At 41.3% G+C, this 72,089-nt stretch overlaps 1 protein-coding gene across 1 annotated transcript; it reads left to right on the forward strand.

The window, feature by feature from the left end:
* Window positions 1-1,725: 1,725 nt before the first annotated feature.
* C13H18orf63 (chromosome 13 C18orf63 homolog) lies at window positions 1,726-34,137 on the forward strand. Its single transcript, XM_030868291.2, has 13 exons — window positions 1,726-1,859; window positions 4,319-4,397; window positions 6,336-6,392; window positions 8,166-8,277; window positions 9,182-9,223; window positions 10,675-10,751; window positions 18,199-18,308; window positions 20,938-21,034; window positions 21,146-21,231; window positions 22,412-22,595; window positions 30,278-31,276; window positions 31,467-31,556; window positions 33,029-34,137. Exons 1-12 carry the CDS (start codon window positions 1,726-1,728, stop codon window positions 31,521-31,523), a joined length of 2,034 nt encoding a protein of 677 aa, XP_030724151.1. The 3' UTR covers window positions 31,524-31,556; window positions 33,029-34,137.
* Window positions 34,138-72,089: the final 37,952 nt, after the last annotated feature.

Below are 72,089 nucleotides of genomic sequence, written 5' to 3' on the forward strand. Positions count from 1 at the left end.
CACAGAGACATTTGGCTACTGAGATCAGACCTAAGGCTGGTCACACTCCAGGTTCCAAGACTGATATGTTACTACTTTTCTTCTTAAAGAGAGAAGATATGTAGGTGTTTAAAGGTTTGAATTACTAGAATACCAGTTACCTTCCCTGGATGTATTTGTGTGCCCTAGAGAAATTGAGCTTAAATTATATGCTTTATTTTTACATTGCAGTTTTCTTTTCTGTCATACATAAGATAGACTCCAAAGGTATGCTCTGTGAATTATCAACTGTAAAATGTGTCCCACATAGAAGTTTGAAAGCCAGATAATCAGTGGAAAAGGAAACTAGATAAAAGTTTAGAGATCTCAGTAAACATTTTCTTTCGTGCAAAATAATGAAAATATATTCTTCAACTTTGAAGTGCTTTATAGAGGTAACCTAAAACAGCAGAAGACTTTGCTATACATTTTTATTTTTAAAAAATTATTCTTGTTGGGCTTCCCTGGTGGCGCAGTGGTTGAGAGTCCGCCTACTGATGCAGGGGACATGGGTTTGTGCCCCGGTCCGGGAGGATCCCACATGCCGCGGAGCGGCTGGGCCCGTGAGCCATGGCCGCTGAGCCTGTGCGTCCGGAGCCTGTGCTCCGCAACGGGAGAGGCCACAACAGTGAGACGCCCGAGTACCGCAAAAAAAAAAACAAAAAAATTATTCTTGTCATAGGGAAGATTTCATTTTCCTGAAAACAAAATGAAACTTAAGAATAGCCAGAAACTTTAGAAGGAATTTGTTAAATAAAAACAATATAGTAGGACTTCCCTGGTGGCGCAGTGGTTGAGAGTCCGCCTGCCGATGCAGGGGACACGGGTTCGTGCCCCAGTCCGGGAAGATCCCACGTGCCGCGGAGCGGCTGGGCCCGTGAGCCATGGCCACTGAGCCTGCGCGTCCGGAGCCTGTGCTCCGCAATGGGAGAGGCCACGACGGTGAGAGGCCCGCGTACCGCCAAAAAAAAAAAAAAAAAAAAAATACAGTAGAAACATATCTAGTACCCAGAACAGAGTAGGCATTTAATACACATTGCTGGGGGGTTTTACATTATTTGTATTCAAATTATTCTATTTGTTGTGTAGAACTGCAGGTTTAAAATTCTAGCTTATATTTTTGGGGTGACAAAAGTGTTCTAAAATGTATCGTGATGGTTGCAACTCTGTGCATATAATAAAAACCATTTAATTGTACACTTTATTTATTTATTTATTTTTTTTGCGGTACGCGGGCCTCTCACTGTTGTGGCCTCTCCCATTGCGGAGCACAGGCTCCGGACGCGCAGGCTCAACGGCCATGGCTCGATGGGCCCAGCTGCTCCGCGGCACGTGGGATCTTCCCGGACCGGGGCACGAACCCGTGTCCCCTGCATTGGCAGGCGGACTCTCAACCACTGCGCCACCAGGGAAGCCCTAATTGTACACTTTAAATAGGTGACTTGTATGGTATATGTATACATCCTTATAAAACTTGTCCGCCCCCCGCAAATTCTAGATTATCGTTAGAAAACCTCAAAGGTAAAATGTGAATGATATTTAACTGCTGATGTTTGCTAACTTGTTTTTATCATCTTATACTAACACAATATCAAATATTCTGTAATGAATTGGTATTGAAACCCTATTGGTAAAATAGTTTGCTACCTTTTATTGTTGTTTATTTTTAAAGGCCTGATTACTGAGACATTCAGTCAACAAGAAAGTATGAATGACTCTAGGCAGCAGTCACTGTTCTTCATCACACTTCCAGATTTACACAAACTCTGTGCTGTCAGGATAATATTGAGTAATGGAGTGGCAGATAATGAGATGAGGAGTACACAGCTGAAGATATGCAGGTAAAAAAACACATCTTATAAATAAGACTTTATAAACTTTTTGAGACCTTTAAGAGCTGTTTTAGTAGTATCTCCTTTAAAGCAAAATACTCATTTACTCAATCTGTTTATATAATTTTGAAATAAAGGAATTCAGTTTTGTTCTAATCAGGTATATTGAATTACATTTAGGGGAGGACTTGAAATACTTGAGATAGACTATCTCACTGTTGAGTTTTTATATTTGTGGCTTCTTGTCTGATATTTTAATTTAAATATTTTATAGACATTGATGAATTAAATCAGGGTCCCAAAACATAGAGATAGTAATAAATATATATGAAGTACCTACTGTTTTTGAAGCACTTTAGGAGATACTGTAAACATTTTAGATTAATATAATTTTTAAATTTTCAGGTTGATATAAGAGTATTTCTGAAGAGTATTTCTCCAAGAACTATCTTGAAATATGACCCAAGATAGTCTTCGAAAAACAGCTTAGTTGAAGCCTAAAGTATAACACTGTGATTACTGAGGTCCCACCATGTATTAGTTCCTTAAATTGTTTGAGACATTCAAAAAAGAACTCTTAGAATACGTAACTATTATATCTGTAACTGAATTTCTTGGAGAGGAACAAACACGTATAAGATTGCTAGGGGCCAGAAATAAGACACTCTTGGGGTGTCCTCCATTTTGCTCTTATTTATAAAACTTTTCTCCTGCCCACTGTATATTTTCCCACTCAGGTGCAGCCAGGAGTCTGTACCCTTCCTGCTAAAGTACAATTTGATACTCATTGAGCATTCACTTGTGACCCCTTTGGGAAACAAATAAGTAGAAAACCTTAAGAGAGATTTTTTGCTGTTCAGCCTCATATGGGTCATGCCCAAAGAGAGGGGTGTTTTGACTCATCATTCCAATCACTGACAAAGAGGCTGGAACAGAGACAGCAGAGACGTTGTGTCAGACAAAGGCAGGCCTTGCAAAAGCACGTACCTGCTGCACCACAGTTCCAACAAAGATGAGGCCACCAGAAACAGATTGACCCATCTCACCTTTTGATGTAATCCCATACACGCACACTCCTGGTTTTTAAAATTTGTTTCCTTGATGATTAATAATTTTGAAAATTTTTACATTTCTACCTCTATTCCCTTTTGTTTTTCCCATTTTTTCCAACAAAATTATTGATGGTAATTTGAATTGTAATGATTGTTGTTGTAAGTTCATTTGGCTTTTGAATACTGAACTAAAACTGCTACACCACTTCATTCTGGCTTGGAAAAAAATTCCTTTTTGAAGAAAAAGCATCTAGTCAATAGTTCTCACACTAAAGTAGTTGATAACTTCACTGATGGGTGAATCCTTAGACTCTTTCCTCAAGTGCTTCTGACCACTACTTTAAAAAAAAAAAAAAGGAAAATGGAAGAAACAGGAATTTAAAAAGCTGGATTCTTCACAGTGGTTAGACTTTTTCAGGTCTATACTTAAGATAAAATTGGAGTTTTTTTTTTTTTTTTTTTTTTTTTTTTGCTCTACGCGGGCCTCTCACCGTCGTGGCCTCTCCCCTTGCGGAGCACAGGCTCTGGACACGCAGGCCCAGCGGCCATGGCTCACGGGCCCAGCCGCTCCGCGGCATGTGGGATCTTCCCGGACCAGGGCGCGAACCCGTGTCCCCTGTATCGGCAGGCGGACTCCCAACCATTGCGCCACCAGGGAAGCCCAAAATTGGAGTTTTAAAAGAGAAATTTTGGGGACTTCCTTGGTGGTCCAGTGGGTAAGACTCTGCACTCCCAATGCAGGGGGCCTGGGTTTGATCCCGGGTGGGGGAACTAGATCCTGCATGCATGCCACAACTAAGAGTTTGCATGCTGCAACTAAGAGTCCGCATGCCGCAACGAAGATCACACGTGCTGCAACTACGACCTGGCGCAGCCAAAATAAATAAGTAAAATTAAAGAGAAATTTTGGTTCACAGATGAAAGGAGTTAGGAAACAGATGCATGGACAAGTTTTCATATTAATACATCTAAAACTTTATAATTCTCGTAATTCAAATCTTGCCTGATTGCTTACAGTGTTCAAGGTAACATGCTAAGTGTGGGGAGAGATACAGAAATCTATGATACAATCCTTGGCTAGAAGAAACTTAAACTTTTGATTGGAACTAGGCAATTTTTTTTTTTTTTTTTTTTTTTTGTGGTACGCGGGCTTCTCACTGTTGTGGCCTCTCCCGTTGCGGAGCATAGGCTCCTGATGCACAGGCTCAGCGGCCGTGGCTTACGGGCCTAGCCGCTCCGCGGTATGTGGGTTCTTCCCGGACTAGGGCACGAACCCGTGTCCCCTGCGTCAGCAGGCGGATTCTCAACCACTGCGCCACCAGGGAAGCCCGAACTAAGCAATTTTTAAATGTTCTGGTAAAGTAAAAACAGAGAGTGGGCAGTCCACTTTGAAATTAATACATTTCATCTCCACAGGCAATTGCTGTTCTTGCACCAAGATATCCTGACATCACCTGTACCTGAAATATTTACCCAAATTTGGGTGGTGATGGCGGTTAGTATTTTAACATTTTATAAAGTATTATTACTAATTATTAGGAGCAATATTGATAAACATTAATTCAGATATTAATTATAGCTCAAATTGAACATGGTTTATGAAGACAAATTACGTTGTGTTGTAGGTTGATCAAACCATTAACAGACTTTAACTTTGATATACCTGATGTTTAAGATCCATTTTTGTGGCTCTAAATTCATATTTAGTTTTCCCTGTCATTAATGTTAAGATAAAGATTATCAATGAATAAAATATGTTACAGCATAATTTCAAGATAGCACAGACTTAATCCTTTTCTTATATTTTATTCTTTAGAATTACGTTTAATATAAAAGAAGAAGTTTCTTGTTCCAGCAGATCTCCAATTGTTTTTAAAGAACTTAGATCAATAGGTTTTTTTTTTCTTTTGAATTTTATTTTATTTATTTTTTTATACAGCAGGTTCTTATTAGTTATCCATTTTATACATAGTAGTGTATATATGTCAATCCCAATCTCCCAATTCATCATACCACCACATGCTCAATAGTTTTTTTTAATTTGGAAATTTCATTAAAATTTTTTCTTAGTAAAATTAGAACAAGAACTATATTTCCAGTGCTGTATATAACTGGGAATGATAAATGAAGTACCAAGAATCTTTATAAAAATTATATTATCCTGAAATTTTTGTCAAAAATCTTTCTGAAAATCCTCTTATTCTGAGATTTTAATTCCCCAGAATCTAGTGAAATCAATATTTAATAACAATGCTGATAGACCATTCAAAATCTTCTTCAGGTCTTTTATTTCTCTTCTAGGTTTTATGGTTGTATGTCCATCTTTTATCTTTTCATCCTTAATATAGCTTTTAAGAAAGACAAGCTGTTGGTGAACCAGTAGACAGTAAAGTCTCTTATTTGTGTTCTTTTCTACCTGAAAAAATTATGAAACAAGGAGGACATTGTTTTAGAGTTCTAGTAAATTCTAGTATCCTAATCTTAGCAAGAATAGTAAGAGGAAAATTGCCATCTAGAAATATGTTTTACTTTCTTACAAAGATATTACACGCTGTAAAAATTTTTACAAAAATATTTAAAATAGAAAATGGGATTATTATACATACTATTTTGAAACTTACCTTTTATTTCCCCATTAGCAGCCTGGGTATTGTTCTGTGTCAGTACATATATTTTACTCATTTTTAAGGATTTCATTGTATGGGTGTATAATAATTTAATTATTACCTTCTAATGCTCATCTGAGTTTCTAGTCTTGTGCTATTATAAACAATGCTTCAGAAAGTGGAAATTATATCATTTTTATTTATTTGGTAGTTTCTGTGGGTTAAATTCTTAGATGTTGGATTTCAGTACATTTTAAACTATAATCTACATGCTGCTAAATTGTGCTCTGAAAAGCTTGTACTAGATTACATTTAATAAATAGTGTATGAGAGAACCTATATTTCGACATCCTCACAAGCACTAAATATTAGCAGTCTTTGCGTATCTGCCAATTTGTTAGGTTAAAAATATCGATAATATCTTCTTTTAATTTCTGTTTCATTGGTTAGTTGGAACACCTTGGCCTTTTGAACTTTCTCTTGATCTTCCACTTGTGTCCATTTTCCTTATTCATGTTTAATAAATTATTGTTTATTAGGAAAGGTATTAAATGTTTATTATATGAACTTCATTGGCCTTTTCACTTATATGGTTTCTGGATTCGGGTCACTCCCAGAAAGGCTTTCCTCACTTTGGAATGTACCCACGGATTCTATTTCAGGAAGAGAATGATTATTACCTGCTTCTTTGTCCTGGGCATAGAAACTGTTGAGATGATGGCCCTCTGCTTTGCTCTGCTGTATAATGTTTAAATTCTTTATGTAGTGCATTATTTAATAATATATTTATGTTAAGTCCTTCTTATCAATGTGGATTTTTTTAATAGATACCATTTTATAAAGCTGGAAAACTTAATGCCTATATTCAAAAATATGGAGCTAAGGTAAGTTTTAAAAAGGATAATAATTCCAGACATTGTTTATATTGATTTTGTATTCAACTTCTTTTGTGAGTAAACAAAAACTGGAGTACCTTTCTCATAAGTTATTGCTATGCATGTGAAAGAACCCAACATTTTTTTTCCCAGAACAATTATTTTGTGCACATTTAGTAGAGAAAGATGGGAAGAGTCTTAATTTTGTTGGGTACTTTCTTGCAGGCATTTTATGTGGCATAATTTCACTTATCATCTGTATCTTCCAAGAATAAAATATCCCCATTTTTACGGGTGAAGAAAATGAAACCCAGAGAGGTGAAAATATTGTCCACAATCGTATAGCTAATAAGTAGGGGAACAAAACAGTATAGATTGTATTTCCCGTGGTGGTGAGTGTCTGGATCTTAGCAAGAAAAAAAAGTGAATACGTGGAGTTGAGCACCTGTCATGTCTCAGTTGCTCAGACCGTGGAGACTTTGGGGGAGCTCCCTTCATGTCTCTGCATTGATCTCTGAGGCACTGTATTCTTGGTTATTCTAGCAGCCCATCCAGGCATCACTGCTGGCCTCTGTTCCTAGACCTAGTGGGGTTAGGGTTAATGAGGTTTTCGGTCATCTCCAAGATGAGATGCTTTCTTTAAGTTCTAGGATGATAAGATCTCAACAATACCCGGAGATTGTTTGCAGTTCCCTGAGAAATGTTTGAATAACCTGAAAGCTGGTTTTAGCCATCATTTACAATCTGTGGGAAGGCAGTATTCTTTCCCACCCTTGTGGAGACTTCATGATTATGCTCAGTTTTTCTTTATATAGATATTTTCTACATGATAATAATCACAGCAGGTATCTATAATATACTGAGCACTTTACTTGTTTCTGGAGATAAAGCTGTGAACCAGATAAACTTCCAGCCTTCAGGAATCTTAAAGTAGGAAATAATTCCCTCCTTTTTACTTATTGGGTGACAGTTACTTTGGCTCGCTCACTTTTCTACATGCTAGCGAAGGCAATGGCAGTGTTTTCTTCCGGGCTACATTTGTAAGGACGTTTGTATAGCAAACAGCCCTGAGAAGTTTCCTCATATGCATGTGCTATTCCATATGTAACTGAATACTCAAGGAGGGACTCCGCTGATCTCAGAGTTTCTCTCTATGCAGCTCTCTTCTCTCAATACTTAACCCCCAAACTCTACCTTCTTTGGCCTCCCTGGAGTCTCAGTTCTGTCTGCTCAACCCACAGAGCCCACTGCCTCTTCCAGGATTCCTCCTCCCTGCACTGCAGCCTGGAAACCCTCTTTAATCAATATGCTGGGGGTACTCATGAATTTCCCATCTGATCATTAAAAATTCTGTACAAGTAGAGATACTCTGCTGGTTGCATATGTGCCCATGTAAATATTTAATTGTTTTGTGATATTGAACTAGAGTGAACCATAATGAGAAATATTACAGTGTAGTTCTGGACTTGTTTCCTTTGTGTACAGCAAAATACAAAGTAAAGTTTAAGGTCCTAGCACTGGAGCTCCAAAAATTTAGGCTTATTGAGCCAGGATAAGGAGGTAGAATTTGCCCATTATAGTCATAGTTTCAAAGTGAATATATTTTAACACTTCTTTAACTTTAGAACCAGATAGGATTAGCTGTAGTGATGACTATAACTTATATCCAGGATAGCCCAGTTTGTTAGGTGGTGATCTAAACACACAGACATTTTTCTCTGAGTTTATAGGGACATAACAATTGCTGTGAACTTGCCCATATTTTGTGCTTTAATATTTTAGGTGGAGGCTCCACAACGAGTAATTCCTGTAATTCTTCAAAACTGCCTTTCATATTCACTCACAGCTAGACTTGCTCCAGCCTGGAATAAAGCTGGCCATCTCTTGGTGCAAGGTGACTTTATCTCTTTCAGTCATTGGGGCTTTCTGAACTAGCTTACTGCTATTATGTACATGTGTTTTTAATTTTAAGATATATTATTTTTAGGGAATGGTTTTTAAAGCATAGCCCCAAACAAGGATTCTCAAGCAAGCCCACATCAACATAAGTGTCATCTCCTTACTTTGGGATTATATCTAGAGGGCTCCTAGTGTTTCTTTGAAAAAAAATGTTTTTATTATAGAATACTTGACGTTTAAAGAGGAATAAATATAAGTTATGTAGCATTATAATAAAATGAACACAAATTACCAGCATTGTTGGAACCAAAAGTCTGTTCGAATTTTTTGTTGAGATCTGTTTTCTAAATATTTTATACCAGGAATAAATATTTGAGGGAAGAACTGGGTATTTCTGTCCTTTTAATTGAAGAGATACTTTTTGAGTGATTATATTTTTTCTCTGAATTGTCATTAGATATTCATATAAAACTTCATTTTATCTATTTATTCATTTATTTATTTTGGCTGTGTTGGGTCTTCATTGCTCCATGGGCTTTCTCTAGTTGCGGCGAGCGGGGGCTACTCTTCGTTGCGGAGCATGGGCTCTAGGCATACGGGCTTCAGTAGTTGTGGCACGCAGGCTCAGTAGTTGTGGCTCATGGGCTCTAGAGCGCAGGCTCCGTAGTTGTGGCGCATGGACTTAGCTGCTCCACGGCATGTGGGATCTTCCCAGACCAGGGATCGAACCTGTGTCCCCTGCATTGGCAGGTGGATTCTTAACCACTGCACCACCAGGGAAGTCCCTAAAATTGTATTTTAAAGCATTTTTCATAGCTTTGATAATTTTACATAAAAAGGTTATATTAAGCATGATTTATAAGTTTTAATAATATGGCATATCCTATGAATTTTTTAAGGAAGAGAATTTCTTTCTCAGATGGGAAAGCAAAGTGCTGTTGGTAAGTAAAAATACATAAGTTAATAGTTAAAACATTAATATAATAACAGTTTAAAGAATGGTACAGATGGTTAGGTTGTTAAAATCTTGATGATTAGGTTATATCAGAATTTAATCATATATTGTTATAATCACAGTTTTACTCAGGAAGTCACCTCTGGTTCAAAATATACGTTCTACTTACCTAAGAAAAAAAATTCACTTCTCTTAATTGGAATAAAAGCTATATTTTTAATTTCTCTACTTAAAGAAAACTGTGACCAAAAAGGAGTTTAATTCTGCAGGCATTTATAAAGTATAGTTTCCAGAGCCATATCATAAGAATTCTTTAGTACTGTTGTAAGTAAAAACTTTCTTTGAGTACATGATTCTTTTTCTTCTTAAAAAAAAAAGATTGTCTAAAGAGACACAGATGATCTAAAACACACAGTTTACAATATGGTTTAATCTAATTCTTTCATTGATGTGCATGGTTGTATTGCAGGTAGACATGTTCCTAAATAGTAGTCCAGAGATAGCAGATGGGGGAAATCCTGAGCCAAGTAGACATTATTGTCAGTCATGGTAGCTTTTACCACCATTTGGCCACAGCCTTAAATCTCAGACTAGCACATGTAATCCACAGAGTATTTTCTCTGAGTTGACTTCCAAGCTGAAGCCTATTTGCCCTCATTGCTCTGGTTTTATGTTTAAGTTGGACAGTGGCAGTCACTGTGTATTAGCTCTGGATGAACGGGTTCATTACCTAAATTTTGTTCCATCCCCAAACACTGTCAGGAGACTACAGGAGGTTAAAGATAACAGCTTAGGAGAGCAAAATTCCTCGCTCACGTGTTAGAATTTTTTCTTCTAGTTTTACTGAATGTAATATTCTATGGCAAAACTGGCAAATTGTAGATGTGTAACACTACCAGTACACCAGAAACCCCCTCGTGCTTTATTCCAGGTACCACTATCTGACTTGTATAAGTAATTTTAATCACAAGAAAGCAAGATAGAAGCCTTGGGGCTCTGAAATATCTGGAATATATCTGCCAGTATATTTGAGGACATTTGTTAGTAAGACTAGTGAAGTCAAAAGCATGGCCTGGTACCTCTTCTAATTTAAGAAGAGCCTTTATCTTTCACATATAATAGATGTCAGACTTCTAAAAAGTATTTGTTGAATTTTCCTCTCAATTGTGGGATGTCTCATTTTTCTTATTGTAACCCTACCATACACATGCATACCCACATATGCTTTTGTCTTCTTTTAGATGTCTCATCTATAGACCATCAAATATTATATGGTGATTATTTGAATTTTACCATGTGGGAAAAAAATCCGTTCTTAACTGAGTTTCCAACTTGAATAAATTGAGTTAAATTAATTTCTTTTGTTACTAAAATACTTAATTTGATAGGATGGAGTAATAATTCCGGAAAGTTCATGGTTAATAATTTTATTTTCAGTATTAGACATCAATGTAACAGAAACTCAAGTTTGTCTAAGCATAGAAGCTTACACAATCAGACTGCCACCACCTCAGGTACCACATATTTTGATTTCTATAATTAACCTTACTATACTTACTGTATAATTAATATATTTATTATTAATACTGATATGCTAGGAGGTTTTAATTTTTAACAAGAAGAGTGATAAAGTTTTTATTATCAAAATCCATATTATTAAATGCTTGCTATATTGATATTGTCCTAAATCTGTTTATCAAAGAAAACACGATTCTGTCAGTTTAACACAGATCTAATTATATTACTCCCTTGCTCAAAAATCTTTTTAGGTAGCATTCAAGACTCCACAACCCTGCCCTGCCTCAGCACCCACTTCGTGCCTCTTCTTTCATCTCCAAATATTAAAAATGCTATTTCAGCTCATACTAAATGTAATAACCCCCCATTGGCATTATTAGAGCTTTTTCTTTCTCATCTATTTTTTACACATAACAGTTTTTTCCTTCTTAGTGGAAGGATGTATCTTTTATTTTGCTGATTCTCATAGCACCCAGCATAGAATCTTACACATTAATGGTAACTCAGTAAATGTTATTTTCCTTCTTCTATGACAGTGGTTCTCAACAGAGAAGGGTGGAGGGCAAAATTAGTGATTTTGTTCCCCGTGAGACATTTGTAATGTCTGGAGAAAACTTGACTATCACAAAGTGGGAGGGGTGTGTTGCTCCTGGCATTTAGTGGATAGAGGCCAGGATCCTGCTAAATATTCTATAGTACACAGGACAGCAACCCCACTCCCATCCCCACAAAGAGTTTTCCAGCCCAAACTGTCAGTAGTGTCCAGATTAAGAAACCTCACTCATAGCACAGATGACTCTTCTTTGCTTAGAGTGCCCCTCTGAGTGGCTATACATTATGCTTATTCTTTAAGAGCCAGCTCAAATGCTACTTTATTCATTTCTCTATAATTTTTTGATTACCTGTTATGTTGAGGCAATAGACAAGTCAAAAACGAATAGGATCTACTTTCTGGCCTTCAAGAGTTATGTAAGCCAGTAGGAAAGCTGACCTGAATATAAATAATTGGAATCGTTACTGAGTCAAAGCTCGTACTGCCTGCTGCACAACAGTCCAGTAAATTGAAAGATGAGGTGTTGGGGCAAGGAGTAGTCACTTGCCAGCAGACCGAGACTGTGGTGGACTAGTATCCCAGAGACCCATTTTACCTGAGTTAGAGTTCAGGCTTCTTTTATACTAAAAAGGGAGGGGTGTGGCTAGTTGTTGCAAACTTCTCCGTGCCGAATTCTTTGTTCTTGCAGCTGTCCACGTAGGTCAGGTCACTATGTTCCTGTAAACCTCCAACAAGACAAGTGTTATTCTCTGTTCCACAACTTTTTATCTCTATATGAACGAAAAGTGTTATACCTTTAAAGGTCAAACCTGGGAGGCAGAGCCTTGAGAATGGGCCATCGTGTATATTTCAAGTTTGTTCTTCTCTGTTACAGATTGGGCGGCATAACATGAGTATCTGGTACTGATGAGGAACCTTCCCAAGGCTCCAAATCCACTGTGGTCTCTCACCCTCTTTTAAACCTTCACACTACTCTTCACCATGCTCACATACTTATTTGTATTTTTATTTAGTTAGTTACTTTAATATTATTTATTTATTTGGCTGTGCCAGGTCTTAGTTGTGCCACGTGGGATCTTTGTTGGGGCATGCAGATTGTTTAGTTGCGGCATGCAAACTCTTAGTTGCGGCATGTAGGATCTTGTTTCCTGACCAGGGATCGAACCCGGACCCCCTGCATTGGGAGCACGGAGTCTTAGCCACTGGACCACCAGGGAGGTCCCCCTATTTGTATTTTTAGAGTTATACTCATTTCTGTATCTCCAACTTGCCTTATAATTAGCTTCTTAGGGACCAATATTGTGTTTTACTGCCCTTTGAATTTCCTACAGATGATACTTCTGTTTTATATATCTGAGATTTGAACCAATTAGAGAATGACAAAGAAGAGTATGACATATAGAGATCAGAACACCACCTTTATTACTAGGATGAGAATATAATTTATCATCCAAAATGAACACTTTTGAGAGTGAAAGGGGCACTAGCTAACCTAACGGGATACTGGCCCAATGTGTATGAACTGGGATATGTTAAAAATTAAAATGAGATCAGTCAAAATTGTATTAAGAATTTATTGTGCATAAAGCTATAGTTTGTGAACTGGGAGTCTTCAAACCAACAGTGGAATGAAGCTCAGAGGTGTGTTGTTATAGGACGGCTTATATAGCAAAAATGTGGAAGCTGTTTAATCTTTATAATGATTGGTTATAGCAGTGGGGTTTCCAAATGACAGGGGATTGGTTAAAAGTTATTGTAGCATACCACTTTGGAAAACAGTGTGGTTCATTTATGATTTTTGGAGGCATTTACAAGAAATAATCTAAGTTAAATTTTGCTTGGGTTGCAGAATAAGCTAAATTAGGTTTTGCCTTTGTAGCTTAACTGGTATTGTCTGCCTAAGGAATTTTCAAGTTTGGTCTCCATTTTAATTATTTTAACAGATATACGGTCACACTGTTTATTACTGAAAAAGAAAAACAGCTACTGGAGAATGTGACCTGTCTGAACCCTAGAATTAGGTAGATTGACCCACGAACTTATGGCAGTAACAGAAACCCACAGATTCACTTGGGAGATCAGGCACCATTCCCAGTATGACTGAGAGAATACAGAAACTCTTTGCCAGCAGGCCAGCTCCCAAGAGGACGAGGTAGGAGTTGTCCCAATTTAACCAACCAGATAAGCCATCCCGTCTGCCCTGGGAGGGGTGAGTGAAGGAGGAGAGTGACATCATGAATATGTGTTAGTACATCGTTCTCGACATGGAAGCAAACACCAGAAATGGGGGCGATACGCTCCTCTCTTCTGTTCAACATTTACACTCAACAGATGCTTGTTCAGTTTATTTAAATTGATTCCCTAAATTATAATTCCTCATCAGTTCCTCTAAATCTCACTTTACTTATACTTTTGATATGTCATTTTTCACCTCCAGACTGCTATAAAAATTAGTTTCATATATGTCTATGTTCCTACTAAGTTGTAATTTCTTTGAGAGTCTGGGTCCTGCCTTATTTACCTTTGTTCCCAATATACTAAAAGATAATTGGATTGAATTTTCATTTTATCAAAATCTAGTATTGGTTATAGGTCCGGAGGGGGGAATAAAGGTGAGGAGGAGGATATTTACCATCTCTCTCCTTTCCATTTCATCTTCTACAATTTCATTCTCCTTATTAAAAATCTACCATGGCTTCTATTATCAATAAGATAAAATCTCAACTCTTTAGTATAATATACCAGTCGACCCAAATTCATCTCCCCCATCATTGCTCTCCAAGTAGCCAAACTACTAATTGTTTCTCAAAGATAACATGGTCTTTCATACTTGCATGTGTTTGCTCATACTGTTCTCCAAGCTTGTCGTGTCCATTCTCTGGCTTTATCTTCCCACTCGTCTTTCAAGGCTTATTTCAGATATCACCCCTCTGTGAAGACTTACACAACTCCCAAGACTCATCTCTCTCTGTGCTCCCCTGGCCATGTGTATCACATATTCTTGTCCACGTAACTATCTCATTAAACTTAGAAGTCTTAGAAGGAAGGGCCTGTGTCTTAATTGATTTTTCTATCATCAGAGCCTACCATACTACCTGTCACTCCAGTAAATATTTGTGGAATGAGTGGAAGGTTGAGTGGAGTAGAAGACTAATTTATATGTTGAACTAAGTGACATTTGTTTCTATATCCTATTTAACTCCTGTGGGCTACAAATTAGTAGTTTTCTAAATTCTGATCTTTGATCCTATCTAGGCAAATTTTAAGACAGTTTATCATAATTCATTATGAGAAATGGGATTTTAGCCTTTATCTTTAGAGTTTAAATGGATTCAAGAAGTATTTGAAACAATAATTTACTCATTTATCAAATTTTAGACTATTTTAAACTTTAAAATAATGCATTCCTGACAGTTAAGTGTTTAAAAAGAAGTTTATATGCATAAACTGCCGTTTTACTGGTTGATGCTTTATGATTATAATTGAATCCACAGTTACATGAGGAACATATTCCAGAACAGCATTATGTAATCTTAAGCTATTTGCCTTGATCATTTAATTATACAGAAAATTTGGGAAATGGGCACCTGGAAACAAATTTGTATTTACTCCATAGACAACTATTTATTGGTTGTCATTATGTATATGTGCATGGTGCTGATGGAAGACATCTTTTCCTTCCAGAAGTTTTTATCTTGGTCAGAAGAAAAGGCATGCGCACACAACTTACCAGGAGAAAGGAACATTTCCTCAGCACCGGTTAAATTCACACACCGAAAAAATTCAGTGTAGGCTTAGAACTACATTAAAGTCCCCAGTTCTGCACTTAGTAGCAGTGCCTCTCTGGGCATGTTACTTAATTGCCCTGGATCTCTTGTAAATTGAAGGTAATGATATTTACCTCATACAATGTTAGGAGGTTAATGGGATAAAGTACATTAAGTGTACATAGTAGAGGTTCATAAAGGATGGCTATTGTTATTTATAAGTAAATCGAGGCACAGAGTTTAAGTAATTTGCTGTAGGTCATAAAAGTGAATAGATTCAGGATTTAGATTTTGTCCTTCCACTCTCTTCTTTCTACTACACTACATCATACTTCCTTCACCTAGGCTTGGGTTCCTTGGCTCAAATTTTTATGTCCCAAAGAGCCTTACAGAAGTACATACCTAATAAGTATTGAGTAAAAAACACAACAATTGAATAGCAATTTTTTTGGCAATAGAGTATCAAAATAATTGTTATAGGAACTATGTTTCTTTAGGAGTTCAGAGAAAAAGGAGATGTCTGAGGGAATTCATATTTGAAACCTTTGGAACTTTGACAAAATTTTCCTCTCTTCTTGAATCAGCTCCTTTTTTGATTTCTCTGAAACTGTTTTGGGTTTTTTTCCCCAGAATCTCCTCCATTCATTCATGGCTCATCTTTCTCTTATCACAGTGTAAATGTTGCTTATCACACTGTAAATGGAACCCTTGGGTTCCATTTTCAGCCCTCTTTTCTTCTCCTTCACAGGCTCACCCATTCCAGTGTTGAACCTATACAATGATACCTCCCAGACATCCTTGTATAATTTCAGCTTGTCTGTCCTTTCTCTGATACTTTCACATGAATGTACTAATGGTACTCAGACCCAGTTGTGTCTAAAACTGAATTATTTACTTGTCACCTTCCCCAGCCCCAACTCTGCTCCTCCTTTGAATTTACTGTTTTGGTCACTGGCATCAACAGCCAGTAAGTTACCCAGCCAGAGGCTTCAGGGTCATCTTTGGTTCTTGCTTGCTATATCCAATCGCTCTTCAATAGTCTACCTTTGTCTTTGAAATCTCTTCCTCTCTGTCTTCATTTCCAGTGCTCTAATTTAGACTCCTTTCCTTTCCTTGAGCTATTAAAATGGTCTCCATTTTGGCCTTCCTGTTTCCAGCATTTTTCCTTCTTGTTCTCTAGTTTTTCCTCACAGTGTCAGCAGAGTTCTCTTTCTAAAACAGATGTCCCCAACATAAATATCTCTAGTATCTCAATGTTGCCTACGAAAGATAAAGTCCAAATTCTTTAGGTTGGCATTATAAGGAGGAAGTGATATTTATTTGAGTACCTTCTTATGTGGATTTGCTCACATAAGGACACAAATATTTGTTAAGTAAATAAATGCAAAGAGTTAATAAATGATAGGTAAATCAGAGTCTGTTGGGGTGTCTAGTGAAGAGGTGAGTGGTTTGCTGGTCTTCAGAAAACTCTTAAGTTGAGAAAGACCAATATAAACATAGTGCTAGTATCATGGAGATCCCTGCAGCAATTGCCTTGAGTCCCTGAATAGTGTAGAAAATACTCAGAAGGATATAAACACAAGCTGTGTAAGTAGATGTATGTTGGAACTCAGAAACTGCAAACATTTGGAACTGATACCCACCTTCTCTGAATTCGATTTCAGGTTCTCTTTTCCCTTAAATAATTTATTCATCCACCTGCAGCCAGTCTTTTCTAACAGTCATAGCCATTCCTGCACTGACCATCTTTTTCTTAACACACAGCTCAGGCAACTAATCTCAAGCACAGAGTATCACAGCACAAGATTTATTTCCAGTGTACAGCACAATAGGTATCTTTTCATTCTTGGTGTCCTTTCAACATGACCAGCGCTTATCATCTTCCTCTTCCTACATCCATGGTTTTTTGCTCTGCCCTGCTCCCCATTTCCGTTAATCTAATAAATGCAGTGGAAATTCAGAGAAGGATAAGTCACTGAATGTGGAGGAGAAGGGTCTAGATTTAGGCCTGTAAGGTTTGTATTGGTAGAACTCAGATAAATCAGAGTGGGGGCAATGCTTTAAGCCAGTGCATTGTTAAAATGCTTATGACTTGTCCAGGCAATAAAAAATTGGCCAGGTTAGCTGGAGTTCATTGAAAAGCAGTAGGCAATAAAGTTAGAATGTTGTTTCCCAAAAGATGGATGATAAGGGCAAATGATTGTGAACCGTTCTCTCTAATCTTAATACAGTGTCCTCTCACCCATTAATACTTTATTTTCCACCTCACTTGAGGTCTCTCTAATCTCTGGCTCACTGTAAGAAAATGCCCCACACTTCCCAAGGTGAGAAAACTTTAAGTGGCAAGTTGTTGGCTGCCTACAGGCTTCAATACCCTACAGACAGGGCACCTGAGGACTGCAGAAAAAAGCATTCCAAGACATGGAAAAGGGATACAAAAGGAGAGTGAGAGTATTGGCTCTGTCCTCTCGCCTCCAAAAGACCAGATAGAGGTATAACTCCCTAACACATCCTCCACTTAAAAAATTTTTTTTTTTTTTTTTTTTTTTTTTTGTGGTACATGGGCCTCTCACTGTTGTGGCCTCTCCCGTTGCGGAGCACAGGCTCTGGATGCGCAGGCTCAGCGGCCATGGCTCACGGGCCCAGCTGCTCCGCGGCATGTGGGATCTTCCTGGACCAGGGCACGAACCTGAGTCCCCTGCATCGGCAGGTGGACTCTCAACCACTGCACCACCAGGGAAGCCCCTAAAAAATTTTTTTTTACTTTAGTTAAGATGCTATTCTGACAAAATGTAAGTACCTTCCTTTGGACAGAGATTCAACTTCTTATAAATTAACATAATTAAAGAAACAAAACCAGTTCAAATAAGTACAAAATAGGAGTTTGGGTTTGGAAGATAAGAGGGAAAGCATGAAATATTTGATATACTGTATAGAGGAAAAACAGGATGAGCTGACACACTGATTACATTATGTAAAGTGGTTGTGTATGATTCAGTGTAATAGCCTTTGAAACTATATAATGCATAACTAACTGTAATAAATCTATGTTGTTTAATGTTTCTTTTTGTTTGCCAAATTCTTTTGAGGACTTATGCATTAAAATCTTATTTCTATTCAAAGCTAAGAGAATTTGATATTTCTCAAAGTATTATAAAGGATTTTGAAACTAACAAGAATGCTGTTATTACGGGACATTCGATTTTGAGCAACTGGTGCTATGTTTTGCCAAGGTGAGATTTAAATTTGTAATATCTAGGGTGGGTTCAAGATAATAGTTGTCTCTTATTTTGCTTCAACATTGATATGTGCAAAAGTATAAACCATTTTTGTGAATTTTTGAAACTGAATTATCACTTTAAAAAGGTATTGAAACAATATTGTCATACAGAAGCCATCAAATTACTAAAATAATTTTGTTATACATTTACATTTTTTTTTTGCTGAACATATATCCAACAAAGCAGCTTTACTGAGAATACATAATATATTGAATATATAAAGTACTCTTACAATTCAACAATATACAATTCAATTAAAAAATAATTAAAGATTTAAACAAGTAATTCACCAAAAAGATATATGGGTGGCAAGTAAGCACATTGAAAGATGCTCAACATCATTAGCAGTCATTAGGAAAATGCAAATCAAAACCACAATAAGATACTGCTACATAACTACTAGTATAGCCAAAACTAAAAAGCCTGATATAATATTGATGAGAATGTGGAGGAACTGGAAAACTTATACATGATTGGGAAGAATGTAAAATGGTACAACCACTTTGGAAAACAGTTTGGCAGTGTCTTTAAAAGTTAAACATATACTTACCATGCAGTTCAGCCATTCTACTCCTAGGGGTTTACCCAAGAGAAAGGAAAGCATATGTCCATACAAAGATTGACATGTATACACTGATGTGTATAAAATTGATGACTAATAAGAACCTGCTGTATAAAAAAATAAATTAAAATTTATCTAAAAAAAAAAAGACACAAATGTTCATAGCAGCTTTATTTGTAATAGCCAAAAACTGGAAACAACCAAATGCCCATTAAAAAGTGAATAGGTAAACAAACTGTGGTATATCCACACAATGGAATATTATTTGGCAATAAAAAGGAATGAAATATTGATACCACAACATGACTAAAGAATCCCAACCAAAAAATAGTACATATTGTATTATTCCATTTATATAAAAATCTAGAAAATGCAAACTAAGGAAGAATTGGAGGGATTACAAGGACAGTTTGGAGAGCGATGAGTATGTCTGCTATTTTGATTGTGGTGATGGTTTCATGGTACATACATAGGTCAAAATGTACCAAGTCGTACAGTTTAAATATATGTAGTTTATTGAGAGTCAATCATACCTCAATAAAACTGTAACCAAAAAACTACCTTATTTCAACTCATTTTTTGTTTTTTTGAGATTATGAAATGTTCTAAATTTACTGTGGTGGGAGTTCCCTTGTGGCCTTGTGGTTAGAATTCCAGTCTTTGACTGCTTCAGGCCAGATTCAATCCCTGTTCGGGGAACTGAGATTCTGCAAGCCACGTGGCATGGCCAAAAAATTTTTAAATAAACAAAAATAAAATTGACTGTGGTGATGGTTGCACATATCTGCAAATATACTAAAAACCACTGAATTGTATACTTTAAATGGGTTAATTAATTGTATGGTATGTGAGTTACATCTCAATTAAACTGCTTAAAAAGGTCTATCTATTGGGAATTCCCTGGTGGTCCAGTGGTTAGGACTCTGTGCTTCCACTGCAGGGGGCACGGGTTCGATCCCTGGTTGGGGAACTAAGATGCCACATGCCACTGGATGTGGCCAAAAAAATAAAAATATCTACTTTTTTTTTTTAATTTACGTAAGAGTTCAACAAATTTTTTTTACCTGGAGGAGATACTATAGGCAAGTACATGATTAAAAGTGGGAATGTATATATTAAAAGTGGGAATGTATATATAGAATCTGGCAATAACAAGTAGAAACAAGAACTCAAACAGCTCCCCATTCTGGGTCAGCAAACAGCTTGAAAAACCTCAAACTGCCATGAAGGGAGAGCATCATTTTACTGTGTGTACATAGTACCTGGGACTATACTGATAAGCCAAAAATGCTACTCTATTTGGTAAACTCTGCTAAACAGACCACATAAACACAGTACACTTTAGAGAGAGAATCTTAAAGTGCACGACTCTAAAGGCCTCTGATATACATTTACATTTTTATTAGACCTAGTTTTAAAACAGTAAAATTTCTAGGTATCTCATTACAAAATTACAACTATTATAGTAATATCAATAGAATATTATAAACTTGTACATATAATTAATGATTCATTATCATTTGATATGAGCTGTTTTAAGTTTGTACTGTCTTCAGGGGAAAAAATGACTTATTATTAACATAAATATGACTATTGGCATGAAATTTTAACCTGCTTAGGCAAAAGAACTTTCAAGCAGCATATACACCATGCCTTGGTCATTGAAGCCAAGAAAAGGTAGGTAGGGAACAAGATTTGACTCTGATTCATTCAGCTCTTAACAGACTTTTCCCTAAAGTCTAACAATTACCAGGCATACCTCTATGTGGCAACACTGTATTCATTAGTTTGTGTTTATAACTGGCTTATTGTTTGCATCAGTTCAACTTAGTTTTTTCTAACAATTCTAGTTGTTAAGAATTTAGTACAATGTTAATTTAGAACTGGGAGCAAATGAGTAGCTTATTTACTTATGTGTTGATAGTTGCTAAAATTTTTGAATGCTTTCCAAATCACATAGTTAAACTGTATCTAAGCATTGGCTCATACATAATACTTTACCACCTCTATCTTTTATAGTATGAAAATGGGACAAATAATAAGTATTCTTCACACCATACCCCCTGACTGTCCTTTTCACTCATATGAAGATTTCCAGATGCACTGGGATGACCTGGTAAGGAATAGAAACATATATTACATTAGTAGCTATTTGATTTTACTTCTTGTAATTTAACCTTAAGTTTAGCTTTCTCAGGAGAATTTCAACTTTGTTCTTAATTTTTAGTATAGCTATAAGCTTCCAGAAAATTATGGAACTACTAAAATATACTGCAGCATCTACTTCAAAATGATAGGAAGAAGGATCTTCACATATCCTTTACAGATGCTCTCTGCCCACCTTATGATCCAGGCTTACTCCTGCCCTGATGTCATCATTTTCAACCTTCTCTAAGTTCAAATGAAGCTACTTTCCCTCTACTTCTTTTTATCTGAATAAGTGTTTTTTGTTTTCCTTAGAATTTTGCTATTTTTATTTGAGGATGAGCTTAATAAAAATATTTTTTCCCCTCAAACACTACTGCAACAATTTAGACAGCAGAAGAAACTTTAGACTAGATAGGAAAAATGTTTACATGATTCCTAGTAGAAAGTAAGAAAATAATTGCAGGCTTGTTAGCCAAGGGCTCCCTCCTGTGGCATGCTGGATATTACTGAAAGGGTAGAATTAAAAGAATTAGTCATTTAATGAAAATCTTTTTTCAGAGTATTTAATTTTATGGTCAAAGTTTAGAGGATTTGAGTTGCACTTAATGCACCCCATTGATTCAAGAAAATATTTTTCTTAATGTTATTTTTAAAAATCAACATACAAAAAGCACACAAGCGCTCAGGTGAAACTCTTCCATCTTAATTAGTACTTATTTCACCATTTCTGTCTCTTTATACTCTGACCAGCTGGAGTTTCCAAATGGAAGAGGGAGGAGCCTAATGTTCTCTTTCTGTATTCTGCATTTCCTAACCCAAATCTTAATATAAAACTGAGGTTGACAGGTATCAATTTTTCCCCTTCATTAGATGCTAAGACATTATTCCAAGTCTTCAGAATATTTTTCATCAGAAAAAGTAACTGCTTTTCTCAAAGAACTGCTTTTAGAGCTTGAGTACACTCTATACATGTTGTTTACTGAATTTTTACTGCTCTTGGAGATGCAACCTGTTTATTGTTTACTATAAACACTTATTTTTATAATCTATAAAGGTCATAGTATCTTTTTTATAAGTCATTTTTTTTAATAAATTTTAGTTTGCCAGTCTGTGTAGAAAGCCATATAGTAAGGGTACTATGAGTTGTCTTTATTGTGAGTGTTAAAATTTAAGCAGTTAAGATTCCTGTGAGTAAACGTTCTCTATAGCTTTGGATAATATGGAATAAGCAATACATAAAATATTTAGGATTTAGTTGTGTGCCTTTTAAGACCGTTTTACTTCCATTAAAAAATGCTGTCTTCTATCTGCAGAAAATTTCCCACTGTTCTTTAACAATGTTCAGATACCCTCTCAGTTGCATCAGAAGTCAGCCCATACAGTTCTTTCCAAGGGTAGATATGGAAAGTGTGTTGAAAAGTTTTCTTTCAGATTTAAAATCTAAGCTGCCCCATATATGTGGATTTCCCATAAAGATGACAACTAAACCGTTGTACTACACACAAGAACTAACTAAACTGTATCTGCAGGTAAGAGATTTCATATCCTACCAAGTTCTCTAAGACATGCTATGCACCTTTTGCCTTCAGTGATGGACTACCTATCCACTGTGCTATAAGTCTTTTCTCTCAGTTCAGTGTTTCCCTAATACTATTTGTCATTGTTGTACTTACCCATTTGTTATTGTCATTATTATTATTATTATTGTATTTAACTTGGTATTATGGTAGTAGTTGTTTACTGTTCTATTTCTTCTAATTTAACATGACTTCCTAGAGGGCAAAGAGCATATTCATCTTATTCCAAGTTCCTGGTACTTAATAGGTGTTCATTAAATGTTTTTTCAAAGAATAAATGAATAAATGATCGTATAGGATAGTTTGGAAACATTTGCCTCATACAAATCCAAGTTTTCTTTGAAATTCTGCCACTTCAGTCATTTGAGTCTGATTGATTGAAAAAGCCTTTGAATAATTCCATTTATAGAAATTGAATTATGGTAGCATTTTCATTGTAAGATGATATGCTAAGTGAAATCTTATTTATGAAAAAAAGAATAAGTAGCAATTAAGCAATATTGATGAAGAAAATATGATGGCCTATCTTCACACTCAATAGAATAAGATTTCTTTGTCAAAAGGAAACAAAATTAAAAGGGAAGTTTTTGAAGAACAAGTGGAAATTCAATTTAAATTTTTCAACAATGATCTTTCTTTTAAATGACAAATATGTGTGTTTTCATCAAAAGGAAAGACGGAGGTTTGAATAATTTGAACAGTTCGGAATGTAATATGAATTATTTGAATATTTCTGTGTCTTCTGTGTCTCCTTTCTTGACTTACAATACTAGCGTCTTGTTTTATTGTAGCTTCCACTGCTCCAGTGATTTAGGCTTTCATGTGGTGTTGACTTGCTACGGCTCAAACACTATGCCTCATGGCATTTTTTTCAGCTTTTGCTGCCATACTGCTTGCTTCATTCTCTTTATAATCCTCGAGTAAAATTTACCAGAGCCAGTATTTGATAGATCCCTTTTATCTTTTCTAGCCAGGTCACACCATCTGTCACTAGCCAGCCTGTGGATCTGGTATCCTTGGGTTAGGGGCTAACACCTCATATAAATGCTATAAAAACATAACAGCCAAGATATCTTGGCTATAAGGCAAGGCCATTTCCTTAGAAGGGAGTGTGCGTGGACAAATACCAATTGACATCTTTATGATCTTTATGAATCTTAAAATTTTGCCCTGACATAACATTTTAAAAAGTTTAGTTGTTGGCCAAGTCCAAATCTGAGGAATTTAGAAGATGTGTCATTACATCATGCATTTTTATTGAATATATTTATTGAATGCCTTATATTTCCAGCCTACATCTGTTTTGAAAGTGGTGAGTCCAGACAATATATTTGTGAAAATTTGCTTCTTAAATGTAAAATAACACTTACTTGGAAATTCTGGTCTTTATATTGCTTCTGACAATTGGTACATTGACAATAAGAATTTCTCCTCAGTTTTATTGAGTGCCTTCTCTGTGCCTTCTCACTTAATCATCAAAATAGACTCTTGGGGTAAAAAATTGTTTTCTCAGTTTTGCAGAAGAAGAAACTTGAAGCTCACAGCATTCAAGTAATTTAACCAAAGCCACACAGTTAAATACATTGCAAAATTAAAACTGAAACCCAAAGAATGGATTCTTAGTTCTAAAATTGGAAAACGTTTAGATTTGTGGTTAAGAGCCAGACTCTAGAGACAGGCTGCCTAGGTTTGAACTCCTTACTACTTGTATAATCTTGGGCAAGTTATTTAATCTCCCTGTGCCTCAGTTTCTCCAGTTGTAAAATGGAGCATAGTAGCAGTGGTAGTAATAGCACCTGTCACAAATTGGGCTCTCTAGGAGGCCTACTCTGAAATGGAGTCCAGTGCGTGTGATGCTTATCGAGAAGTGCCCTTGGAATCAACACCTACAGACAGCAGGGAAGGAAGAAGAATGGGTAAAGGGAGAAGTCAAAAGCAAAGCAGGTGCCAGATAGCCATGGCCAACCTTCTGAGGAGCACAGGGGCTAAAACGGCCCATCACAGTGGTTCTGCATTGGCCAAAATAGCCAGGCCTTTATACCTCTTCCATCTGTCGTTGGATTTGGGCCACCTGGAGACAGGCAGGTTCTAGGGTGAGGTGGGTCTCCATAACTGAGGCAGTCTCTGCAGGGGCTGACTGCCAAAGGTGGTTTGCTGACAGTACCCTGGCAGCGGGGGAGCAGCCCTTTCTTGAAGGGGATCTGGGCAGCACATCACCATTTCCTTCCCAGTACTTCATAGGGTTTTTTGTGTTTTGTTTTTGGATTAGATAATCCTATTTGGAACAGTTCCTTGTACTTGAGCTCTCAGTACATGTTAGTTCCTATTATTGTTACAACCTTGTTAGCTCTAAGTACTAAAAAGAATAAATTAAAAAAATGAAAAACAAATTGATCAAACTACTTGATAAAACTCAACTGACTTAAAAAAGTAAATTAGTAGGAGTGCTTAGCCAAACTAGCTTTTTTTTTTAACTTACCAGAATTCTCCAAGATACATAAAAGAAATTACTATAGTATAACGAACTCTTGTATGCCTATCATCTGGCTCCTCCTTGATGGATTTTTGGGGTGGGGGTAAACTGTAGTATTTTAAAACAAATCCAAGATATGCTGTTATTTTAATCTGTAAAGACTTTAGTATGTGTCTTTTTCTGATAAGAGCTTTTTAAAAATATTATGTAATAATAATTGATTAATATCACCTAATACCAGTTCATACTGCAATTCCCTGTTTATTTCAAAGATTTATTTTAGAGGTTTCGTTTAAGTCAGAATCCAAGCAAGGTCCACATAATTTGGTTGTTCTATCTCTTAGATCTCTTTTATTGAATAACATTCCAAACTCCCCTCCTTTTTATTTATGCCAGTTATTTGCTGGGAAAACTGGATCATTTACCTGGAAAATGTCCCATATTTTGCATTTGAATGATGGCTTCCTTGTTGTGTCATGTCTTTAAATTTAACGCATTCTTCCAAGCGCCATATTTCCTCCAAACCTGTACTTAAATCCTAAGCTTAACTGAATCCTGGTTGGACTTTAATCAAGAAACACTCAGGTGGTACAAGACACAGAACCAAATTTTAATAGAAAAAAACACGTTTGATCCATCATTTTGATCAGTCCTCAAGCTTCATTTAACAATTTCCTTAATTCTAGGCCTCCATTAGATGTCCATTCATATCTAAATATAAGTTAAAGCTTTTGGTTTCCCTATAATTTTATGTTAATGTACAAAGTTATATAAATTGTATGTAAAGTTCTAGAAATTAAAAGTCAACTAAGCCACACTGACACCTGGCAGAATAATGGTAATAATGTGGTAAAGCATATGTTTTTTTGTTAGGTTATGACCTCACAAAGCTTTGGTTTGTTGACAATTTAAGTATTTTAAGTTCTGTGAATTACTTATGATTTCATCTGCTGTTTACATTGGCCCTTTTTGTAGTCTTTTTAAAATTTTGAATGTAAACCTAGAAGAGGTTTCCCCCTTTGGGCTGTTTACTATATTTTAGAAATTGAAAGAATGAGTAAATAATACATTGACAGGCTAGGGAGCAAAACAAGCTCCTGGAAATTATTTCCACCAGATATATATTCCTGAGAGACAGATGAGGATGAAACTGGGTGTGAATATAAACGTTTCAGATACATATTCTAGATAAGTTTTATATCAAAATACAGATAATCTATTCTTATATGAATCTGCCTAGAATGAGTTTTTCTTTTGGTATCTCAAGTAGTAGGTATATTGTTTAACAGTTACTACGGTTTATGAAAACCAAGGGTCTAAAAACGTTCTTTGATTTTCTACAATTGATTTCAACTTAGTTCTTGACCTGTTTTTCATCAAATGGAAAAAATTCAGTCTAGCCATTTTAAGATGATTCAGCCGCTTATGACAAAACATCTTTTTGAGGTAGAATTTCATTCAAATTTAAGAATCATTCTCCCCGTGATAGCATCTACGTACAGGGGAAAGCCTACATAGGGTGAGGGCATTTGGTGTGTTTGCCTCAATGGTCCACATCAGGAGAATGAATGCCCTAAGCTCTGTTCCAGACACCTGCAAAGCTGGTGAGTGGACACTTGGGCTTCTGCTAACTCTGCAACTGAAAAACCAAAGGCATTCATAAGTAAACTTTTCAGCAGAAACTACAGAAGTATGGCTTTACCTCACTTCTTTCTTCCAAATATTGTATGAGTGCATCTGACTGGTTGATCCTAAATCACATCCTGAACCCTAGCTGCAAAGGAGAAAATGTTCATTTTAGATTTCCAGGCTCTAGAAGGAATGCTAGAAGGAGGGTGGAATGGGTATTGAACACCAGTCCACCGTATCCGTCACGTCCATCACACAGTCACAGCTGAGTAGTGGAGGGGAGAGGGCAGGCATTAACTTCTTGACTTGCATTAGTCTGATGTTGCTGGTCTCATATGGTATCTTGACAAAGATGGTGTACAAGGTGTTCTTCTAGCTCCTTTGTACAGATAGTCTTCAGAAGAACAGCTGTATCCCCTCTTGAATTTCTCTAGTGCTACATGTCAAACCCTGTTATGGGTAGAATTGTGCACCCCTCCCCCCCACAAAAAAATTGACATGTTGAAGTCCTAACCAGCAGTACCTCAGGACGTGACCTTGTTTGAAATAGGGCTGTTACAGAAATGATGAGATACTGGCATATGTGGGCCCCTAATCCAGTGTGACTGGTGTTCTTATATAAAAGGGAAATTTGGACACAGACTCATTTGCAGGGAGAATGCCATGTGAATATGAAATGGCCATCTCCAAATTGAGGGAAGAGGCCTAGATCACATCCTTTTCTCATGACCCAAATTCTGCCAGCACCTTTATTTTGGACTTCTCACCTCCAGAACTTTGGGGCAATACATTTCTGTTGTTTAAGCCACCCAGTTTGTGGTGGCTTTGTTATAGCAGCCCTATCAAACAATACAAACCCCTTCTTGATGCGTGCTTTTTCACTCAGCCTAGCAATCTCCTGGCATTATAAACCATTCCTCAGTTAGCTTCTGCATCACTTCACTCAGGGTCATGAAAGCTGGCTAGTTCCTCTTCTGTGCCCTCTGCAAATTATGAGGAAGTAAAGAGGGGCGTCTTCTTGCCTCACTGACATTAATAAGACTCCAGCTTGAGAAATCTACAGACAAAAGTGAACCCAGTCACCTACTTTGAGCATCACCCAAACCTTACCCAGGACTTTATTGGGGACTTCCCACTTCTCCCACGAATAGCCGTGGTGGGAGAAGGAGCGTTATTCTCTGTGGTGACTTTGTATTATGTCAACCTGAGTACGCTGTAGGTATGTGTCCTTGAATTCCTTCCTACATCGTTCTGGCTTAGGGTGGCACGTGATTGGGAAGGTGGAGGCGAAGCAAGAGCTACGTTCACACAGAGAAAGTCTGTGTGAGGCCAGTGTTGCAACTCAGCCTCATGGGGATAAGCTATGGCAGCTTGTTGATGTGGAGCAGAAGTTGGGCCATTGCTCCATCTACCCTGACCACATCTCCTCCTTCAGCTCTCTAAATCCTGCGTCGGGTTTGTATGCATCTCCATTGCCAAGTGCACCAGCCCTTTTGTAGGTCACCTGTACTATGATGTCAGAGGCTTGAAGTTGGTAAGAGACCAACTGCTCTCTGACATTCTACTCCATTTTTCAAGGTGGCTACAAGGTCACCCAGCCACATGCCCTTCTGACCAGTGACAACTCTTCTATTGTAGTATGGGGTCTATGTCCCCTCCTTTTGGATCTGGGCAGGCCTGTGATAGAAGTGATGCTACATGACTTCCAAGACTAAGTCATTAAAAGAAAAACAGTTTCTTCCTGTCTCTTGGGACAGTTGCTATGCCACATGTGAGGGATCCCAGTCTACATGAAGAGGCTACCTGTAGGTACTACAAATGACAACCAGTGTCGATCATCACACATGTGAGTGAGGAAGTGATTCCAGCCCCAGAGTCATCTAACCACAACTGCCTGAGAGCCTCTTCGCTAAACCATGTCAAATCCCAGAATCAAAAAATAAATAAATTTTTTAAAAAAAATCCCAGAATCATTAAAGATAAAACATAATTATTTTTGTTTAAAGCCACTAAGTTTTGGTATGATTTGCCTAATAAGTGGATCACTCACTCACTTTTCCTCTGCCTGTTCACAACTCTTATCTCCTAAAATTCTGTCCTACTGTCCTCCCAACTATATTCAACAACTGAATCTCCAGTAAGGGAGAGAAAAACCAATTGTTCTGGTTTGAATATTGTTCCAGATTGTTTTTTTTAATTATATTTCAAGGTGTGAATCTATGTGTTTTTTATGTCAGAGGGTGAGAAAAGAACTCTGTGTTCAGTGTTTCCGATTATTGTCACATGTCTCTCTTTTACAGACACTAAGACTTAATAGGTATGTATTTTAAAAGACTATAAGCACTTCCCAGCAACAGATGAATAGATAAACAAAATGTGGTATATACATACAATGGAATATTATTCAGCCATAAAAATGAATGAAATTCTGACATGTGCTACAACATGGATGAACTTTGAAAAGCTGAATGAAATAAGCCAGACACAAAGAGACAAATATTGTGATTCCACTTACATGGAATACTTAGAGTGGGCAAATTCATAGTGACAGAAAGGAGAATGGTGGTAACCAGAGCTGTTAGGAGAAGGAAACAAGTTATTGCTTAAAGACTATGAAGTTCCTGTTTGGGATAAAGATAAAGTTTTGGAAATAGTGATGATTACACAACAGAAGTACAGTGGGGAATGTACTTAATGCCACTGAATTGTATGCTTAACAATGGATAAAATGGTATATTTCATGCTTTATATTTTTCTACAACAATTTTTTAAGAAGACTATGAACACTTGTTTCTCTTTGATGTATCTGACAAGTCAGTTTGACAAGTACTTGCTGAATTGCTTCCAGATACCAGGCACTCTAGTAGGCAATAAGACTGCAAAATGATTAAGACACAGTCACTGCCCTATACTCAAAATCCTACTTGTTCTGAAGGGCGTAGTGTAGATGCAACCACCTCCTCCATTAATTTAATTTCTGAGTAAATGTTTTGTTAGTAACTGTGTGAAAGATTTAAGCATGTGAAGGATGTAAGAATAAGTAACTCATAGTTCCTACCCTCAGAGAATCTAGTATCTACTTAGGGAGACTGAACATGCACACTAAAAGATAAGAGCATTACCTTGTCCTATTTTTTTGGTGACAAATAGTAACTGATAGAAGATCCTTGGGAAGTTGAGAGGGAAAAAATGGAGAGAAGAGGGAAAGACATTCTGAGAGAGACAGCAGAACGAGCACATTTGGACGACGATGGTAGCAGCTAAGGGTATAGTTTTTATAGTTGATTTATATACAATTTAGAATATAACTTCATCTTAAAATATTACCTTGAAAGGATGGTATCTAAAGAAGGATACAAATCATAAGAAATATACACATGTCCTCACTAAGGCTCATTTATTTGTTTTTCTTTACCTGTTCTATGTATTGTAGTGTCACTTTTTATCCTTATTTTGATGATATCTTATATCATTTCTTTTCCGTTAAGGACATTATTACATTTTCGAAATTTCCTAATCTTTATCCTTTCAGGAAAAGAAAGTCAAGCCGCCTAATCTAACCACTAAACAAAAGTTCAGGTCCTCTCTGGCTCAGGCCCCTTCCACAAGACCTGCCCAGGCTCAAAGTATTCCACTTCATTCAGTAGCCACAGACCACAAGATGGAGCTTTCGGTCAGCCAGCCGAAGCCCTATGTGTCCTCAACTCTGCACCTCCAGCCAGAATCTGTTCAGAGCAGAAAGAAATCCCTGCCTGACAAGGCAGCACAAGTACATCTGGAAGTACCAAAGCTCAACAGAGGAAGTACTCAAGTTCAAGACACAGATTTTAGCTCCCAACATAATATTGCCCCTAAATTCATACCAGTTTTCAAAAATCGACAATTACAGATGAACAAAAATATCTTAGAACCTGACAACCTGAAAAGAAAACATGTTGTTACAGAATCTAAGTTGCTTTCACTTAAAACTAGTGTGATCCAGGATGATAAACTGAATTTAGATCCAGCTATTAAAAAAAGATCTAATCGCAGCATTCAGATGAAGACTTCTAGATCTCTGCAAGAAAAAAACACGGAGTCCTTTGAAAATATGACAGAAAATCCCCCTTCTAGTGGAAAATTATCGGTCATGAGTTTAAGTGAAATTAAACAACTACCTAATAGTTCAGTATTTCAGATGTCAAGTAACAAGTTAGGTGTAATAAAAAGTGCTGTTGACTTCCAAGTGAATGAAAAAGAAAATTTGACAAGCAAATACATAACACAAATTTTAGGGAAAGGCCACGAGTCACTAAAAGTGAAAAGACCACCACACATTTTTGAATCAGACACAGAAACGGAAGATTCCCAACTGCTGCAGCAACAATCAGTTGATCAAACTAAAGAAGCTGATGTAAGTGACCACCGGTTAATAGTAAGCAGAACAGCCCACAAGTCTAAAAGGAAATTATGTCAGGACTCTTCAGAAACTTCAAAGAAGCCTCACTCCAATACTATCCATTACGGACAATCCAGTTCTTCTAAGAACCAGGTAAAAAACCTAAAAACAATTTTAATCTGGGGATATTGACCATGTGATAGACCTTTAAAACCCCTAAATAAAGATTTAAATGATTTGCCCAAGATCATCTAGAAACACAGTAAGAAGCAGAGTATCTAACACAACTGCAAGTATATACAGTTAATTTATAACAAAATGTGATTCTTCAATCTGGTTACAGATACATAACTTGGACAAATCAAAACAGAAGAAATCTCTCATCATTCCTAAAGCTTAGGACATGGATGTGAAAAAAGGAAATATCCATCAGGTAACTTAGGTGATATCTTCTGATTGGTTGATTGATTATTATTTGGCTGCGTTGGGTCTACATTGCGCGCAGGCTTTCTCCAGTTGCGGTGAGCGGGGGCTACTCTTCGTTGTGGTGCGCGGGCTTCTCATTGCGGTGGCTTCTCTTATTGCGGAGCACGGGCTCTAGGCGAGCAGGCTTAAGTAGTTGTTGCGTGCGGGCTCAGTAGTTGTGGCTCGCGGGCTCTAGACCGCAGACTCAGTAGTTGTGGCTCGCGGGCTTAGTTGCTCCGCCGCATGTGGGATCTTCCCAGACAAGGGATCAAACCCTTGTCCCCTGCATTGGCAGGTGTATTCTTAAACAGTGTACCACCAGGGAAGTCCCTGATTTATTTTTTATTACATTAACAAAATTAGAATTACCAAGTTTATGTACCAAAGGAGCTACTTTTAATTCCTTGAAGCCTTAAAATCAGCAAGGAAATAGTAAATGGTGGGGACAGTACAATCCTTGACTAAGGACTGTACACAGCAACTGTAATGTGTTGTAAAGGCCCCTAAAGAGGGATGAGGTAGAGAGAGGTCCCATCACTGGCTCCCACCCACTCTGTTCTGGGGTCTTTGCAGACTAAGAACAAGGCGCGGCGCAGACTAACTAAAGATACAAGATTTCATAGCCATTAGAGAACACCTACCTTTTGGACTCTTACCCAAGATGATTAACCTTAAATAATGTTTCAAAAATTAATCATTAAGTTCAAGTTAACTCCAGAAAATTTTGCAGTGCTCGCTAAAGTTAAACTTGAGATTTAGCTGATAAGGCTGAGTCCACAGCACTGAAATCACAAAACCATGCATCTGGAAATTGCATTTTATTCCATTCTGCCATCTGTTTAATCTAACAAACATATTACTAAAATACCCACAAATACTTTTTTGCATAGAACTGTTGGAATATTTTCAATTCAAATTTATTATGAACAAACTACAAAGCATTTTCTTATTTTGTTTTCCAAATGCTATTTCTTTCTATAATTAAAAGAGTTTTCAGCCTGATTTGAATTACCAAAAGGTACTTAAATCTATTTTCATATATTGTATAATGTTAAGTTTCATGTAGTTTTTGATGGCTTACTATATGCAGTCAGTAGGTGGTTGAGGAAAAAACGTATGTGCTAGCTAGAATGCCTTAAAATTTTTTATTTTCATTTTTAAAAATAAATGAAATCTACTCTAGATTTCATATTGTTTTAGAAGTATAGCACTTTCCCACTTTGAATTACTTAAGACCTAAAACAGTTTTTAACAATTAAAACATCTGTCCATCAGCTAGAAAGAATAACATAATGAGAAAAATCATAGGATATCATAAAAGAAAAGAATTTCCCCAAAATATAAAATTAATATATACCCCTGTAAAATTGTTAAATAATACAAAACAGTTTCAAGAAAAAAGTAAAAAAACAAAAAACCACCTGCAATTCCTTTTTGCAGAGATAACCACTCTGAACAGTGGATGGACACACATGCACTCCTGTGAACATGGAATCAGGCTCCATACGCTGCTGTGGAAACTCTTTTATCACTCAGCAGGTTTCTTCATAGTTGAATAGTGTTCCATTGCAATGTGGATATCCTATATTTAACTATCCCTACTGATTGACATTTAAGTTGTTCGCAACCTTTCACTATAACAACGTCATGTAATTAGTCTAGTACAGATCTTTGCAAAATGCCAGTTATATAGTAGTTTTGTTAGTTGGAAATATCTTTATTTTGTCTTTTTATTATTGAAATGTATTTGAATTCATTATTTTTACTGTTGAAATTTTCAAACCACACAATATGCATAGTATAAAAAACCTCTCAGTACCTATCACCCTGCTTCAACAATTATTAATATTTTGCCACTCTGTTTCATCTGTTTCTCACAGATACACTTTTTTTCCAGTATATATGTATACAGATACACTATTTTAAAGCAAATTCAATATGTCATATAGTTTTACCCAAAAATACTTTAGTGTATATCTCTTACAGATAAGGTATAGCATATTTTTAAAGAAAAAAAAGAATGTGTATATATACATTAAATTTGGGGGGGTCTACCATATCTTCATTGATTCACTAACTTTCATTTTAGTGTAAATATGCAAACTAACGGGAAGCCCTCAATAAAAATAAAATCTATTTCACAGAAGAACTAGAGCCTTCAATCATATAATCAAAATATTGGAGGGAGATTTATTTGTTCAGCCTTATTTATTAAGCCTATGCTATATGCCAGGTAGTATGTTATACACTGGGTTACTGAAATAAGACTGCAATCGGCCATGTGGTCTCTTTTCCAGCAAACCCATTCTGGGTGCCTGGCAAAGACATAGGAGTATAAATGTATTGAAACAAATGTCAACAATGATATTTGGTCCATATTACAAATAAATTATCTAATATATAAAAAGAGGGAAACAGAAATGGAGCTTCTCTCCTAACTAGTATTATTCTGGCTTTCAAACATTTTAGAAATTTAATTTACAAAATGCGGTATAATTGTTGTGGTAAGATATTTAAAGAAACCAAAATCCTCATTAATATTCCACTGAAATAATCCTTCATTAAAAAAGAGCCAGCAGAGAGTCAAGTATAAGTTGAACTTAGATTTTTTTAGTGTGACTCACTGCTTTGGCTACTTCACTAAACCACTGCAATTAAAGGCAAAAATGAATACAAACTTTACTTCAAAATTGTAAATATAATTCTTGTTCTTGAAATTGTGCCCTATTAATTTACTGTATAGCTTTACTGAAAAAGTTTCTATTTTCCAGAATTATCTCTATTTTATAATTATTTTACCATTTTCGTAGGGAAATACATCTGGTTTAAAGCCTATTTTGAGTGTGCCTTTCTCATTCTAAAACTAGTATGATAGATAACTAGTAGACTGCAGTAAAAAACAGTATGTTACTTTGTGAGGACGTGGTGAAAATATTTGTGAAGGTGCTGTTAATAAGGATATATATTTGGTCACTTGGTCAGTCGACCACAAGAATGTACTCATTCTTGAAACCAGTCTTCCTCCTGCTCCGTGGAGCTTTAGGCTGCCTTCCTGCTACTGTCCACTTATCATGTCTCAGGTAATACAAACTTATTTTACTATTAGACTTAGCAAATCCAATGCTTAAGTAGTGTGTAGTATCTTCCAATTCTTTATGTAAATAATCTTGATAGCCCCTCCTCCACTCCATTAGTGTCTAAAATTTAGAATTTATAGGAAAGTACTTCTTTAGATAAATGTTAACTTATATGGCAAAGCCTGCTTATGTTAGAATCAGTCTATTTTCTGGTATAAAGTAGGTTTATTTTTCATCTTACAATATTTATCCTAATGAAAATTTACCAGAAAATATGTATACACATATAACATATAAAGACATATACATATATGTGTGTGTGTATATATGTATATATATATTTAATTTACTGTAAAGATAAATTGATTGATTGATTAATTATTTACTACTCCATGTTCAGAGACGAGAGTCCAGACCAAACTGTTGTGCTCAAATTCACTGGAGAAATCAGTGAAGATTTTGGTTCATTATAAAGAAGATTTTGGTTCCTTGTTTTAATTTATATGCATTGTGGAATACCCCTTACCCTGCCCCAAATCATTCTTCACATTCCAATTGTATGTCAGTTTTAGAACCATTACAATTTTAAAACCATAAACAAATGATTTTGTTTGCTTATGTATAGATCAGCCATGGCATTTAAAAACCGAGTATGCTGAAATTAATGCTAAAAATCACCTTCATAGAAATGTAAAAAAGCTTTTTTTATACCTTTCATATTTTAAATTTCACAGTATTTGTTGCTTACTATGTTACTATTTTAGTGATATTTTATTAGATATTACTATATTATACATTATATTATTTATATTTTAGTTGTTGCTTACATAGCAAATAAGTAAAAAATACGGGTTAGTCAATGATTCGCTTTTTTAACCAGTTCTTGCTTTCTTTTTCAAATTGCTCATCATCTGCTGTTATGCTGGAACTGACAATATATTGGGTATTTATTGATACTTAAGAATGGTCAGTATTGATAAATGCTTAAAGATGTCATGGTCATTATCTATTGATGCTTAAAATATTTATGCTGTATCCTACATAGTGTCATAGTGTCTTATTTTTAATTAAAAAAACTATTTCAAATAGATGTATTTTTCTGTGTCAGAGTGACTATATAGGAATGGAAAGGCTTAGATAAATTACATTCTTTTACCTCTGTGGTTCCATTTCTTAACATGCATTTGCTGCTGGACCCACGTAAACTATTTTAGGTTCTCACCACTTTACAGAACCTTTATTCTCGAAGTCTTTCATTCTTTCATACAACAGACATTTATTTAGTATTTGGCATGTGCCAAGAGCTATTGTAGATGCTTGGGATATATCAGCGAACACTGGCAGGGAAAGACAGACAATAAACATAACAAATAAATAAATTATATAATGTATTAGAAAGTGACAAGTGTAGGAACAAAGAAAAATAGAGCAAAGTTAGAGACATGGTTTAGGTAGGCTTCCTTGGGCAAAGACATGCAGGAGGAGAGAGAATTAGCCACATGGATATCTGAAGGATGAGCTCTCCAGGTCTAAGGAACAGGCTATATGTTCAGGGAGACATCAGGGAGCCCAGAGTGGCTAGAGTTAAATGAGCTGGAGAGGAGAAGCCAGGAGATATGACCTGATCAAGAACACATACTTTGACCCTGAGTGAAATGGAGTTGGGACCAGAGGGGTGACACATCTGGCGTAGATTTCAGCAGCATCATTCTGACTGCTGTGTTTAGACTAGACTGGGGTAGAGCAGAGTTCAGGAGAAGAAACAGGGAGACCCGCTGAGAGGCTGTTGCAGGAATCCAGGCAAAGATGAAAGTGGCTGGTAGCAGAGGAGGAGGTGAGAAGTGGCTGACTCTGGATATGTTGTGAAGGCTGAGGTCCACAGGATTAGGGATGTGAGAGAAAGAGGTGCTGAGGAGGGCCCCAGGGCTTTTGGCTTGATCACTTGGGAGGATGGAACTGTTATCAACTGAGATGAAAAGGAGCAGGCTTTGGAGTAAGAGGAGGACTGAGGATTGACCATTTCATAGCATGGAGGTCATTGATGACTCTGACAAGCAATTTCTGTGTCATGATGGAGGTGAAAGCCTGACTGGGTGAGTTTAAGAGAGAAGGGGGGCACAGGGGGGGATTGGAAATCACGAATGTAGACTGCTCACTTGAGAACAGTCACCGGTGGACTTTTCTAACTCATTTTCATTTACTCCTTAACAATATTATCCTGTGATTACCCCTTTCTTGAAACACTGTTCTCCCATGACGTCTGTAATCTTACATCTCTGGACACAATTTTTCTGTTTCCTTTACTCACTGGCATTAAATATCCCAAAGACCTTGAAGGATAAACAGTGGTTATGCCTGACACATTTGGGACACGGGTGGAACAGTAAGAAGGATATTCCAAAGAGAAGAACTAAAACGAACAAAGGCCGATGAGGTTACATGTGTTTAAGGAACAGTGAATACTGATTCTGGTGTGGTCAGAATGTGCTTCATGCAGGGACCAGAATGAGTGTAGACTGGGCCACGGTGATCAAGGAGAGTTTTAGGCATGTCGAAATCATCTGGAGACTATTCCAGAAACCTAATCCAAGGAGCAGAGAATAGAGAATAAGAGTACTAACAGACCTAGAAATGGCTGGTCAGGGAAACTGGCTGTGGATGGCACATGCTGGAGAGGTAGGCTCAGAGATGAAGCTGGATTTTCAAACTTGACCAGTGCGAGAAGAGCATTCCCCTTTAAAAATACAGAAATGAAGGAGTGGTAGGGAAGATGTAACAGGAAGATGACTGATTCCGTCCATCATAAACTGGGTTGGACTGAATCAGTAGACAACTAGATTAAAATTCAGGACATGGTATCGTTTGGGGAGTCGTCCACATAGAAATGTTAGTTGAAGGCATGTGTGAGCGTGTAAGCAGCAAAGAGAAGAACACAAATGACAATTTTGAGGACAGGATATCAATGCATAAGGAATGGGGGAGAGGGAGAAGGTGCAGAGAAAAGCAGTCAGGATAAGGTCAGAAAGCAGAGGTGTGGAGTTCCAGAGCCAAGGAAAAGGAGGGTGTGTGATGGCAACATTGGTGTCAGTAAAAGCCCAGGAGAAGGAGGCCTGAGAGGCAGAAGGCTTCGGTCTCAGAGGTCCCTAGTGGCTGCTGTGGTTCAAAGGTGAAGCACAGAGGATGGTCAGGTGTGCAGGAAGCAAGTGCTGGAGTTTTCTGTGAGAAGTTCGGCTGTGAAGGGAGGACGGTCATTGGAAGAGATGGCAAGATCAAAGGAACATTCGTGATCTGAAACAAAAGTGCAAACACTTCAAAATAACCAGAAAAAAAAGAAACGCTGAGAATATAACAAATTAATAGGATTTTTCAATTTTAAGCTTTTCATCTATGATTTGTAAAATTTCTGAAAACTGCTACCACTAAATTTAACAGAAACACTCATAAACAGTTGATCATCTTAGTTTATCAGCTTGTGTTTTTAAGAATGCTCATGATTGATTTTTTTTAATATTACATGTATCTTTCATATGTTTTCTGCCAGTGAAACTTTTCCTAGTTTCTACAAAAAATAAAATGCATTAATGTTTTATTGCATTCCACAGAGATCATCCTTGCTACTTTATATTATTAAATTTCTGAATTTAAATATTCAAGGAATATTTTACTGTTAACATTCAAAGATGAAAGAAATTATATATAGTATGCAAGTAATATTTTAATATTTTGTTCCCCTAGCTTTTATCCAGAGGATCGTTAGGAATTATTTACATTTGGTAGCCTACATTCCTGTATAAAAAGCGGAAATCTGCAGTCATATTCAAGGAGAAATCTGGCAAAACATAATTGGCTCTGTGGTTTATTATATATCTACTTATCTCATCATTTTGGAATAAAATATTTAAATCTCTGAAGAACAGGAGTTAAGCTGCTTTAAAATAAAATCCTGGGTCTGCATGTAGAGGGAACATATGTCAGTATAATCATTTAGCTAAGATGAATGACATAATGGAATCTTATAAACATGCTGTTTCAACCATTATAAGGTTTTATTGCTAAGAGTAAAAATTTTATATAAATTGTCTTTTTCAAATTCATTTCTAGCTCTGCTCCTTACCAATACTGCCATACTGAAAAAAAGAAATAAATATGGGACTTTTATGAAGCAAAGACAGCCTCACTGCCCTCACTTCCCTTTGGTTCTCAGCTTGGTAAATTCTTGTTTTAGTCTGAATCAGAATTTGAAAACTAGCTTCCTTTCTGGAGTTCCTGTTTTTGATAATGGCAAGCTAGGTTATTCAAACTAACCCTCTCATGGAAAGCAACTAATAATGCTGGATGAATTTTTTAAAGTTCATGAAAACATCCAAGAACCAAAATGACATAAGGAATTACAGTCTAAACACTAAGAAAAAAACAGAAAGGTAAACAGAATTCAAAAGCACTTTTGCTTATAAGATATATGATAATCCAGAGCTGAAACTAAGCTGTTTTGATGCCGTTGAGGAGTGAGGGGAACAGAAATGTAAAAGTCCAGAGCCTGCAAAGACGCAAAGCCTAACTGGAGTGCCCACCACACCCTGCAGCACACACACTTTGCCGGGATCCCGAAGCCTGTGCCATGGCAAAGGTGAGCCTCCAGTAACTAGCTCCATTCTCTTCACCCCCAGCAGGCCATCAGGGTGCACCGCCTTAGTGGGAGACGAGTAGGCAGAAAAACATCCCTGTAAAGGGGCCCCCAGTGGATTTCTGCCCAAATTTATATCACCAGGTGATCCAAGAAACCTCAAACCAAGAATTTAGTTTAAAATAATATCAGAAATATAAAATTATCAGAAATACCAAAACCTTTAGGGAGAAAACTAAACTTTATTGAATTATATTAAAGAATATCCAAGTAAATGGAGAACTGTGTCACGTTCATAGATTGGAACTCAATGCTGGAAAGATTGAATGTGATTTTGTTCCAAATTTCAACATGTTTAAAACTTGATAAACTTATTGTAAAATTGATACGGGAATGCAAAGGCAAGAATAAACAAAGGCTCTTAGAGAAAAACAAGAAGAAGGGAGAGCTTGCTCTCCAGATAGCAAGATTTATACAAAATTGTAATAATTAAAATGGGGGACCTCCCTGGTGGCACAGTGGTTAAGAATCTGCCTGCGAATGCAGGGGACACGGGTTCGAGCCCTGGTCCAGGAAGATCCCACATGCGGCGGAGCAACTGAGCCCATGCGCCCCTAGAGCCCGTGCTCCACAACAAGAGAAGCCACCGCAATGAGGAGCTCGCACACCGCAACGAAAGCAGCCCCCGCTCACTGCAACTAGAGAAAGCCCACATGCAGCAACGAAGACCCAACACAGCAAAAAATAATTAATTTTTGAAAAAATAGCCAATATGATATTGGTATGCAGATTAACAAACCACTGGAACAGAGTCCAGAAATGGGCCGATACATATACGATTTCATACTGTCACTGTTTATAATAGCTCAGACACAATCTAAGTGGCCATTATGAATCTTCCAAACATAAAGAAGCAAGACATGAATGAGCTTCCATTCATGTGTAGTCCAAAAACAGGACAAATTCAGCCATCCTGTTTAAGGATGCATATATAAGTGTAAAAGTTATAAAGAAAGGCAAGAAATTGTTTAAAAATCCAGTATAGTAGTGCCTCATGAGGGAGGGAAGGAATTATGACTGGGGCAGGTAGATGATAGGGATGGTAGGGAGGTCCTTCTGGAACAGTGGTAGTATCCATTTTACTTCCTGTCCTGCGTGCTATTTATATAAGCATTGACTTTATAATTATTCATTAAACTGTACCTGTATGTTTATGCACTTTTCAATGTGTGGGTTATATTTCATGCGGTGTGTGTGTGTTTTATTTTGAGAAAAATAATACCAAAAAAATACCCTCACACAGTGTAGAAGCCTGAAGGGTCTTAACCTTTGGGGCTGTAAGGTAGTAAAATGGGGCTGTAGTTCATAACAATTGCCTTCTGACAGTTCTCTGAAGGATGGTGGTCGCCCAGGGCTCTCAGAATGTAACAGTGGCTTGAAAGCAGAATGAGGGGCTTTATGGGGGTTGTGGGGATGTGCAGTGAGGGCAAAGGGCAACAGGAATGCAGCATGAATTGTGGGGTCACAAGGTTGTTTAGTCCTATGAGGCTCACCTTTTCCTGCCTAGAACAATGTGGGGTTAGGATGTTTCTTCATGGTTTTCCATCCAGCAATTCAATTTCTAGAGGTTTATGCTGACAGAATCACTGGATAAGAAATCAACTATGTTGGTTGCTAACATTGTTTTAGATGGTAAAAAATTTGGAAACACTATAGATACCCATCAAAACAGTATTATGTCCTTATAATGGATCCCTACACACTATTAAAAACTATGCCCATGATAAGTGGAAATGCAAGTTGCAAAACTGTATGTGATATGAACTGATTTTTATTTTGTTAAGTGTGTGTAGTCATAGAAAATGGAGAAATACATGCTTAACTATTAAAAATAGTTTTCTTTGGAGAAAGGGTAAAATACGGGTGATTTTTGCTTTCTATTTTATACATGTCTGAATTGTTTGAATTTTTAAATAGGTGTTTTATAATGAAAAGTTTTTTATTTTGGAATGAAGAATACGTTTTATTGTCATTGAATGCAGTATAAGTGATGACGCCACCTGTAAAAAGGATTTCATGGAACTAGTTTTCATTAGACCTGCTAGGATGCAGCAGTTCACTTAGCATTTTCTTCCTTTGGAGGTGCTTGATAAGTTTGTTTTTGGATGGTAACAGACTGCAGTTAGAAGACTCGTAACATACATTGAACACTCTTTGTGTATCAGGCAATATTCTAAATGCTTTACAGTAATAATTCATTTTCCTTCACAATAGTCCTTTAAGGTACACACTGCTCTTGAGTCTTACAAGCACTTGCATGCTCATTTGCCCGAGATACAAACCTTTCTTCAACTAGTCATTCTCAGTCTTTTCTCTCCTTCACTGCTCCCATGTAAACTCACCCCCTTTAGGAACATTTCTCATTTCACTCAGTGCATCTCAAGGTGGAGGGTGAGGGTTTAGAGGTGATGCATGGAACTTATAAGTTTGAAAAAGCCCTTCAAGATCTAAGGTGTGTAGGAGGGGAGCTCCTTCCCCCTTCTCCTCTCTTTCCCTTGAAAATCACTCTTCATTGGTTTGGGCCAGCACCCAGAAGTCTTCCCAGTTTACTGCTCTGAGAACTATTTGAGAAACCAATGTAAATAGTTATCAGCAGAATATTAGTTCATTATGGAGTCATAATCCTAGGTGAGAATTAACCTGAAATGTAATCCAGGGCCTTAACAAAGGCCCTCAGTAATCTTGAGTACAGATAAACCTGTGACTTGAGTGAGCTCCAAAAGCCACCACCAGAGATGACAAAGATGAAGACAACAAGTTGAAGTCTGGTGTTTTCCTGCCCGTAGCTGCCAGGAAAACACTATCGACGGGCAGTTTGTGACAAGGGCTTAGAGGTGTGATAGGATCAACAAGCTATGAAGTCCCGCATCCTACATACACTACTCTCTTTGTGCCGTCTGTGTCCTGTAGTAATATCTTTCCTGTTAATTGGAATTGCAAATAAGATGTTAGATATGAGGATGTAGGCACGCACAAGGCAATGCCAGTAAAATGTTAATCAACGACCAAATTCAAAGAGGTTGGGAACGCGTTCAAATTCTGGGCTCAGAGAACCATAAAATGCACCAGCCTTTGGGCCTGCCTGGGACCATTTTGAACACTCGGGCTGAGCTGAGCTGGCCTGGAAACTGCCACAGAGCCAGTGGGGCTACAGGCGTGCCTTGGAGAATGCAGTGGGTTTTGATAAACAAATGCAGACGCAATAGAAGATTCTGAAACTGGAAAATCCAAACGTGTTTAGGGAATTGGTTGGATTCACACACAACTCTTCGGAGCACAACACATCTGTTGTGTGAATTGAGGTGCGTTTATACTGTACAACTCCATCTCAGGTGGCAGAGAGGCTGGATAGCACCTCAAATAAATGCACAAAACTCAATCTGTATGGACCTACTGTGGGTCCAGACAGACGAGGCCTCAGAATGCCTTTCAGTTCCTACTGGTTGTTTGTATCAGCCTGGATAAGGGTTGTTAAAGGACTGGTACCGTCTTCATAACAGTGGTTCCCCAAACCAGTGCCTTTGGTCTTCTTTTGTCAAATTGAGTTTGGGAATCCCCAACAGATAGAATCACTGACTCTGAGGTTCAGTCTGAGGATGCCAATTTGGGGTTGGAGCTTGTAGCACAGAGTTTGGGGAGCACAACTGTTTCTCAGCCAGCGACACAATCGAGATGATACAGCTGAGCTCTCTAACGAGGGGCACCTGTTTAACGTAATGGGGGTACACGTGGAAGCTGCCTTCCCCAATGGCAGTAAGACTTAGACTTTCCAATTCTGTTCCCAAGCAGAGCACAGACCTGCCATTCTGACAAACGGTGCTTACTGTGCCTTCCTGCCCTCTATTGTGACAGAGTCTGAAACCTGGGAAGAAATGACAGACCTATGATTTTCACAATTTCTTAGGATTTAATTGGTGTCAAAGTCTGTTCCTGTAGTAAAATAGGCTGTTTTCAAGAAGTATTTGCTCAGCTTCTTGTAAGGAAACTTAGTTCGTCCTCCCTTCATTTATCATCTGACACCCACCAACAAATTCTCTCCCCTTATTTTTCACCCTCCTACTCTGATCCCCCAAAGCCAGCAATTAATCTTTTTTTTTTTTTTTTTTTTTTTGCGGTACGCGGGCCTCTCACTGTTGTGGCCTCTCCTGTTGCGGAGCACAGGCTCTGGACACGCAGGCTCAGCGGCCATGGCTCACGGGCCCAGCCGCTCTGCGGCATGTGGGATCCTCCCGAACCGGGGCACGAACACGCGTCCCCTGCATCGGCAGGCGGACTCTAAACGACTGCGCCACCAGGGAAGACCAGCAATTAATCTTTGACTTCCCCTAGACAGTGAGGAGAAGGAGTGAATCCCAGTGCAGCCAGCACACCTTCTGTTAGAAAGCTGGAGATAGCCGGGCCCCAGGGCTGCAGGGAGCTGCATTTCTGGGCTAAGGAGCATTGCTGCATAAAATTACCCAGAATCCAGACCAGGGCCCCAGACTGTCAGCGTGGGAGCCCGGAGCACTGAGGGGCAGAGAGCAGCGGCAAAGCCAATGTCAGAGAGGACCTCCTTCCTCCCTGTGGGAGTGGTCATCTGAGAGCACAGACAGCGTGCTTCTAATGATTGCATGTCTCAACTATCCTTTTAATTAGGTGTGAAAATTACAAATGGCAGAAGGTTTAACATTTGGGCTTTGATTATTCTGATTTGCTAAATAAAACCACCAGAGAATTATCTAAGGGAAAAAAATGCCTACATTAGAACAAGTTAAGCCGCCCATTACAGTTTCTATAAATATTTGTTGAGTGAATATGTGTTTTGTGTAAAATACTATATAAGCCATATAATGCATTACAGCGAGTTTAGAAAATAAATGGAAAAAAATTACTCATAATCTAACCACCATAACACAGCTATTATGGGTTTTGTCATTTTTCTTTTACTTTTTATGTACATTTTGTTTCATTCTCATCATGCAGTTTGATTTTTTTTCCAGCTTAACTTTATACTGTGCTCAGGGTCCTATGTCCTACCTATCTATCTATCTATCTATCTGTCTATCTCCTGTAGGTTCTTTCTCTGGAGAACCCTTCTGGACACAGAGATCCTCATCTTTCTTCCTCCATGGTGCTCTCAGAACTCTAACACCAAGCCTAAGTCCTCCAGGCAAGAGACTGAAAAATACTTTTCTAGGGACTCTAACCAGCTCAAGAGGAAAATCCTAAAACACAAATACTGGTGTCACAGGTTCCCAAGTTACAAAGCTCAGCAAATCTCCCCACAGTGAGCCCTAGATCCACAAAGCCCACCCAAATCCTCAGAGCTACTGATCAGCTTCTTAGTCCCTGATCCTTAAACCTGAGGATCACCAGACATCTGCCTCTCTGACATAAAAGATGGAGAGCAACAGACAGGAGGCAACCATGTGGAGGAAGCAGAGATTCTGGGGGAGGAAGAAAACTACTTCTTCACAAATACTATTATTAGCATTCTCAGAGAGGTAAGGGAAAATATTTCACTGTAAACAAGATACTGTTTTTCAGGAAAGGAAACCTCAGAGAACAACAATAAAAGAACTCAGATATTGAAATATGATAGCAAAATGGAAAACTCAGTAGAAGAATTAGAAGGTAAAAGTGAGGAAATATCCAGAAAATAGAGCAAAAAGAAAAATATGGAAAACCAGAGAGAAAAGATAATAAAATGGAGAATAAGTTCAGGAGGTCTAATATCTAAAAAAGAAATATCTATATATATTATAAGATATATATAAGAAAAGAACACATCAAAGAAGTAATTCAAGAAAATTTCCTAGAAGTAAAGGACATGAGTTTCCTGACTAGAAAAACCCACTGAGTACATGACACAGTGGATGAAATTTCCCATCATTGTGAAATTTCAGAACATTGGAGGCAAAGAAAACATCCTACAAGCGTCCAGAAAGAAAAAATAGGTGACGTACGAATGACGAGGAATGAGGAAGCTCCATAACTCAACAGCAGAAGTGAAAAGACAATGGAGTCCAATTCTCCAGCATTCTGAAAGAAAAATAAATTTCCAGCTTAGAAGTCTGTGTCCAGTCAAACTGTCAACCATGCGTCAGAGAGATCAAAGACGTTTCAGGCATGCAAGGTCTAAAATAAATTAACTCCTGTGTTCCCCTTCTTAGAAAGCTACTGGGTCTTACAAGCTGAAAATGGGAGGGGACCTCCGAGGGCTTGGGAAAACATTTATCCCAGTATTCCCAATACTATTTCCCCCACACCCTGTCATGCGGTGTGGGTGGGCTTATCTTGGAGGGGGCTGAAATTGGGAGAAAGTTTCCTTGTGAGTAATATAAACTTTGGTCAGAAATGTACACCTTTCAGATTGGCTCATGGCCAACAGGCCAGGACTGCTGAAAGAAGACCAGCATCTCTGAGAAAAATTTTTTTTTTTTTTTTTTTTTTTTTTTGCGGTACGCGGACCTCTCACTGTTGTGGCCTCTTCCGTTGCGGAGCACAGGCTCCGGATGTACAGGCTCAGCGGCCATGGCTCACAGGCCCAGCCGCTCTGCGGCATGTGGGATCTTCCCGGACGGGGGCACGAACCCGTGTCCCCTGCATCGGCAGGCGGACTCTCAAGCACTGCGCCACCAGGGAAGCCCTCTCTGAGAAGATATTATCATCATCTCCTTGTACAGAAAAGGAGGCAGGATAGCATTGCCAGCAAGCTGCAGAGCCAATATTTGAAACCAGGTCTGTCTGAGTCTTTCCACCGTTCTATGCTGCTTCTTTACCTTGAAATTTCTTAAAGCCCCCTGTGATGGTTAATTTTATGTGTCAACTTGACTACATCACAGGGTGCCCAGAAGTTTAGCTAAACATTATTTCCGGGGCTGCCTGTGAGCATGAGATTGGTGTTTCAGTGGGTGGACTCAATAGAACAGATTGCCCTTCCCAAAGCAGGTGGGCATCTCCCAATTTACTGAGGGCCTGAATAGAACAAAAGGCAGAGGAAGGGCAAATTCTTTCTCCCTCTGCCTGACTGGTTGAGCTGGGACATCTCGTCTCATCTTCTCCCACCCATGGGTTGGGCCTTATACCATCCATTCTCCTGGTTCTCAGGACTTTGGATTCAGCCTGGAACCACAGCACTGGCTTCTGTGGATCTACAACTGGCAGACGGTGGATCATAGGGCTACTCAGCCTCCATAATTACGTGAGCCAATTCCTCATAATAAATCTCCGTGTGTGTGTGTGTGTGTGTGTATAATATGATAAATATATATTATATATATATATATGTGTATATCCTATGGGTTCTGTTTCTCTGGAGAATGCTAACTAATATAGCACCTTTCTTCAAAAGAGTTCTGAGTTCTTTCATGAATGTTCTACATTTATTTCTTTCTGCTGTATCCTGTGATAGGAATTGTGAACCTGCCCAGAGCATCCTGATTTACAGGGAGGTGAGGCAGAATACAGGTAAGCTGCTGCCCAGAGCAGTGGGATGTTTCTTCTCCCTCCCACGGGGCTGGCTTCTCTCCATCGCTGGCTCACATCAGCCTCTCCCTGCCACGCCCCGAGCAAGTGCGTTACTAATCCAGGTTGAGAGCATTGCACTTTCCTCTTTACGTGGAGCTTAAGATCAGAGGTTACTAGTCCTCCTACTTGGGAAATTCAAATACACATTCATCGCGTGTGAAATACTTTTAATTGGGTCTCACAATCACATAAAGAGCAGGAAAACGGCCAGACGGAGGAGAGGGGCCAGCAGAGCCAGGGACATAAAGGTCAGGGCTCTCCCAATCATTAACATTTCTTAAGTGTCAGCAAAGGACAGCCATTTTTGTTTGTTTTGTTTTGTTTTTCCCCTTGAACCTGAGCATGGCCATCCCAAAGGCGCCAAGCTAAAATAAGAGGAGAAAACAGGACTGGGCATATTGATGAAACACCCACATTTTATGGACTTTTTTACAAGATACAGTTCTTACTCGATTTAATTCACCTTGAAACTTTACCATCGTGTGCTTTCAGGCCATTACTCCTCATGCATTATTGAGACCCTGAAGACAGCAGATAGCACTCGGGCTCTCCGTGCGCTGGGACTGGCCGGGAGGACTGCGCAGTGGGGCGGCGGGAACTCTGAGCAGCCCCTCGCTGCACGCACAGCCTGTGCTCTCACCCGCCCCCCTCGAGCTTCGTGCCCCTCTCTGCGCATTCCCACACACTTGACCTCCCTGCGCTTCCTCCTCTCCCACCCCTGCCTCACCCTTCGGCTTGGACACGGAGACTTGTCCACCCAGGCGTCCTCCTTTCCACCATCCCTTGGTTCCAGACAGGCCGCAGCAGGTGAGGCCCTCCAGTCTTGCCAAGTGCTTCTTTCTGTGCAACTCCCAGGTTTGCCAGTGCTCTCAGGGCAAAGAATTCCATGCTGACTGTCAGCGCTCTGTCCCCTAACCTAGAAGTCAACTTGCCTTCCTCAACACAGGTGACAGACCCAGCTCAGGGAGGCCAGGGTCATGCATCCAGGATATTGATTCGGGCATCTCGTTGTGTGACAAGCTCTGGGACACAGTGAAACGAGGCTCATGAGGGTCCTCCCATCAGAGCCTAGGGCCTGGCAGCCCCTTATCTGTGCACAGGTGCCATCACCCCCAGGGTAGGTGGGCACCTCGTACCTGGCGGGTCACCAGGGAGTAGAGTCATGGATGATACAGCTGAGCCCAGAAAGATCAGTCCACAGTGTCCAGAGGGGGACGCCGGAGCCTGGAGGTCAACATCGCAAGCTGGATTTGCCCAAGACCACTCAGAGGGGCACCAGGAAAGCAAGGACTAGGAAGCAGACCCCCAAGCCTTGGGCCCAGGTCCTCCCACCCCACCATCCTGCTCAGGCACACAGTTAACTTCCAGGAGCACCGTGCATTTGCTTCTAGGCCAGCTGCGGTGCATCAGGCATATGGCAAGGAGAAGGAGGGGTGGATCCCAACACTGTCAGAAACAGAGGAAAAAGAAGTGCTTCAGGCCTGTAACACAAAACGTTTTCTTATCTCTTAGACTTGCAAATGTTTGCCCAGCCCCAGATCTCTGGGCACATTCTCAAGGAACACTGCTACTTACATCTATTAAAAGAGATTGCAGGGAGAGCGTGGTTGAGTACTTAGGGTTCCAGTTTATGTATTACGGTCTCATGTTTCCCAACTTGAAATACCACAGTTAATGTATCAACATTAAAAACACAGTACTCTAAAAAGAAAAAAATAAAAACAAAAAAAACCGTAGCACTCAAGGTATTTACTAATGTTTAATTTAATCTTACACATCTCTAGCACCTGGAGAAATTAGGAGCCTGGAGAAAAGAGTGACTAGCAACCACTCAAGTTTTAGAGGGCCCTGCAATCGCAAAAAGCATTCTTAAATGCTTTTTAAAATATGCGGACTTCCCTGATGGCACAGTGGTTAAGAATCCGCCTGCCAGTGCAGGGGACACGGGTTCGAGCCCTGGTCTGAGAAGATCCCACATGCCGTGGAGCAACTAAGCCCGTGCGCCACAACTACTGAGCCTGCGCTCTAGAGCCCGCGAGCCACAACTACTGAGCCCATGCACCACAACAACTGGGCCCGCGTACCACAGCTACTGAAGCCCGTGTGCCTAGAGCCCGTGCTCCGCAACAAGAGAAGCCACCGCAATCAGAAGCCCGCGCACCGCAACGAAGAGTAGTCCCTGCTCGTCGCAATTAGAGAAAGCCTGCACGCAGCAACGAAGACCGAAAGCAGCCAAAAATAAGTAAATAAATGTTTAAAAAATGCATTTCTCAGCACCTCTCCCATGAGAAGGTAGCTCTTCTCCAGAAAAGTAAAACTGGGTAATTTCCACAAAGTATTGTACGGGAGAGGGAGTTTAGAACTCTCCAGATTTACAGTCCAGGTTCACCTTGTGTAAAATTTAGAGGGGCACTTCCTCAGCACAGAGCTGGGCATAAACCCAGAATCAAGGGGTCACCCTCTGCAACTCACCCCATTAGCAATAGAAGAAGGAAACCCCTCACCCTGGTAGACTTTCATATGCAGAATGCGCAGATCAGTTGTATTATTTTTCTCTGACATGGTAAATCCTAACTTCCTCATACTTTTTCATGTCATTCTATAACATTAAAATAGTGGGCCATAGTCTTTCAAATGACACGAATGTCCTTGCAGGAGCCGTGGCTCTCTCTCTTCGGCTGTACAATCAAAACAGCTGTGGGTCTGAGGGTACCCTGGCGGTCCCAGAAGGAGCACAGCATAAGTGTGTTTCTCAATGTCCCTTATTTTAAAAGGGGGACGTAATGTCTAACATAAAAGGAATGCATTGCTAATTGTGGAATTCCATGTATCTACAGGGCTTGGGGAGGCTGGAAGAGGGATCCTGTCCTTGAACATCTCAACTCAGACAGTGCAAGCTGGCCCTGAAGATGACAACGGCTCCTACAGGCTAGATTCCTTGACTGTACCAGAGGAGGATGGTGCTCAAACATGTCAGGCTGGGCTAGGACCCGCATTTCTTACGCGTTCCCAGGTGATGCTGCTCTGAGAACCACTGGGCTGCAAGCACCTTTCTCAGGTAATCTCATGTGCTTGTAAGAGCATCTAAACCTGCCTTCTCTCTTTACTCGCTGTGTTGACAAGCATCGGATTTGAACCATGGTGTGTGCTGCAATGCCCACCCCCAATAGAGTGATTTACAGCAAAAATGTATATTTGGCCATTCGGATGAGAAACAGTATGAGAAATATATATTTGGTCATTCATCCACAGTTCCTGGCTCATAGGCCCCAAAACCCTTGGAATTCCGTGAGCGATAAGGGCAGTGAGATGATATCCGGTCTCTCGTCCTCAGTTCCTGAAAACACTTCAGGGAAGGTGACTTCTGGATCCCACGCAAGCGTGGGGGCTGGTTGCCATGTGAACCGTGTGATTAGAGAATGGAACTTTCAGTCCCACCCCCTGATTTCCTGGGAGGGGAGGGGGCTGGAGGGCGAATCAATCACCAGTGGCCAATGATGTAACCAGTCGTGCCTGTGTAATTAACCCAAGAGGACAGGGTTCGGAGAGCACCGGGTTGGAGAACACGTGGCGATCTGGGGAGAGTGGCGCCTGGAGTGGGCATGGGAGCTCCACAACCCCTCCCAGTACCTTCCGCAATGTATCTTTTCATTGGCGGTTGATTCTTATCCTTTAATATCCTTTTGTAATAAATCGATCTAGTGAAAAAACAGGTTTCCCGAGTTCTGTGAGCCATTCTAGCAAGTTAATTGAACCTGAGGAGGGGCTCATGGGGACCTCTGATTTATGGCCAGTCGGTCAGAAGCACAGGTAACAACCTGGACTTGGGATTGGCGTCTGAAGTGGAGGGCGGGCTTATGGAACTCAGACCTTAGCCTGTGGAATTTGATTCTCTCTCCTGGTAGATGGCATCAGAATTGAGTTGAATTTGTCAGCTGGAGTCCAAGAATTGCCTGTTGGTGTGAGGGAGCCTCCACACGTGTGCTGGAATTGGTTCTGGGAACCCAAAAGGCATCCCACCCCCATATTTTCTGTATTTAAAGTGATTTAGGCCAAATAATTTAAGGGGGAAAAAAGCGTTTAAGGTGAAAAAGAGAGACTATGAACTGCTTTGGGTTTTGTCTTTAAAGAAAATTCCTGGGCTCTGGAACTGTCACCTTTAAGCTGGAATCATGTCCATCTATTCCTGTTGAGAATCTCGAGCTCCCCAAGCAGTGTGTTCTTTTTCTGCTTCCTAATCTTAAAACTCACACTTCCTAGACAACTGCTGAGCTTAGCTTGTCTTTCCAGCCACTGAATTATTTAAGGGCTGTTACTGATTTTTTTTTTTTAAAGGAAGAGCAGAGAAATGTTAAACAGCCCCGTCTAATAGAGGAAAATGACAGCAGATACAGAAGTGATTTGAAGTTCTGGCACATTTCTGTGCTTTAAAAAGCCAGTTCCAGGCTGGCCCATTTGCCACACAGTGACCCCCTGACTCTACCCACAGCTGCGTTTGGGGAACAGAGTCAGAAGAAACATCATCCCTCAGTGAGTGGTCCTTCTCCTCCTTTTCCGCTGGTTAAGTTCTGCAAGTTCCTCATGCAATCAAAAAATGTGAAAATGAGGTGGAAGTTGATAATAGAGAAATGAAGATAAAAAACAAAGGAGGCGGAGGGAGGGCCATGGGCCCTCCGAAGACAGCGCAGCCATCATTCTGTGCAGGGAAATAAATGTTCAAGGGAAGCCATTTCTCAGACTCAGTCATATTACACTTACCAGCCATCCAGCCATTGGAGGTAGTGCTGCCTGTGTTGGACTTGGGGGTGAGAAGGATGGAAACTAGAAGGACCAACACAGGCCTTACCTTCAGGGTCTCACAGTACACGGGGAGGGGCCAGAATGATGGCCCCACTAACATGCACCGACCTAATTCCCAGAAATTCTGAGTATGTCACCTTATGCGGCATAAAGTACTTTGCAGATGTGATTATCATGGAATATTCGTGTGGGTCCATTGTAAGCACAAGGGCCCTTCTAAGGGAAAGAGGGAGGCAGGGGAGTCAGAGAAGGAGATGTGAGGATGGAGCAGAGGTGAGAGAGAGAGAGATTTGAAGATGGCATGTTTCTGGCTTTGAAGATGAGGAAGGAGCTGTGAGCCCAGGAATGAGGTGACCTCCAGAGGCTGGAAAGACCCAGGATCCCCAGAGCCTCTAAAAGGAACACGATCCCACCGACACCTTGATTTAGCCCATAGGACCCATTTCAGACTTCTCCAGAACCCTAAGATGATTAATATGTGTTGTTTCACAGGTAAAGTTGGTGGTAATTTGCTCCAGTGGCAATAGGAAACTGATACAGAGGGACAGGGAATTAGAAAACGTCAAGCAGCCTGAGGCCCACACTCCCAGCCCAGATTGGAGCACCAGCCTGAGTCCTGCACCCCCAGCCGTGATCAGGGCCTGGGCACGATAATTTGTTCCCACCTGGGGACTGGGGGGTTGGACGCTGACCTGGGTTTCCATTTGTAGTGGAAGCACCCTGCCCAAGGGTTTTCTTCACCCACAAAACATATAGCTGGCCCCTTCACCTCCATTGTTGACCAAAAATCTTTAGAGACTTAAAAGGCCTTATGCTAATCTGGGTAGATTAGAGATTGTGGAAATTCCAGTGCAGTATTTTTCAGACCTTTCCCTACCACCCCATAGAAATGGAGTCTGAGAAACAGCTCCTCCAGGGGAGAACCCACTTAGAATTCTCCATCAGCCCAGGAAAACAGACTGCACAGCACCCCTGAGGAAGGATCTGTCTTAGGGACAGAAAGATTTATTAACAAGGGACACTCTCCAATAGTACTATGAATACTACATGTGGACAAGCCCTATATTAAGCATTCGGGATAGAAGAACTTGATTTAAAGCCATTCACTGAATGAGCCAAAAATAATTGCCCAAGAGGCTTGGGATAAAAGCCAAGAAAAGCACAGAGCAAAGCCCACAGAAATACATGAAGCCCTGACATACATTTGCTTCAAAATTTGTAGCTTACCAAACAATTGCAGTTGGTCCTCCCTTTCCTGCTCCCTATTTAGAAGGAGACCAAAAGGAGGAAATACATGGCCCCCAAGCACAGGTCAGGAGGAGTGAAGGACTCCCGGTGGCTCTGAGCATAACCTTGCTTCAGCCAGTTTCTTTACGTGACAAAGAGATCAGACTTACTTGCTTTGGAGGCTGCAATAGGAAGTGTGGCGACAGGAAAGTGGACCAGGTGTTACTGAACTCTACCCATCATTCGTTCCCCAAGCTGCTGAACACTGTGCTGGCCATGGGGACACACAGATGCAGGTGGCAGTTCTGTGCATTCCACACCCTACCATGTGATATAGCGGGTGGGAGTGGAGTGGCTGGGAAGGTGTAGGCCATGAATTATGATCTGAAATGTGGAGGAATGATATGCAGCCCCAGAGGGACATACCTGGTGAGCAATTGGTGGTCTTGTCTTACTCCGCAGACAGCCAGGCCAGAGTGTGCAGGTTGACAAAACTTTGAGGGAGAGAGTGGGAGAAAAGAATGGTTGGCTAAGCTTAAGAGGAGATATGAGGGAGATAAGAGGAGATAAGGGATGGGAGAGAAAAACTAGGAATGAAACAGCTGCTGTAGGGAAAAAGAATCTTGGAGAAAGAATTTTTTTTTAATTAAATTATTTAATTTTGGCTGCATTGGGTCTTCGTTGCTGCGCGTGGGCTTTCTCTAGTTGCAGCGAGCGGGGACCACTCTTCGTTGCAGTGAGTGGTCTTCTCATTGTGGTGGCTTCTCTTGTTGCAGAGAACAGGCTCTAGGCGCGTGGGGTTCAGTAGTTGTGGCATGTGGGCTCAGTAGCTGTGGCTCATGGCCTCTAGAGCGCAGGCTCAGTAGTTGTGGCACACGGGGCTTAGTTGCTCCGCAGCATGTGGGATCTTCCCCGGCCAGGGCTCGAACCCGTGTCCCCTGCATTGGCAGGTGGATTCCTAACCACTGTGCCACCAGGGAAGTCCCGAGAAAGAACGTTTTAAAGAGGATTTTAGGAATTCATGTGATTTGCAATATAATATCCCCCTCCAGCATAAGTAAAATCAACATTACTCATCCATGCTGCTGGAGTTTGTGAGGGAATTTTGGGGTACAAAGATATGCAAGTGTATCACTTAACATTAAATTTAGGCTGCATATAACAGGAAAATCCAAGACCTTTCTAACTTGGGATCAGATGTCATCTGCAAGCTCCTGCTCAGAGCCCAGCACTATCCATGCAAAGCCCAGGCCCCTGACAAGACCACATGCAGGTGCTCAGGGCTACACTCATACCAGGGCCTGACTCATGAGGGAGGGCACCGTCTTGGAAGTGGGCCTTCCTGCCTGTTCCTGCTGTTTCGAGTTTGGCTTTCTAAACTCTAACCCACAGAATCTGTGAGCATAAAAAAAGTTTGGTTTTTATACTACCACAGCAGTAGCAACCATGAGGGAAAATAAACATATTTATAGTATGTCTTTGAATATATGTAGATCTTTGTAGGTCTTTGCACTTATTTAAGTCTCATTTATGTCCCTTCTTAAAATTATGTCTTTTCTTCATAAAGGGTGTACACATCTTTTATTAGATTTATCACTAAAGACTTTTGTTCTTGCTTTTGCTATTATAAATAACATCTCTACCAAGTACATTTTCTAACCATTGTTTGCTTCTAGCAAAAAGACTAAATTTCATATTAATTATATTTAACTCTTAATTGATTGATATGTTTTATTCCTTAATTCATTTGAGTTTTCTAAATAATAAATTCTTTCCAGTATTTTACATATGCAATCATGCAATCTAAAAATACTGACATTTTTATTTCTTTCTTCGATTTTTGTAACTTTTATTCCTTTTCCTTGTAATGTTGCATTGGCTCACTCCTGCAGTTAGTACAGTGGATTTATTTCCGCCGTGTCATTTTGTTTTCTGTCTGCCTTCCTTTTTATTTGTCTCCTTACTTCACCATTTCTATTTTCTATTGGATTTATCAAATTTTCTTTAGTTCCCCTCCTTTTTTTCTCCCGATAGGGAAGTTACAGTTTGTATTTCTCATCTATTTTAACGTGCATTCTTAAAAAGCAATTTCTTTTAAACACTCTAAATGATAACCCCTGATCTATATGCCCCTCTGGGCAGGCCCAGCACCCTGGAATAGTCTTCCTGGCTCACTCTGAATCAAACTGCTCTGAAGGACGAGGCATCAGGAATAGCTTCAGCCTTTTCCAGTCTAGGAGATTCTGGTTTCTGGAGCTCTTTCCAATCAGTAATGCTAGGGAAGACAAGATGATGGGGAGGTGTTGTATATTGATTTATTATCTAATGCTGATTCCACTCAAATCATTGATCAGCAGTACCTGGCGATTGCCTCTCCGTTTCCTACTTAATGGTCACAATATTTTCAGAAAAGTGGTTAGCAGAGATTGACCTCTGACGAGTTGCCACTAGACTCCCAGTTTCAAATGGCTTCTACCTAAAAGTCCATGATACATCCCCCAATCTTTCACTAAAATACTGGGGAGTGTAATCATCAAGGTTGCCATTCTCCTTAGCTAAACTAAACAAACACAACTCACATTTTCCTAGAGTTGCATCCAGGTGGTCAGAATCCATTTCAATATTTATTATCAAAACAGGAGACTGGAATTCCAATTTAATAATAGGACGACAGCTTGACTTTTCTCCCCTCAAGGTCTGACTGACTTGAATTTCCTAATTTAACTCCTTTAAATTTTAGTAGCTAAGCTAAATTCCTTTCTCTCCATCAATTTCTCCATCAATTAAATCTTCTGCAATTAATTCTTCCCACTCAGACTTAAATTTAGTTAAAATTTCTGTCATTTTCTGGAACAAAACCACTCCCTCAGAATGTCTTCATTCCCAAGTCCTTTCCATTTCCACATTATTTTTTGTCAGTTATTTTAGTTCCACCTTGTTTTTAAGTTTCTCAAAATTCATCATTTTTAACAAACTGGGTCTTGCATTGCCCATTGTATTTTAGGGGTTCCACTTTCTTCTCACTACCCCTTAGTAATTCTCTCAGAGAGGGTTTGGCCTGGCAAATGTCTTAGACTGAAAATGTTATTTTACCCTCATTCTTGAATGATAAGGTAGCTGAATATGGAATTCTAGGCTGACAATCATTTTCTGTCAACATTATTTACTGGCATTTATAATTACTGATTAAAAGTCTGTTTTTAGTCCAATTGTCATTCCTTTATAAGGGATGTGTGATTTTTCTCTGAAGGTTGTTTATCTTTAATATACCATAGTTTGTTTATGATGAGTCTAATGTGTAGTTGTTTTTATTTTTCGTGTTCAGGACGTTGTGTGCTTCTTCAACTTGAAGACTTAGGTCTCTCTTAAATTCTAAAAATCCTCAGTCTTTATTTCTTCAAATAGTTTATCTTCCCTGTTCTCTGCATTTCTTTCCTCTGAAGGAAACCTTGTGGGATCCTTCCTTTCCGAGCCAGTTGATATATTCTGTAGATATGTTGAAAGTTTTCATTCTGTCTTCCATGTTGCTTCTCATATCTTCATTCTCTTTAACTCTCTGTTCTGTAAGGTGACTTCTTCAGATCTATTTTCCAATTCATTAATGATCTCTTCAGTGACATCTACCTTGTTATGTTGCCCACTATTGAGTTTCCATTATGATAATTGTATTTCTTATTCCTAGAGTTTCTACTCATTCCTTTCTAAATCTTCCTGCACTTGTTTCATTGCCTCCCCTCCCTTTTGAGATTTCAAGCATATTTATGATGACGTCTCTTCCAGATTGCTCTGTCATTGGTGCTTCCTGGGAGGTTCTTTATCCCAGTTGCTACATCTGATTACTCTCAAGTGGTAGTTTGTTTCTTCACATCATGTGTACTATTTGGCTGTGAAATCAGCTTCTGTATGAGCTCTCTCCACATGCAGCCCTGCACCTACCCTGGGATGTGGGAACATCCCTCGGGACTCCCTGGATTTCATCGTTTCTGGACCAGATTCGCATGTTAATTTCTCAGCTGAGGGTTTCTGCACCTCATAGGTGGTGTGATTCAGACTCTACACCTGCAAGCAGCCCAGAACTCTGCTGACTCTTTTTGCACACATGACCCAGAGTGAGTGGTGTGTCTCTGAGCCATGTCCTCAGTCAGATGAACAGAAGTTTCTTACCCCTGCTCACCCCCAACCTTCAAGGTGATTAGCTCCCTACTGTAGGGTCCTTCCCTGGCTCCCCCGTGAATGTCAAATCCCAGCTCTGTGCCGAGAGTGGAAGAAGGGCACCTGTGTCTCCTCTCCTTCCTTCTTGCAGGTGGAAGCAGAGGTCTGAGAGCCTCACCAAGTTTCCATCCTGGTGCTCAGCTATGGCTTTGAGTTCCCTTCTTTCTGGCACTGGGGAATTTTCAGCCTGGATCTGAGTTTCCAAATGTGGTGTTGTTTTATCAAAGCACTTTTGTGTGTTTTGGGAGCGGGGCCATCAGGGAGGGGGGTGGGGTCTCCCATGTCAGCTCCATCCACCATGTGTGTGTTGACCAGAAGTCTGAGATCAGGGGCCAGAGTTGGAATTTTCAGTTAATAACCAAGTCCAGCTTGATGTGAAAATCCAAGGATGCTGTCCTAGTGCCAGCAGTTCACTCTTTAAGCCTGAAAGCTGCTCTGCTCCCCTGGGCTGTGAGGAAGGGGCAGTCTGTGCATCTCCCTTGAGTTCCGGGGTCCAACACTCTGTGCCCAGCCTACGTACTCAGACAGCAGCAGCTGCTGTCTGCTTATGCTTCACGGATGTCTCCTCTGTTGCTCCTAACTTTCTGAAGTCCGTGTGTTTATAAACCCCACTTAAAAATGCAGAGACTATGACCCAGTGAGATTAAGTCACTTGCCCAAGGTCATTCAGCCAGAAAACAGCAAAGCTGGGAATTCTATCTGAGGCTTGTCTGAGCCCCAAGTCCATGTTTTTGACCTCTGCTGCTCTCTGGAATCTTCCAAATGTTTGCTGAACAAATGAGTGTAGAAGAGGAAGGGGACCTACTCTGCACAGCCTCAGTGATAAAATGAGGTTAATGGGCAGAAGAAGCTAAATGGAAACTTACTTTGATTCACATTAGAAATTTTTATACCAGTTAACACATCCAAATGGGCCTCCTTGGATGGTAATGAGGTCCCGGTCATTAGAAGAGCTCAGATATTGACTGGATAACCTGCAGAGATACTGCCAAAGGGAATTCCAGCCATCAGCTGAGCTGAGTGATTAGACTGGAAGGTTTTAGGTCCTCTGCAATCCCTGGATTCTGGGACTCTGGGACTCTAGCGAAAGCTGTTTTCACATCTATTCAGAGCCGGCCATTCACTGGCCTATAATGCCTCTTTGATGTAATTGATGACCCAAATAGCTTTAAGCAGCTCTCAGCAGGTGGCCCAGCCATTGTGCAGGGTATCCAGTTCAGGGAGCTGCAGACACTGGGAGTGTTTTCTCTCTACCGTGGGCACGGCCTGGCAGCCCCCCAGTGTCAGGCTAAAGGAGATCTTTGGCTGGTAGGGCCCTAGCCTGTCCCCACGTGACGGTTCACGACCTCACCAGGGAGCAGAGGGGAGTAGAACTGAGAAGGAGAAAAAGAAGAAAATAGAGAAGGGGGTAGGGAGCGAGAGCCTTTTGAAAGTGTTTCCCAGCAACTGATTTTCATTACCTTCCACCTTCACCCCTGCGGAAGGAAGCTCACTTTGCTTGTGCTGACTCAGGGGCTCAGGTGACAGCATTGATGCCCAGTTAGTCCCCAGTCCAACGAGAGAGATTAGCTCCCTGCTCTGGGGTCCACAAGGCAGGACGTGCCTATCACCCAGGTTGAGGGGGTGAAGCCCCGAGCGAGCATAACTGTCCAGCAGACTTGTTTATGAGCAGGGTTGCCATCCAGCCCCAGCACTTTCTCTCAGCCACACACAGAGCTCAGTGCCCTGTATCTGAGCCCCGCGGGACAGGACCTTAGTGGGAGCAGTTATGGTTCCTCCACCGTGTCCTCTTATGCTGGCTCAGCCTCAGTGTGGCTCCATGTAGCGCCTTCACCGTAGGCCTCCGGGGGCCCTGGCCTCCATCCCTCCCCTCCCCCCAGGGTCGTTGACCTTGGGAGTTCAAGAGGAGGGCCATAAATGTTGCCATGGCTCTTGTCTTAGGAAGGCTGTCCTTCCTGAAACCTGCACATGGACTGACGTTCCAGAATTAACATTTTAAAGAGGATATTGCTATGGTCTGAATGTTTGTGTCCCCCCAAAATTCACAGGTTGAAACCTACCCTTTAAGGTGATGAGGAGGTGGGGGCTTTGGGAGGTGATAGGTCATGAGGGTGGAGCCCGCATGGATGAGATTACCATCCTTATAGACTCCAGAGAGCTGCCTTGCCCCTTCCGCCTTGTGAGGACACAGTGAGAAGACGGCTGTCTAAGAACCCGGAGGTGGGTCCTCACCAGACACCGAATCTGCCTGGCTCTTGGACTTCCTGCCTCCAGAGCTGTGAGCAGTGACTGTCTGTTGTTTATGAGCCCCCACCCCAGTCAGTGGAACCTGTTCTCTACAGCAGCCTGAACGGATGCAGACGGCTATAAAGTGCCGACGACTTTATCCTGATCAGTGCTCATCTTCAGATCCGGGCTTTACTCTAGACGACTGCCTACAGCTACTTAAATAGCGAACATCTCCTTCTGCTCATGGAGCCTAAGATCTCTGCACTAAAAGTCGGCTTTTCCGTGTCATCCTGATCCAAGTGCTGGGACAGACCAGGAAGGAAGAACCCTAGAGAGAAGTTGACCCACACAGTTCCAGAGATGGAGATTCCCATTCTCCTGCAGCGCTCCCCGCCCCGGGGGCCTGCTGGGTTTGTCCCTTGCAAAGTACACTTTTATTCCTTTCAGGTAGACGTGGTCTTGTGAACCACTCACGAACCATTTAGGAGTGAATCCCTGTGTTTTTGTGGGTGAGATTCATTTGTAATCCGATAAGCTCTCCAGGCAGCAGCTAAAGGGCTGGTATTGACCGAACTCCTTAATGATGCAGGTGGGCCCCAGTCGGTTTCTCAATCGGCTCCTAATGGCCCTGTAGCATTGTTCGTCTTGACCCTACAGCCTGCCCTCGGCTTTTCCCTGACTTCTGTCGTTTGACTTGGACGAGAGCCAGGTCCCTGGGCCTCTCTCCGATGTTGTTGGTGTCCAGCCACAGGGCCACTTTCTGGCTGAAACCTCCAGAGCACCAAGCCAGGACATGGAAGGCCCCAGATCAAGTTACTGCACACGGAGGCACGAGTCCCCTGGCTACTTTAGCCCAGGAGCCACAGCCCCTTCAAGCGACTCTGCAGGCCAGACCTGAACCAGGACAACAGGCGGGAGTGGCAGCTAGAGAAGGGGCCCCGGAGCCCCGCGCCCCAGGTTCAGAGCCAGTGTCAATGGGGGTGTGTCCCCCACCATGACTGCGTTGCTCGGTTTGGGTAACAGTCCTTGCGTTACCATGTTGTGTGAAGAGAGTCGTCCGTACAGCCGAGAGACAAGTTAGAGGGGCCATTCCTAAGTAGGAAAACCGAGTCCTGGGACGGGAACAGCCGTCCATGGAGTGCTCTGGTTTGGAAAACACTGTCACAGTCGTTTCAGCACCACCCCTGTGCCAGACACTGTGTAGCACTGGGGAGCAGACAGCCACTCGCTCAGGCCCTGGCAGATTGGCAGGCATTGTGCCCAGTGCCCTTCAGAGGTCACAGCTTCCGATCCCAGACCAGGAAACTGAGGCGCACCTCCACGAGTGGTGACATGCACACTTCAGCACTATATCTTATTGACTTCAGACCTCTATGAAGTTTGGGGGCACTGGATTCTACCTTATAAAACAAAAACAAACCAATCAAGAAAAACAGAGCTCAAAAAGAGGCAGTGTTCATTCAAGGTGTTGGACCACACCCTGCAGAACTGCAAGCCTTGTAGTTGCCCAGCCTTGAGACCGAAGAAAGAGCCGGGAGACAACAACAGAGACATCAATGGCTTAGTGGACAGAGGACCTAACACACCCAAAACAAAGGGTCCTGGAGCGACGCCCCACCGTGTACGGTAGACGGCAGGCAGGACATGGCAGCAATCTTCGCTACTCTGGGAGGAAGCTATAGTTTACAGGGGAATTGATGTCAGGTGGGCTCATCAGTTACCAGGGAAACCAGCAGCTGGGGCACGTCCCACACAGCCCCGCAGGTTAATGACCATCAGGGCAGATGTTTCCCTTTAATAAACTAGCTGGTTGGAGTCGTTCTGGCCTGGGGATTAGAACAGTCACTAGCTGGGGCAGGGGACAAGTGGTTCCTGTGAGTAGTGTCGGTGAGGCAGGGAGTGGTTGGGCAGGGGATGTACAGAGAGCAAGAGAACAGCCATCTCGAGTGGCCTGACCCCCGGGCCAACAGCAATCTGGGTGCGGGTCTTCAGCGCCCTAGGCGGCTCCCCGCGGCCATCAGACCAGCAAGCGGTGCTAACCCAGGCCGCTCCCGCGATGGGTACGCAGGAACCAGGGCCAGTCCCCACGAATCATCCCGGCATCCTCCTTAAGGACACAGACTTGAGAGGGTTCTTTGAGAGACTCCACCCTGCTCCCCAGGGGCCCTGCTGGCGATAACCTACCCGGGTTCTCCTCTTGGCTTTGTGCTCGTCCCACAGCGCATGTGCCCTTTGGGACACTCTCGAGAGAAGAACACATTCCCACACACTCAGGGTCGGGGGCACGGGCGCTCACGTCTAAGTCAGTTCCAAGCATTAGCAGCTCAGCTCGAAGGAGCTTCTCATCTTAAATGACTTTATTTGGTGTCAAAGACAAAAACATTATTATTCAAGTATTGCTTTAAGGAAAAGAATGTCTCTTTTTAAAATACAGTTATTTAAGTTCCGTGACCTTCTATTCATAGTCTTGAGGCACTTTTTAAAAATACTCCCTTCCCTCCGACCTCATCAGAAAGACTTGTGGACAGGCTCTTGATGATTTGTAACCTGCTGGTCTCCATTTCAGTATTTGCAGCTGCGACGCTTAGCAACTCCCCCCATCGTTTGCGTTAGTGAACTCTTGCTTCACAGAAGAATAAAGTTTCTCAGAGCAGTGTGGTTTTAGGTTAAAAGGACAAAAGAAAACAAGTGAAAATTGAGTAGCTCCTTTGGGAACTTGATAGCTCAGCCCAGAAACGATCTTCGGAACAGGTTGAAGCAATGATGATAATAACTACCATGTGGCCCAAGACGTTCACGACCGTCCTTTCCCGCGAGCCTCACTGTCACACGCGGAGGTAAGCAGAGCAGGACCCTCAGGCACATCCCTGCAGAAGCTGGGGAGCCTTTGTCCCTGGGGCTTTCCTGCCCTTCCCCTCCCGCTCCCAGCCCTGAGCTTTGCTTTCTAGTCCGGGAGTCCGGAGTCCACTAAACTCCTGGGGAACCCAGCATCCTCTGCCTTTGTTTGCACAGCCCAGGCCTCCTCTCAGCTCTACAGTTCTCCTTCTCATCAAACAAAATGCTCATCACTCCGTGCAACTGGTTTGGCTTATATTTAGGAAGTCAGTGAATTTGCTAAATGCCTGCGTTTGGTCCTTCACTCAGACCAGTGTTGGGGTGTGCTGACTAGTGACCACCACCCCCCCCCAGAGGCCCACATCCTAATTCCTGGAACCTGCGAAGCTTCCTGATGTAACAAAAGGCAGATGTGATCAAATTAAGGACCTTGCAATGGAGAGATTATCCTGGATTACCTGGTGGCCCTAAATAATCATAGATGTCCTTAAAAGAGGGAGGCAGGGGCTTCCCTGGTGGCGCAGTGGTTGAGAGCCCGCCTGCCGATGCAGGGGACACGGGTCTGTGACCCGGTCTGGGAAGATCCCACATGCCGCGGAGCGGCTGGGCCCGTGAGCCATGGCCGCTGAGCATGCGCATCCGGAGCCTTGCTCAGCAACGGGAGAGGCCACAGCAGTGAGAGGCCCGCGTACCGCCAAAAAAAAAAAAAAAAAAGAGGGAGGCAGAAGGAGATCGGACTATGGCAGAGAGGGAGGCGAGGTGATAAGGGGAGGTATGCGGCCACAAGCCGAGGGGAATCGGCAAACACCAGAAGCTGGAGGAGGTGAGGAAAGGGATTCTCCCTGGGGGCTCAGGAGGAGCCAGCCCTGCCGACACCTTGACTCCAGCCCAGGGAGACTGATTTTGGACTTCTGGCCTCCAGAACTTAAGGGAATAAACTTTTGTTGTTTTAAGCCTCTAGATTCATGGAAATCTGTTACAGCAGCTGCAGGAAACAAATGCAGGTGTATGATATGATAGTTTACACTCCCGGAAATGCCGTATTTGCTTCCGTAGAAGCGAGTCCTTGCAATGGGGGATTCATCTACAGGTGGTGGAGTGTTCGGCAGAAGAAGGGCAGATTGGTGAGGCGCGTCCTTCAGCCAGCAGACCCTGCCTCAGCTCACTAGCATAAGGCTGGCCCCCCGGCCTCCACAAAGGACTGCACCAAGATCACTTTGAACAGGCCAGCGCCAGCCAGTTTTTAAAGACGTCCCACTTGATTGTTTTTCTGTACCAACATTTGGCAAACCAACCTAGCTGATCATCAGAATCACACGGGGAAGCTTTTGTAAAAGGTCGGGGTGGGGGGAGGATTCCAGAGTCGCTGCCAGAGACTCTGGTTTAGAAGGTGTGGGATGGAGCCTGTACCTTTGCTGTCTTGGAGGGGCTTCACGCTCAGCCAGCTTGGGGAAACGCTGCTGTGCGTGCACCAATATTCCTTCTTCTGAGAGCACTGCCTCACTCTATTTGTATAGCTAACTGCGCATCTACTGCTTTCCCAGATCAGATAATACTTAAGAAACCGTTTAGTCACGCTGAACACCCCACACTTCTGGCACTCAGGAAATGCGTGTTCAGTCACACCCTCCAGAGACTTGACTGCCTCCTGAGGCAGGATTTCACCATCAGTTCCAGAGGCTGGTAATGGGCGCGGCATGGAAACTCTTCATCTCGCTCAGCTAAGTTCCCTATTCTTTAGTTTGTCTGGATTATTCATCCAAGGTGTTTATTGAGCACCTGTTACGTGCCAGGAACTCGGAATATAAAAGTGAATTAACACATACAAATCCCCGCCCTTTAATCCACACGGGGGCATCCCATCCTCTCACCCACCAATCTGAAAGGCCCCCTAAAGGGGTTGACCACTGTGTCTGATTTCTCCTTTCAAGGATGAGGAAACCCAACCCATCCTTTTATTCTTTGACCATCTTCCAGTCCAGCCCTGACTGCAATCTACCCATCAACCTTATGGCTCTTTCCTGCATCCCCCTCCAGATTCTTCCCCTTCTCCCCTTCTTCCTTCGTGAATAGGTGGAGCACAGAGGATCTTTAGGGCAGTGAAACTACTCTGTATGATACTGTGATAGTGGATACGTGTCCTTGTACATTTGGCAACACCCATAAAGTGAACCCTAATATAAACCGTGGACTTTGGTTATAATGATAAGTGGATGCTGGTTCATCAGTTATAACAAAAGCACCACTCTGGTGGTGGTGGGGTTGATAGTGGCAGAGTCTGTGCTTTTGTGGGACAGGGGGTATATGGGAACTCTCTGTACTTTCTGCTCAGTTTTACTGTGAACCTAAAACTGCTCCAAGAAATAAAGTCTTTTTTTTTTTTGGATGTCATGGCTTGGTGTAGAGCTAGCATGACTCAGTTCAATGCAGACTAGCTCCCGCAGCTCATACTAACCCATGTTATCCCAGCTGGCACCTGGACTTTTTCTAGAGGCAATGCAGATTTTAAAGCCGAAAAATGATGAGATTAGTGGGTTTTAGGAAGATGGTTGAATGGGGATTAGTTGAGCTAGCAAGGAATCCGGGGACCCATCAGGACTGTGTGGCAGGCCTCCTCCTGCCTCAGTGCTCCCAAATCATTTACCTTAGAAACATGCGGGACCAGCAGAATTCCTTCACAGGCCCAAGGAAAACTCCAATCTACTTTCTCTTATCCCTGAATTTTGCCATAATACATTCTAGGCATCCTCCTTTTGAGAGAGGAGGAAGCACCTTACCCGTGCTGGGTTATTAACAGAGATGAGTTCCACCCATGAGTTAGTGAACTTGGTCAGGAAGCCTTCAGGGTAGAGCTGGCATGCATGGCAAAGCACCCATGTATGACTGGTAGATACTTGGCCATCCCCCTTAGGAATGAGGGATAAACTCCAATCATTTTACATTAGGCATCCAGAAAGGGTCTCATACGAGTGTTGGTCTTTCTCTATGGCATGCTTCTCTTTTCCTGCTCAAATGTCTGTCTCCACCATTTTTCATTTACTTTTTTAGTTTTTCTTTTCCCAACCAATTTCTTTGTTTAGGTCTCACTGAGTCTTCTTTTATTGATTCCCATTTATTTCTTCCAAGGAATCAGAAAGCTTAACGTCAATTTCAATTTCGAAACCTGGGAGCAATTGAGAAAAGTGCTTTCTTCAGATCAATACTTCCTCCTGACTTGGCATTGAGCTATTAATGATTACTTGGTGTATGATTTCACTGGGAAAAAAATAAGAGCCAATAAATCCATGCAATCAATGGATATAAAACTAGCTGGTTTTCCCTGAGATAGGTTTATGGAGAGGCCACAAATGCTCAAAAGAAGCAGAAAGATAGTCTAGTTCACTGCACTCCCATTATCCACTAAGCTTGTTATCACATCCAGAAATTAGGTCCGTTTGGCAAGAGTCCCTTCATGACTTGTTCTGCCAGCTGTGTGTGGACATCTCTTTTCCTCCCTGTGATGTCAAATGGACGACTTTGCCGGCCATGTCAGCAATTTACTCAGCAATTATAAGTTATTTACAGTCGCTAATTGACTTGTGGGGGTCCTTTCTTATTGGACCAAAAAGGTTTCGATTGTTTCCACTCTAGGTGTGAAGTTCAGTTATTCCTCTAGGGGCGCCCCCAGGTCCTTCTGCAGCTGCTCCTCCGTGAGCACCCCTCCCCCCTCAGCTTTCTCCCCAGGACTCCCTTCCTAGACTTGGGGACATCACATGCTCCTCTCCCAGGCAAAGCAGAGGGAGATGCTGGCCTGCTCCCCTGCCTCTCTGCCCAGCCCCCATTCTGCATACCACCTCCTGTGAAGTTGAGGAAGATTCTCCTGAAGGGTTTAGAACAACAACTAAAGGGAATTACACGGTGGAAAAAGGAGTTTTTGGGGGGGTTTGTGGGTTTTTTGCTGCTTTGGGTCTTCATTGCTACACTTTCTCTAGTTGTGGCGCGCGGGGGCTACTCTTGGTTGCGGTGTGCAGGCTTCTCATTGCGGTGGCTTCTCTTGTTGCAGAGCACGGGTTCTAGGTGCGCGGGCTTCAGTAGTTGTGGCTCGCGGGTGCTAGAGCGCAGGCTCAGTAGCTGTGGCTCACGGGCTTAGTTGCTCCGCAGCATGTGGGATCTTCCCGGACCAGGACTCAAACCGCTGTACCCTGCACTGGCAGGCGGATTCTTAACCACTGCGCCACCAGGGAAGTCCCAAAGAAGGAGATTTTTAACAGTATGAGATGGCATCACCTCCATAGGTCCAAGGGGAAGAGCACCCAAAACAGGCTAAGACCTTCACAGGCTCACCCCTTCTCTAGGCCACAAAGCTGCCCCGGGCACAGAACCCGTCCTCAACCCAGGGCTGCCTGTCCCCTTGCTAGAGTTTGCCTTCAGAATATGCCCTGAGGGTGTTATCGATGGAAGAACAGGCTAAGCTGGCATGGGCTCCCTCAGTGGCCCCCTCAGGTCTCTTCATCCTTTCCTTCCAAACATCAAGCTGGTACCAACTGGTACAACATATGGACACACACACATGTACACCTATGCACACGCACACAAACATGTGCACACCCGCTCCCAAATTCAACCTCAGTGAGGAGTAACGGAATCACATCCAAACAGAGGAATGCAAACATTCTCCTAAGAACCCCACAGTTTTCAAGGTCGTGATGCCGTCAGAGGGGTGGGTGCGTTACTGCATCTTGTCTTAGTGTGTTTGCTCACCCCCCTATCCCCCCAGCACCTTTTCAGATTATGCTTCCTCGGGCTGGAGAAATGAGCCCATTTCTTACAAAGGCATAGGGGGCTGGGCCATCCTCTCCAGCTGGGGAAGAGGGGAGGGAAGTGGGAAATTGAAAGGGAGTGTGATTTGTTCTTTCACTTATACACGGAGGGTTTGCATTTTAAAAGGAAACTTTCAAGATGGGGAGAAGGGTCAGGGAGGACCTCACTCCTGTTCCCCTGACTCTTCTCATCTCTCCTCTCAGGAACAATGAGTGCTCTGCAAGCATGTTGGCTGAAAGGCTCCACCAGTGCGTTTATGAGGACTTGGCACCCAACTGTGAAAGGTTTCCAATTCCCGTGCTGATCTGTCATTTCTACTTTCTGTACAAGCTATTTTTTAAGGAAAGACTATCTATCTTAAATACAGTACATAGATAGATAGATAGATAGATAGATGATAGGTATAGATACATGACGGATGGATCCATGGATCGATGGATAGCTAAGGTAATAACTTCTGTCTCCTAATCTAACACATTCCAGCCATTTCCCTAGAACAGGCGCCTAAACCTTCTGGCTGTTTATTAGCTGAAACTGGGCCTCCCATTTTAATCTTCAGACTCAGCTGAAGAGGAGCTTCAGCGAAGCTGGAGAGGAGACGGCTGCGTTGACAACTTCATCAGGGATCTCAGGCCTGCGTGTTCCCAGGAAAACCCACGTTAGAACTTATCCTGAGCCCACGTGGACCCTGGGAATTGGCAGCAGGAGCAGCTGTCTTCTGAGGCCCTTGCCGATGGGCCTGAAAATTAGTTGCACCGCTGGCCTCTTCACCCACCCTGCCGTGAACTTTCCAAGTCACCATGTGGCGCTTCCTGTCCTCCCGTGAGCCCCTCCCATAATGGTCCCCCTGTGGGGAGGTTCCAGTCCCTGGAAGCTTTGGAAAACAGAGTCACAAAGATGGATCCAAGGACAAAGGTATGGCCAAGACGCAGATGTGCTGGTGTTCATTTCCAGCAGACTCCTGCACACCAGCTAATGCTGGACCCAAACAGATGTGCTTAGTCATCTCTCTCCTCTGTCCAAAAAGTGTTTCAGAGATCACTATGGTACAGCCTTTGGGTTTGAAAGGAAATACATTTTCTCAAGAATCCTTAAGCAGAAAAATCAAAAACCAAACCAAAGCAAAATAAGGTATCAAAGGCCCCAAATATACTTTTGGTGAATTACCTTCAGAGTTTTACAAACCTGCTTTCTTTGTCTGCCATGTCTGTTTTATTCTCCCCGTATCTTGAAGATTTTAAGAAAAGGCTTCACAACGCCAGTGTCCTTGATCAATTATGTTGTAGCAGCAATCAGAAACTTGCCACATCCTTGTGGAGAGAGAGGGATTTGAAAGGCACGTCTTTTATCCCTACTTATATTTAGGTATATAGTCTACTTGTCCCCCCAAAATAGAATAGGTTAATTACTTCAGAAAACTGCAAAACAAAAGAAGGCAATATCAGAAGTAAAGTCAAATTCCATCCGGTCAACATAGTTGAGTAAATAGTGCCTTGAATTTGAAAGCATTTCAAGAATGAACAGTCCATTCAAATAATGCAGTTTTCTCTCAAACTACGAGCATAGCCTATCATAGACGCTGTGTTTATGTAGGATCGTATTCATAAATATAAATTCTCAGTTTCAGAAAATATGAAACCAAGCCCCTTCCATGAAAAGAAATATCCATGTACCCCTTATGTTATTCGATAGGTAGCACGTATTTTGAGTGTAAGAGCAGAGTTGCTTTGCTTCCCAACTCACAGAACAGTTCCGTACTAAGGATCCGAACAAAAATAACCTTGATTTTTATAGACTTGTATTTTTTTCTAAGGCCTTGGCCCATAATCTTATTAAATTTAACAGTTTAAAATAAGTTTCCCTGGGAAACTTTGAAAACTGACTCTTGGAAAACTTTGAAAACCTTGACTTTTAAAATATGTATTTGTTATGAATTTTTAATTACCAAACATGATTATTACCAAAAAATCAGAAATAATGCAGAAGGATATAATTTAAGAAGTGAATATCTATCCTTCCCACCCTCTCTAAGAGATAATCACAATTAGTAGTTTTGTGTGTATACTTTTAGAGTTCTAAATACATACATTTGTATATACATATATTCTCAAATATTCGTATATACACACATGCACACAGAGGTGCTTTTTATTCTTTAACAAAAATTGAAATGTATGCTAAGAGATTAGATCTTAATTGTTCCTGCCACAAAAAAGAAATGGTAATTATGTAACATAATAGAATTGTTAGCTAACATGATGGTGGTAATCATAATATAATATATATTATATGTTGAATCATATATATTATATTATCAACATGTTGTATACCTTAAACTTACACAATGTTATATGCCAATTATATTTCAACTTTAAAAAAAAATTGGATTGTAATATACCAACTGTTCTGCAGCTGGCTGTTGTCACGTCAGGATTTATCAAGGCCATCTCTCCTGGGTGCTGGAGGGCAGGCAGGGCGGGGGCAGTGAGCCCCGCAGGCTCCACCCCAGAGGGAGCAGAGCAGTGGGGTCACCAGGTGTGCTACAGACGCTGGCCTGAGGATGCGCTTTACAGAGGCTGCTGGAAGTGCTCATGCCCCAGTCCGGCCTGAGCCCTGCTGTCCCCACCGCCTGCTCCCAGATGCCAGCGGAACCAAGCAAACAAGGGGCACACCCCTGCCCTCAGCAAACTGGGTTGTGAATACCCCCGATGACCCAGATGACTCTACTTTTAAAGTTGCGCATTCTTATGCTATTAAAGAAGAGAATGTGGCCCTTTTCCCTCCAAGAGGCTGCATAAGTTACTTTATTATGGAAAGCAGAGCACTGTAATTTGTTTTCCAGGCTACAGCCTTTCTTGGTGGAGTTGCTTGCATTAGCTTCACGCCCCTGTCTTCTGGAGTGTCCACAGCTCTCATCACTCAGGCCAGCCACGCTTCAGGTCTTTACAGATAGCTTTGCCTCCTTGCCCTTTCACCGCTGTCTGTGGTAGCTAAAGCCTCCTGTTTTAAATGATTGGGATGCCCTCACTAATAAGTAGGAGGGAATCGATTGTTCTTTCAAAGAAGGCATCTCCTCTAGAATTAGACAGAACTCCACCTGCACTGGGCATCCCCTCCCCCGTTTCTCTCAGACTCTTCCAAACAGAGCCCGGGAGTGGGGGGCCCGTCATGTTGGGAGAGGGGCCTCATCGTGTACCCTGTGTTCACCACAGCACAGCTGCCCCTGGCCGTGGTCCTACTCCCACTGTCCATCTGTCAGTATCTTTCAAAACCCGCTTGGAGTGATGATGCTTCTCCACCCCAGCAGGACAAACTGGCACACCCACCTCAATACACCACTTGGGGAGATCCGCTCTTAACCCTGGAACCTTATGCTGCAGCTCCAGGCTATGTGCTTTGTCCTACACTCTGAGCTCCCGTGACCACAGTCCCATCTTAATGACCTGGTACCTGGATCACGACGCCTAATTGTGTCCTGTCCTCGGTGCTCTCCATCCCGGACAGAGGGGCAGGGCCGGAGGCAACTGAAGACGCAGTGGTGAGAGGGGCCGTGATGGGCAGAAGCAGCAAGAGAACGTCCCAGCCTTCAAAGAGAACGGGGAGGCCCCTAGAAGCCCAGATTCCATGGGAGAGGACTCAGAACCAAAATCACATGGTACGATCGCTACAGTTATCCATACCACCTGGTTTTCTTCCTGCCAACTGAGCCTGGGAAGGCAAGCATCGCACACGGTAGAGCTCTCAGTCCTTGATCATGGGCCAGTCACACTTGGGCCTGTCATTCCTTTGTTTTCTGATGAGAAGGTCGAACCCCATCAACTCAGGAGCAGCATCTGGCAATGATTGCTGCTCAGTCTGAAAGCCCTGGAGCCGGACAGCCTAGGGCCCAGGCATCAACCCCAATCGTGTACAAGCTGCGTGAATTCAGGCAAATTATTGGCCTTTCTACACCCTAGGCTGCAACTCTGGGCTATGTGCATGTTAGTCATCCATCCCTGTGAGAATCGAGATGATTAGATGACATAACACATGTGAGGTGTTAACTTAGTGCCTGACCCATAGTTAGTGCTGAAACAACGTCAGGCGCTGTTGCTGCTGTGACATTTTCTTCCCATGTAAGAAGCTATGGTGCTGTGAGTGAGTGCAGAGAACTTGGTGGATGCAAACGGGATAAAAGGGGCATGATTTTGCAAGGTCCCGCCTGGTCCTGCTAAGCATGCCAGCCCGAGGGAGCCTGCGTCCTGCAGACACAGACCTCCTCCGTGCATGCCACTGGGTCATCCGTGCAGGGCCACTCTGGGGTCTTCACTCTTTGCCAGCCCCGTCCTTCCAAGCCTGGTGGTCGGTCCAAGCCTGCATCCTAGACCTGCCAGGAGTTTGGGCTCAGCAACGGTGCTCCTAGCGCCCTGAGCGCCCTAAACGTCCTGGAGATGCAGAGAGATTCTGCTGGTCCCCCTGCAAGAGCGGCCCCTGAGCGAAGCGTTTACTCGCAGTCAGCTCAGAGGCCCCTGGAGCTCCCTGAAGTACTGAAAGCTCCACGCATGACGCATAGGTGGAGTTTGATGAAGCGTTTGATCTCTGTCCAGTGATGGCCAAGGTCAAAAGACTGAGGGTTGTCTGCCTTGGACAGAATTCGGATTTGACCTCACATATTGTTATCTCATCTCTAACACGAGCTCGTTCCAGCCTCAGTGTTGAGATGAGAATTAAATAAGCCCATGTTCGCAGAGCACCCACATGGCGCGGGACCCTGCTCTACAGTGGGTGTCAGGGAGGGTCACAGGAGCCACTGCTGTGTGCAGAGTCCCCACCAAGCCAGGGTCCACACTGCCTCGGCCCAGCAGCCCCAGAGCAGACACGAGCCTCAATTTGCAGACAGAAACGGTCATACAGCATCGCCAGTGTGCATAATGCCACTGAACTGTACACCTGAAAATGGTAAATTTTATGTTATGTATGTTTACCACAAGAAAACCTATGGAGTGCATCGATTTCACTTGTCAAGTCCGAGCTACACGTTCCTGCCTGCTCTTTGCCTCTTTCTTTCTCAAGCGTTGCTGTAGACATTGGCCTCCTTTAGGAAAACGTGTGGGTATGAGGCGAGGTCCCAGGTGCACAGAACTGCACA

This window comes from Globicephala melas, chromosome 13 (assembly GCF_963455315.2).
Source record: "Globicephala melas chromosome 13, mGloMel1.2, whole genome shotgun sequence".
Taxonomy (NCBI): Eukaryota; Metazoa; Chordata; class Mammalia; order Artiodactyla; family Delphinidae; genus Globicephala; species Globicephala melas.

Bases quoted from the DNA above. Each gene is read 5' to 3' on its own strand.
- C13H18orf63 (XM_030868291.2), top strand. From the start codon at position 1,726: ATGAATGACTCTAGGCAGCAGTCACTGTTCTTCATCACACTTCCAGAT. The intron at 1,860-4,318 runs GTAAAAAAACAC...TCATCTCCACAG, and splicing joins ACACAGCTGAAGATATGCAG to GCAATTGCTGTTCTTGCACC. The intron at 10,752-18,198 runs GTACCACATATT...TTCTATTCAAAG, and splicing joins TCAGACTGCCACCACCTCAG to CTAAGAGAATTTGATATTTC.